General features: G+C 42.8%; 1 long non-coding RNA gene across 2 annotated transcripts; it reads left to right on the forward strand.

The window, feature by feature from the left end:
• The first annotated feature begins 36,995 nt into the window (after positions 1–36,995).
• On the forward strand, positions 36,996–44,721 carry LOC133375881 (uncharacterized). Of its 2 annotated transcripts, XR_009760330.1 has the most exons (4): positions 36,996–37,186; positions 39,875–39,961; positions 42,112–42,241; positions 44,600–44,721. It is a non-coding gene; the product is annotated as an uncharacterized LOC133375881 (long non-coding RNA). The 2 variants fall into 2 exon arrangements; XR_009760332.1 differs by lacking the exon at positions 39,875–39,961.
• The last annotated feature ends 27,368 nt before the right edge of the window (positions 44,722–72,089 follow it).

Raw genomic sequence — 72,089 nt, forward strand, 5'->3', positions numbered from 1 at the left:
CAGCGTGGGTTACAACAGATGCTACTGGAGGTCGCTGATTCATAGGGTCGCCATAAGTTGTAATTGAACTGAAGGCACATCACACACACACAGACACACACAGACACACACAGACACACACACACACACTGACATCACCTCCAACCAGGGGAGGGATGGGGAACTTTTCCCTCTTTAGCCCACCTTCTGGAAGTCTGACTAGTTTATTTTTTCTGTGGCAACCAATCACCTGTACTCACGCAAAGATACACTTAACAGACTTGGCTGCAGCCATTAACTTAGCAAAGAGACTGGTTGTACCTCTTCAGCATTTTTTGTTTTAGAGACATAAAACCATTCAGATTAATTCCCCAATTCAATTGCAGTCAATATGGTTAATGAATATATGCTGTGCTGAAGATTGTGGTTTATACTAATCTTCTTGAAAAAGAATGTGGGATAACAGTTGATTAATCCATTTATCAGGCCTTTTTACTTTAATAAACATATTTTTTTGAAAAATTAAATGAGGTGTGTGTAGCTGGTGAGTCATCAAGCCACATGCATACTGTATTGACTGTTAAACCTTGAGTATGGAATTCAGGATCAGGGCCGTCCCCAGGCATACCGGGGCCCTTGGGCACCAGCCTGCCCTGGGCCCTGGCACCTGCACGCACACCCCACCTACCTACCTACCTACCAGGTGGGCAGAGGAGCAGGCAGGCGAGCGAGCGAGTGAGTGGGCAGGGGGGAGGGTGAGCAGGCTGGGGGGAGGGTGAGTGAGCAAGTGTGCCGGCAGGCAGGCCAGTGGGAGGAGGGAGAGCGAGCGGGTACAGGTGGGCCGGTGAGCAGGCAGGCAACTCTCTTCCTGCGATCCATGGCAGTGAGCCTGCCATGGAAAGGGAGCACTACTCCCCCACCATAATGAAGGGCCCTTTCATGGGCCCCTGTGGGCCGCAGAGCCCTGAGCCAGGGCCCCACTTGGCCACCCTTTGGAGCCGGCCCTGTTCAGGATCCTTGGTGGTGTTCGCAACTTGGTTTACTAAACAAGGTTATTTTTTAAATTTACTATTGATAATATTTCTAATTCAATACCTGAATTCCTCAGGTTGGCCAGCATTAAAAAGTAAAATATATAAAGCTGCAGATACAAATATGAAACAATAAAGTAGAAGATGAAACAACCAGCAAAAGCAACTGGCATTCCAGTCAAATATATGTGGAAACAAAGTTTTAGGTAATACTGGAATGCTGTCAGAGATTGGCCCTCCTGAGGCAGGGAACACCAAAAAGTAGATGCTGCAACTGACAAATCCCTCTTGTGTGTTCCACCAGTTGCACCATGGATGAAGGTAGGTCATGTAAAAGTGCCTCTTTGATTATCTTAGTGGACTAGGAAAGGCAGCTCTGTAGTCATCCTGATGAGAGGCCGCTTAAGACTATAAAAGGATGAGACAGGTCTCCAGATGTTGTTGAACTATGACTCCCACCATCCCTTGTCATTGGACATGCTGGCGGGGGTTGGAGGGAGTTGTGGTTCAACAACATCTAGAGGGTCACAGGTTAGTCCCCCCATTCTAGGTCAAAGGATGAGAGGGAGGAAGACTGGATTCTGGGTTATAATTAGGTGAACCATGCAGATTTAATTCACTGTGTCTGCATACAACACGCCAAGCATTTTTGTGGCCTGTTTTTGCAGGCAGACAGTATTTGGTCTAGTGACTTTTGGTACTTTTTCAGTGGGCTGGAAATGTTCCTGAAGATTCAATGAGGATAAAATCCATATAACTTTCTGGGGGCAGGGGCAGCTTTATCTTTAAAGATGAGACAGCAGAGGTTTCTCTCCCCACCCCTTTTTTTTAAAGAAGGAGAAGAAGAAAGGTTTTGCCACTATTTCAGGTGGTGGCTTGGCTGCCATCAGCAGCCTAACAGCATCTGCTTTAAAATTTGGGACAGAATGTTATGATATGACATAGTGTCATTCCTAGGAGCATTTTAGAGAGAAAATAATGGGGGCAGCCATCTCCCCACCATCAATAGTGCACCTGGAGAATGATGCTATAACATGACACAGAATTGTTCCCAGGGCAAATGTTTTTCAGCCCAAGGGCTGCATTACCTCATGGACAAACTTCTGGGAGCTGCATGTCAGTGGTGGGCGGGAACAGAGCCAAAAAAGTGGGCAGAGCAATGGATGCAATTTTTACCTTTCATCAGTAAGCTACACTTCCAGCTGTTCAAACTCTCTCTCTCCCTAATACACACACATACACCCATGCACCCACCTCCTCTCCATTCAGACAAACAAGAGACATTATCACACCTAGGCAAAAACACTTGAGAAGATCGCAGAGCAGGGTGGTGAAGATTAGGGATGGTTTTGGTTTCTCTCAATTTCACATCTTTCCTGTTTTCAGTTCTTCACATTTCTGCAGCAATTTACTTTAAAAAAAAAAACCCTCATGAAAACGAACATTTCAGTGTAAATTTATTCTAATATACACATTTTTGCATACACTTTTGTCTAAATATACACATTTTTGCAAATCAGTTTTCCTTAATATGAAGTTTGTATGTTTTCACAAACACATGCATTTGATCTTGATATGTACATATTTGATCCTAATCTAATTATACAATATTTTTGTAAGCCATCATGCTGTTACTCGTGAGGGTGGGGTGCAGTGGCAGGAGAGCAGGCAACCAAGGCAAGGAAGTGGGGGAAGCAAAGATGGCCAGCAGGTGAGAAAGCGAGAGTGTGAGTGAGAGCGCATTGGGGGGGGAGGGAAGCAGGCAGCAATCGGGTGTTGGAAGCAGGCAAGCAAGCAAGCAGATGGGCAAGTGTCAGGTGGGTGAGCAAGTGAGCGGACAGGTGGGCAGGTGTCGGGACAGGCAAGTGAGCAGGCAGCGACAATGTGGGAGGCAGGTAAGCAGTTGAGGCAGGGTAGTGGTAAGCAGCCTACACAGGGCCGCACCAGGTGCTTGGGGGGCCATTTGGGGAGTTGCCTTTTGGGAGTTGTGTGTGTGTGTGTGTTTGGGGGTTCCTGGTATATCTGTGTATGTGTTTGGGGGTGCCTAGGCCAGGGGGTTGGGAGTCCCTGTGTGTGTGTGGGGGGCATTGGAAGCCCCTAGTATATGCATATTTGTACACATCACTTAGCTGAAGACCTGCACTGCAAAATTTGGAGCAGCATGGATTCTGAAGAATGGCTGTGTTTTAGTTTGCATAATGTCTTTGGAAAGTATGGATTAGCTAGGTTTGCCTTTAAATGCAAAATGAATAGAATTTCTCCTCCATCTCTAGTGAGGGTGTGGTCTGAGGAGAGTCCTATGGGCCATGCAGAGAGCCTTGGAGGGATGCATTTGGTTTGTGGATCTGAAGTTCCCCACCTCCACCATAGGACATTCTGTCCCAAATTCCAAGGAGAACGCTGCTGGCTGAAGTGACAGTAACGCTTCTTTTTTCATTAAAAAAAAAAGAAGGGGGTGAGCCACCTCATCTCTAAATATAAGCCCACCATCCATCTGAATGTTCACTGATTTTTGCCTGCCCTTAGGAGTCACTGATATTCCTCACCCTATTTGTGGGGGATGCATGGTCCTGGGAAAAGAGTACGGGAGGAATACTGAGCTCAGCTTGAGTTAAAACGGGAGGTTTATCAAGCCTTTGGCTGGCTACCAACCATATATGGCTGGTGGACATGAGCTGGTTTTGGTCTGGTAGGCCACAATTTAGGAAGACCTGGTAAATGAAAGTCAGGCTGCTGAAATCACACTTTCCATTCTTACTGACACTCTGGATAGAGGAAGGCAACTGGTTTAGCTTGTGAAAAAGTTATGGGCACTCAGTCCAAAGTGGAAAGGGAAAGCAGAACAGCTGTTCCATTGCATTCATTTCCTCTTAAACACTTCACTACGGTGATAACAGCTCTATCAATATCCTCCTTTCAGTTGCCTGCTGTGTATAGTCTTTTTGTTTGAGTGTTGCCAGGTCAGTCTTCTTTGGCGAGAAGCAGCTGTAGATTTGAATTCTGGGTGGTAGCAGAGAAGGAAGGACAATGTTTATTTCATTCTTCTTTTTAAGATTATGCATCCCATCGTTCTTGAGGAGTAAAAAGGCCACAACCTTGCTGAAGTCATGCTGGAAAATTAAAATTTATTTCTGGGCCAGGTCATTAAAGTCTTTTTTTTTTTACTTGTCACTTGCATTTGCAGAGCAAAAATTAAAAATAGTTGATGTGCATACCTCCCCCTATTGCAGAGTTTTTCTGTGTTTTGGTAATTACAGAAAACTAGAACACAAGAAGAGCCCTGTTAGATCCACCCAAAAGCCCATCTAGTCCAGCATCCTGTTCACACAGTGGCCAACAAGATGCATATGGGAAGCCCATAAGCAGAATCTGAGGGCTCATCTACATGGTGGTTTACTATGTGCTTGGTGCTACTCACATCTCCTTTAAATTTGCATGGTTCGCAAGATGTTACCGGCAAGCAGAAGTTATCACAGTTTCCCCCCTGTAAATCCATACTAATCCAATCTGCTGATAATATGAAAAATGGGGGAGGGGGAAGTCTCCACTCTGTTTCTCTAGTGCTTGCAGATGCCTTTCTCTGATGCTTTTAGGTGGGTGTGTCAGTTCTCCTTTCCACGCCCACTATCTCCTCCTCCCTTCTCTAATTTTGTTTCCTGTGGGCTGACAAGCAACTCCTGGCTGCTCTCCTCTGTACTGCTGGCCTTTTCTATGTTGCTGCAAATGGTGCCTTTGTTTCCTTTTCCTCCTAACTTGTGTGCAAAAGCATAACACTTCTCAAACAAAGATTTGTATTTCAGCTGTATCCTACCAACAATAGGCAGTGAAAACACAGATATTTGTGCTTCTGCTTTTTTTAAAGGAACCTACTTCAGCTGGTAGAACAGACTGAGCATGCTTGGTCACCTAACAACCAGAGGGAGTGGAAATATATAATGAGAGGGCAGAGCCACAAGCAAACAGTGAGACTAATCCTTCCCAGAGGAATGCTTACTTGTGTGAATGGGAAAAACTGATTAGAAGCTAACATTGAGCATGATCTGCAGATGGTGCAAATCTATAATGAAGGTAAATGCAGTGTATGTGCTACGAAGAAATGCTCCCATGCAGATGAGCCCTGGGTGCAATAGCACTCTCCCCATTTGTGATTCCCAGCAATTGGTATTCAGAGGCTTACCACTTATGATTCTGGAGGTAGTACACAGCCAGAAGAACATAAGAAAAGCCTGCTGGACCGACTTCCGGGAAGGGTGACTTAGCCTGTGCCTGCTTTTGAGACGGGCTCCTGCCTCAAAAGAAGCTTTTTCAGATATATCAGTCAGTTTTTTCTTTTTTTTTTGACTGATTAAACTTCTCCCGGGTAGGGAGAAACGAAGAGATTAACCTCAAAGCCTATTTTTGTTGGGACGACCAGATCTCATTAATTTATGGGACGAGGTCCAGCCGACGAAGGTGGGACGGATTTTCAACAGCAAGCTCTATCTGTTAAAGCGAACGTTCATCTTATCTTCTAAGAGAGAACGCACTAACAGGCAAGCACCCTTCTTTCTATATTTTTCTTTTACTTGACTTAAATTGTTGCTGTTTAAAAGAGATTTGCCAGATTGATCAGTTTTTGACATCTCACTGGGGAGCCATAACTTCTCTCTGCTACGCACTAATTAATAGCTTATCTCTGTTTTTGTTGCAAAAAGCTGTCCTGGATTTGCATTCTAAAGATATACACAGAAGAGGGATTTCTATTCCAGATTTTTATTTTGAAAAATATTATACTGTTTTGAGACTACTCTCTTTTTGGTCTATTTTATTTTGACGAATCTGTTTCTTGACGATTGCCATTAATTGTTTCGATCCTGGGAACTGCATTTTGTTTACTTAACTATTGGAGAGATAAGGCTGTCTGCACTGTTTATACTGTGATGTCACCAAGTTTGGAGTATTAACCCAATTGTTGCTGAAATAAGAAGTGGTTTTCCTATATTTTTCTTTTAAAATGGCAATTAAGAAAGTGGCTGAAAATCTGGAAATAACTATGTTTCAGAAAATAATGGATGAGATTGAGATAACGAAAATTGAATTGAGTAAAATGAAGCAGGAGATTAAAGATATAAGGGTCCCTGTGAGAGAGGTGACCCTGGAAGGGGTCCCTGTGAGAGAGGAGACCCCGGAGATTGGAACAGGGGTTCCTGTGAGAGAGGAGACCCTGGAGACTGGAATAGGGGTCCCTGTGAGAGAGGAGATCCCGGAGATTGGAACCAACGTGGAACAGGAACAAGATTTGGAGACTATGGACTTTAGAAATAAAATCTATTGTTTGGAACTCAATGTTATCTCTGAAGAAATGAATGAAGATTCTAGAGATAAAGTTATCAATGGCATGGATAATCTTCTGGACTGGAATGATGTGATGGAGCCCAATATAGAGAAAATCTATGGAATTAACTGCAGCCATGTGACAATGGAAAAACTTTTAAGAGATGACCCAGTGCATTTTGAAAAAAAGAACAGAGATATGATTTTACAGCAGTATTTCAGCAACCTATTCAGAATGGATGGCAAGAAAATATTTGGGATAGAGGTAATTCCCATCAGACTCTTACTATATGACTATGGCTTTGACAGCAAGATTATTATGGAATACTGATAATGGAAGATTGGATATTGAAATTACTGGACTTAACAAGACTACTGAAGATGGAAGATGGAAAATGGAACTAATAGAGATAATAGAACAATGGCTACTGAAATTATTGAACCTAACAGATTCTGATGTGATGGATTAATTGAAATGTTTATTTTGACTATGGTTATGACAATAAGATTATCATAATTAGTAATGAGATGGATTAATCGATATGCTTATCTGGAAAAAAAATTGATAGATATATTTCTTAAAGAATTGAAACCTCTCTTTGACTTTTTGTGGAAAGAATAAAGTAATGTTTATGAGATTTGATGATTAAGTAAGATAACTACTGGAGGAAAGTGATTTTATAATATGACTTAAGAGACAGGATTGTTATATATTATAGACTTATAACTGATTTGATCTTTGACAAATGGGAAGTCAATATTTTACTCTTTATTTTTTATTTTTGTTTTTTTTTTCTTTTTTTCTTTTTGTTTAACTATTTTTGATTTTGTTTTTTGTCTTTGAATGTTTTATGATTTTGTCTTGTATGTTTTATGAAAATCTGAATAAAAATTATTGAAAAAAAAAAAAAGAAAAGCCTGCTGGACCAGGCCAGTGTTATCCTGTTCTCACAGTGTCCAACTGGATGTCTACGGGAAGTCCACAAATAGCACCTGAGCACAAGAGCACTCTCCCCTTGATAGCCTTACTCTCCATTTGTCTAACCTTCTTTTGAACTATTCAAGTTGGTGCCCTTTACGAGATCATATGGTTGTGAATTCCATCAAATAACTATGCCCATAGTTTAACTATTTCATTGTGATCTGTCCACACTACTTCATCCTATAACATTCACTATGATGAAATCTCAGATCTGTCTTCTCTTTGCTTGAGGGTTCACTGCAAAAACTGAAATTCCCATCATGGCTGACTTTTCTTGAGATACTTCACTGTGATCCAGCAAGGGTGGTGGGGGAAGGAGGTGGTGGGGAAGGAGGTGGGAGGGAAGGTGGTGGTGGTGTGTGTGTGGGGGAAGGAGATATTGCCCTGATCCAGAGAAGCCAATCTGGATGATGAAACAGACTGGTTATGTACATGAGCTCTACATAATGCCTAATAGGCAATGGTGCAGTTAGGCAATTTTAAATTCTGGAAGTGTTGAAGCAATACACATGGTTCAGATAGAATCACAGAATACTAAAGTTGGAAGGGGCCTATAAGGCCATCGAGTCCAACCCCCTGCTCAATGCAGGAATACCACTTAAAGCATACCCAATAGGTGGCTGTTCAGTTGCCCCTTGAATGTCTCCAGGGTTGGAGAACCCACCACCTCCCCAGGACATTGTTGTACCATTCTAACAGTTAAGTAGTTTTCCTCATATTCAGCTGTAATCTGGCTTCCTGCAACTTGAACTCATTTTTCCATGTCCTACACTCTGGGATGATCAAGAAGAGATTCTGGCCCTCCTCTGTGTGACAACCTTTCAAGTACTTGAAGAGTGCTATCATATCTCTCCTCAGTCTTCTCTTCTCAAGGCGAAACATGCCCAGTTCTTTCAGTCTCTCCTCGTAGGACTTGGTTTCCAGCCCCCTGATCATCCTTGTTGCCCTCCTCTCAACCTGTTCCAGTTTGTCTGCATCCTTCTTAAAGTGTGGTGTCCAGAAGTGGACACAGTACTCAAGATGAGGCCATTATTCTGTTAATATTAGACTGGTGCAACACAAGCCCCAAGGGGACTGATCTTTACCTCACAGGATATTCTCTCATTGCCCTTCCTCCTGGAGCAATACACAACCTAGGGCAGCCTTTCCCAGCTATTGGGCCACCAGATGTTGTTGGACCACAACTCCCATCAGCCTCAGCCAGCATTGCCAATGGTCAGGAAAGATGGGAATTGTGGTCCAACAACATCTGGTGGCCCACTAGTTGGGAAGCGGTGACCTAGGGGGACTAAAATTTTCCTCAGGGATCACTCTCCTAATATCCTGTACTAGGATTCCTAACCAGTGTAGCCTTTCAAATTCTAAAGGAGCTGAAATTTCTTTCAGGATACAGCTCTCCAAAATCCAGATGATTGGTCTCTAGTTCTCTACACATTTAACAAGTTAATTCCAGTTTTATGAGAAAGAGTTGGAGTTGGCTGTGGAAAGAGAAAGATTGAACTGATTATGCACCAAAGGTTTTGGAATACAAGTTCTTTTATTGTAGTGTTATATTTCACATTTTAAAAACTGTGAATAAAAAAAGAGTTAATTCCAAATGATAGCTCCACAATGACATGGGCAATAAAAAATAATTTTCTTATCAGCCCAATCCTCTTTGTTAAATCACAAGTACTTCACAACATTTGGAAAAGATAAATCACCTCACGTATCTTGAAACTTTTACATGCTTTGTATCAGATGATATATGTCTTTAAGCTCTTTACCAAGTTAAACAGGGTAAAAGATATGGCACAGATATATAACATAGGGTAACAACTCCATTTGAATACAGTAGCTATTCACCACCGATCCATTGCTGTCCCACAATCAGCTGGAAGCAGAATTAAAATGGAGGGTCTGCACAGCACTAAATATAGCAATATGTTATTTTTTATTTAGAAAAGTTTATGGACTGCTTAATAAGAACAATATCTAAGCAGTGTACATTGAACAATACAAAATGATAATAATACAAAGATTAAATCAGCTAAATTTAAAAGCAAATGCTAAATTCTAATATCTGGATAGGCTTGTTTAAATAAAAAAAGGGTTTTAGCAGGCATAATGAGGTATAATGGTATAACGAGGGTTCCTGGCTAATTTTAATAAGCAGGAAAGTTCCAAAACATAGGTATTGCCACACACACAAACAAAAAGATTATGTAGCAAAGCTCTCCTCTGCGGCCAAGATCATTCTATAATGTTTATTCAGAAATAAGTCCTATTCAGTGAAGGGTCTTTTCCAATGTTAATTAAAAGGTTTCTGCTCTTGGCTCTGCTCTTGATTGCTTCCTATTGAGCATGGGATTACTGAGGAATAGCCTGTTAATTTCTCCTTGACTAACCTCTCATAATTACACTTTAATGTTAGTTTCTGTTCCAATGGGAGAAGAGGGAAGGCTTAAAATATTTATTTATTATCTAGATTTGTATACTGCTCTTCATCACTTATAGTGATTCCAGGACAGTTTCCAGGATGCCATAAAACAAAAGGACTGGCCTGTGGGAAGGGGCAGCAGCACTTACCTGGCCTCCCAGAACCAGCATCACTGTGGCTATCTGGGAGGAAGGGGGCAAGGCGGTGGGAAAGACAGTACAGTGGGACAAAAATGGGCACAAAGGGGGCTGGACTAGCATGCTCATCCCCACTACCCGCTCATGTAAAAACGACCCTGTCTGGATAACACCTGAGGAGGACTACACTGTTTGTGGGTTCTCGTGGAATCTCTTAGACCCTGGAACTCAGTGAGATTCCAAATCTGAATTATAATCTGAAGAAAAACAGTATTAATAAGACAGGAGGGTGACCACTGGAAAGAGGTTTCCTGTGTGCACAATATGGAAGGAATAATGACTCTCCTTGACAAAATCAGGGGGGGGCTTGACTCTTAGTGGGTATGTTTAATAGTAAGTGGAAGATCACACAAGACCTCAAAACTCTCAACATACACTTGATAAGTTATGCAGTGTTGTCTTGATTGAATTAGGAAGCGGAAGAAGCTTAGTCATTAGCAGGTCCAACAATATCCAGGCCAGTGTATAGAGGCTGTGGCATTCCCCCCCTTTTTTCAGTAGAGGGTTTCAGCAAGACCTACATTTTGACTTAACTCATTAGACCTTGCCAGCTAACATTTCCAGACAATATAGAGAATTTTGAGCCAAGGTGATAGCCCAGGGCAGGAGTAGCCAAGCCGTGGCCCTACACTCCCATCAACAAGCGCCTTCTGTTTTAACTTTTAAGCGCCTGCTGAAAACCTTTCTGTTGCACCAGGCAATTAAGAAGATGCTTTTCTCACAACAGTTGACCTTTGTTTTTATTGTATTTTTAATGTTTTTATTCTATGGTTGTTGGCTTTTTTAATGTGTTGTGAACCACTTTGACGTTTTTAACGAAACAGCAGTATACAAATATTTTTATAAATAAATCAACCCCAGCCAGCCTGGCCAATAGCAGGGATGATGAGAGTTGTTGCCTAGCAACATCTGGAGGGCCACTGGTTAGCCACCCACGTTGTAGGGATTCAGAATTGAGGTGGAACGGTGCTCTTAGCCAATACCATGTTTCTGGTTTCAAATGTCCCTGACATGTATTGAATGAGGGGGAAGGGCTGAACCCTGGGTACACCCCAAGGAAATAATTGTGAAGTGGTTAAATACAAAGGACATCAAGCACGCTGAATGGTTGCTTGGTGATCACTTTAATCTATATGCCATTTTCACATTAAACAAAAATTGGCTGACTTGCCCTTTATTAATGAAACAAAACAAAAAAAACCCTTTAGAATCAATGGGAGATGATTCTTGGCTGACAGAAGAAAGTGATTCTCAAATGTAATAGAAAATTAGGATCCCTTTAAATGTTACTGTAGATGCATGGGAGCTGTTTTTCTGTGACCCCACCACAGTGACTGATCACATGGACTCTCCCAGAAAATTGGTGCTTTCCTTCCAACAAGGTGCCAATTCTATGGTCGGAACTTACAGTTAGCCCCTGCCCATTTATTTATTTATTCATTCCATTCATTCATTATTTTATTTATTTATTTATTTATTATTTGATTTGTATTCCGCCCTTCCTCCCAGCAGGAGCCCAGGGCGGCAAACAAAAGTGCTACAAACACATCAAAACATCATAAAAACAGACCTTAAAATACACCAAAACAGAACAACTTTAAAAACATTTTTTTAAAAAGCTTTAAAAAACATATTTAAAAAAGGATTAAAAAACATATTGTTTTAAAATATATATGTATTGAAAAGTAATTCCAACACAGACGCAGACTGGGATAGGTCTCAAAAGGCTTGTTGAAAGAGGAAAGTCTTCAAAAGGTGCTGAAAATATAACAGAGATGGTGCCTGCCTAATATTTAAGGGGAGGGAATTCCACAGGGTAGGTGCCGCCATACTAAAGTTCTGTTTCCTATGTTGTGCAGAACGGACCTCCTGACAAGATGGTATCTGCATCTTTAAAAACATATTAAAACAAAATATCTTGAAAGCATCTTTAAAAATATCTTAAAAGGCAATTCCAACACAGACACAGACTGGGATAAGGTCTGTACCTAAAAGGCTGGTTGGAAGAGGATGGTCTTCAGTAGGTGGTGAAAAGATAACAGAAATGGTGCCTGTCTAATATTTAAGGGGAGGGAATTCCAAAGTGTTGGTGCCACTACACTGAAGATCTATTCCCTACGTTATGTGGAATGGATCTCCGGATAACATGGTATAGAGTATAGATGAATTATTAACCTGTATCATCTAAGCAGTAGTGACTCAAAGAAAAATAACTCCCAAGCAACTTGGGCACTGTTTAAAGGGCACCTTAAATAACACTGTAATCCAAGGGTGGCCAATGTGATGACCTCCTGATATTATTGGACTCTGACTTCCATCAACCGTAGGCAACATGACCAATTGTCAGGGATGATGGGAGCTGTAGCCCTGCAGCATCTGGAGGACATCATGTTGGCTATCTCTTGGCCTAGCTGCCATAAAAACGGACCGACCCACCTATCACACAGAGTACACTGTCAGTTATTCAATCCAGGATGTTTCTTTCATCAGCAGAAGACTCTTGGAGTGGTACTGACTTGAGCCAAACTTTTTTTCATATTGCAAAGGGCAAAAATACCCTTAGCACCAGGCTACATTGAGAGCTTCCTCGATACAACATAACTAGCACGTTATAATGTTGTTCAGAGGAATAAAAGAAGGATTTTTCAGTGTTCATCTGATGACTCCACGGAAGTGATTTGATTTCCACCTCATGCATATATTCTCAGTTACTCACATCATTGGGTATTCTGTTCTGATGGGCTTTAATCAAACTTCCCTTTTATATTTGATAGCAGGAGGGAAGGAAAGCAGGCGTTAATGCTGCATGGCCAAGGGTGGACAACTACAATGGTAGGTGGTATGGTCCTGCCGCTAAGCTAGTTGGGAAGGAGGGAAGATGAGACAGCAGCAGCTCTTCTCCTCTTGAGCACCCATCCACTCTATTGCTTTTTTATTTTTACAACATTATACTTTTAGTTATAAAGTCACTGGGCAAGGTATTGAAGGGAACTCAGCGCTCTCACCGACTGCTTCACAGACAACCTTTCCCATCGAGGCAAATAAACATTGCGTTGCCTAACCACAATGCTCTGGTTGGAGTTGCAATTGCATTGCCAGTGGGGGGAAAAAGTTGCTGGAGATGCAATTGCATTGCCAGTTGAATATATATATAGGCACCAACATGGTCTGGAAAAAACCCCCACAGGAGGATAACTTAGAAAACACTGAATGGATGTGGCTTACTATGTAAATCACATTGAGAGATTTTTGATTAAATGATATATAGTTCTTGTTAAATATAATATAATATAATATAATATAATATAATATAATATAATATAATATAATATAATATAATATAATATAATATAATATAATATGGAAGGAAAGTCGATTCTGACTTATGTCCACCCTATGAATAGGGTTTTCTCATGGTAAGCAATATTCAGAGTTGGTTTACCACTGCCTTCCTCTGAGGCTGAGAGGCAGTGACTGGCCCAAGGTCACCCAGTGGGCTTCACGGCTGTGTGGGGATTTGAACACTGGTCTCCAAGGTTGTAGTTCAACACCTTAACCACTACACCACACTGGCTCTCATATAATATAATATAATATAATATAATATAATATAATATAATATAATATAATATAATATAATATAATATAATATTAGATTCCAGTGAATGAAGGAAGGTAATTTTGGACAAAAGGACTAGTGTGGAAGCAATCCAGCAAAACAGCCTTTATTTATTTAATTTAATAAAAGCTATGAGTCAGCAGCAGTACACAACATCATTCAGTTCAATGGGCTTACTCCCAGGTAAGTGGATACAGAGTTGCAGCCCAAGTTATTGCTTGATCTGTTATGTTTGTGACATCAGCTTTGGCCGCATTTGGTATATATGGAGGAACATCTGACCTTGCCAATGGCCTTGCTTGCATCTGTTCTGGATTTGTCATTCAACACTGAGTCAGTTTGGCAACACCCACAAAAGCTGCATCCTTTATACAACAATTTCTGACATTCATAAATAAGAACCAAGTGAAGAACTGGCCTCTCCCATCCTTGCTGGCAACCTCCTGTATAAGGAATTTGTACCACAGTCTAAAACTTAAGAGAGAGAAAAGCCCACCCAGATACTGCTTTTTCCTAGTGTCCTGCCCAGATGATTGTCAAATCATCTCCTCATTACAGGCAAACTTTCTATACGGTTCATAGACATGAGAGCATTGAAAGAGACAGCCTCAAACCTCTTCCTCTTTGAGTATCAATAGATCTGCTGCTAACAAAGCTTCTTCCATGTTTGTAACAAATGGCCGCCTCGCTTTGCTCAGATGCACCAGCAGTTGTGTCAAGTGGCATCTTCATCAGGGCAGAGGCTGCTCTTTGCAGAAAAGAACCCCATCGTTGATGGTTGGCTGTGCCAAATGGATTGCATGAAGGTCTCTGCCTTTTCTCTTTCGTCTTCTCCCCACGTTTCTCTGGAAATTGGCTCTGTTGACAAACATAGCTAATAAGTTGCACATTGTAGCATGGAGCTGAAGCCTGGAGGAACAATGAGAACCTTCAGAAATTACAACTGGGAACGTTGTTTTTCTTGGCAACAAGCCTCTGTCTATTCTCAGCCTGGTATAAATCAGGAAGAGCTCTCTGAAGTCGGTAGGGCTAAACTGGTGTCAAACCACTTAAGGTATAGTTGGGATATATGAAAGAGATTATTACTTTTTTTTGTCGGAACCACACCCCTTCTACATATCTTTTAAGGTGATGCCAAGGAGCGCATAAGGCATTGATCCCCAACTCTGTGCCAGAGCACACTAATGTGCTGCAACAACAGTAGCTGAATCGCACCTTAAAAATTATGCATCCAGGCTCTGTGGAGTGGGAAAGTCCTGCATAGCATTAATCTCTCCTCTCTCTATATATAGATCAGATATATGAGTAGCAACATCATCTTGTGGGAGTAAGATGCACCAAAAAGAATTATCTGCTATAGCCTACTCTTTAGCTGACAGGGATGGATCCTAGAATCACCACTGTGAAGTTCATATTTAATATAAGGCAGGGTTACTTACTTTTGTAGCCTCAGAACAAGAGGCTGTATATTGATTAACAGGCTGACACACAACTGCATAGACAAATGAGCACCCACAAGAACAAACTAAAGGGTGGAGTCTTAGCTCCAACCCATAATAACTGGAAAGAGTGTTTAACTCTGCCATTACCCATAACTGCAACCATCATTGCCTGCAAAGCATAATCCCATCCCTGACCCTGACTGGGCAAAGGGGAGGGTGAGATACAGGGAGCCAATCAGAACCAGGCTGTCTCATAGTTACGAGGTGGGTTCCCATCCCTTGTTTTAGGAGCTGATCAAGAAACTATCATTTAGAGCCTAAGAATGAAGTGTGCTCCCAATTTTACTACAGAAAAAAGCAATTCCGTGATCCAGACATGATTTTTATTTTGAAGCACTATCCTATGCTAATGCATTTCTCCCCACTATGCTGTTTGCAAGTGTTTCCATACAATATATCTAAACATTAGGCACTGTTAAGCCTGTGTTAGACCACACCCTAGTGACTAAACACTTTAATACTCCGATCTATTATGAAAAGTATCATGAAGGAAGAGGCCACACAGAGGATCTAAACAATAACAATAACTTTACTATAACTAATTATATACAGAGAACAAGGCCCACAGCATGGTGCTGTTCGTAAGGCAGGTCTGGAACTGAAACTGCCAAAGCTTGGGGCTGACTCAGCAGTTCCTGGTATGGCAAGCCTGGAGGGCCAATACACTACACCCCTCCCCCCTAGATCTCATAGTCCTGAAGATACTTGGGACGAGCCCTGGTGCAGGTTGATCAAAGACAATTTTGCAGTGAAGTTGATAGTGCATCCCCTAGTTCCCCATTTGGCTCTGGTTGATGCTGGTCCACTTCAGGATCCAGGTGCAACTGCTCTTTTTCAGCATCAGGAGCAGCCACTGGCTCATTTTCTCTTCCCACTTGAGTATTTCCAGCATCCTCAGAGAGAACTGATGGAGCTGAGCTTCGTCTTCTCATCTGGTCCACATGTCGACGTAACAGATTACCGTGTGGTGTTTGAGCCCTGTAGGACAATGGGCCCGTGGCTTGGGTCACAGTGGCAGGAATCCACGTTTCACCAGCACCGTAGTTCCTGACTAGGGTTGCCAGGTCGGAACCATCCAAAAACCTGAGAAAATGGGGGTGGGCCCTAGTGACGTCACGGGGCAGGCCCTAGTGACATCATGGGGCGGGCCCTAGTGATGTCATTAAACATGATACATTGTATCAACCACAGTTGCTTGGAGCATACCATTCAAAAAAAATTCTCTGATTGGAGATTAAAATAGAAATCTTTCCTAAAATAGGGTGTTCCTAGGTCCATCTGAAGTGAGAAGGTCATTCTTTCTCACAAGCTGAGGGTGATGCAAAATGGAAATGGACTGCCTTCAAGTTGATCCCAGATAGGGTCTTCATGGTAAGCAGTAGTCAGACAGAGGTGGTTTACTATTGCCTTCCTCTGAGTCTGGAGCAGTATTGCTGTTGTGATCTAAAATTTCAGACACAGTTCTTAGTGCAGGCTTCCCCAGCTTGATGCCCTCCATATGTTTTAGACTGCAATTCCATCAGCTCCAGCCAGCATAGCCAATGGTCAGCAATAATGGGAGTTGTACTTGTAGTATCAGGTTGTGGAAGCTGGCTTAATGCAACACACTTAAAGCCTATTGTTTCAAAAAGCAATGTTACATTTCTAACATACACATTAGAAGGCTTACAAAACAAGCAGTAAGTTGCAAATAACAACTATGGCTTATTGCAGCTGAAATCTCCCCAAATGATGCAAGTGTTCTGAGAATCCTTAACACATATCAAACTTGCAAGAACTGCTTTGTGTATTATCAATAGTCATGACAATAAAGTAATAATACTGATGCAATTAGTACAGGTGTGACTAATGTTTGGTGGTCATCCATATAATGCTGTACTACAGCTCCCACCATGCTGGCTGAGGCTGATGGGAGTTAGAGTCCAACAACATTTGGAGGGCCACATGGGTTTCAGCTATAGCTGTTCCTGGACCTCAGTAACTTGGTCACAGACAGTAACACATGCACTGGTAGCCTCCCAATTGTAATGTAGTGGGGCTACCCTTGAAGAAGGTCTGCCAGAGTGAATGTAGCTGCCAGAATGCTGAGCAATATGACTTATTGTAGCCTTATAACACGAGCCCCATTCAAGGTATTGTTGACATGTAAAGACTTTAACAGTCTGCCCACTCCCTGTGACCTGCAGGAAAGGCTCTTCTGGAGGTCCTGCAAGTGACTGGTACATGAGATGGTGACTTAGGGTAGGGCCTTTTCTGTTGTGACACTCCAGCTATGGAACTCCCATCTACTAAAAATACAGCAGTGCCTACATTGTATGGATGTCAATGTCAGCTGAAGATACATGTCTTCACCAAGGGAATGGTTGACTAGTGCCACCTGTTTGTAATTGAGTACTGCCTTCTGCTATAAGTTTGGCCTGGATTCTAGTTTTGGTTTTACTTTGCTGTGCTGTGCTTTATTGTTTCAAGGAAAGGTTTTGTGTATAAACTTCATCATGAATGAATTCAGGACAGTTTATACACAAAACTGTAAATAAATTGAATGAATGAATGAATAAAATAAACAGTCTTGGTTTTGCTTCCATAATAAACTCCTTGAGTTATCACACTGATAGTAGATGTTAAAATAGGCTTTTTCTTTAACTTTCAAGAAAATTAAGTTCTCTCAGATTCCTTCTCTGTAAAGTCTGAAACTTCTGCACTCTGCTCTGTGTGGGACCTTGAAAATCTTAACCACCACAGATGCAGCCAGTCTTTAAAATAATTTATTTTAAAATTTTTAATTCTTCACTGTATAGCATCCCCCCCTCTCTCTCTAGCCTCTCTCTTCCTCTCCCTCCCTCCAGAGTCCAGCCTCTCTTTCTCTCTCTCTCCAGCCAGCCTCTGTCTTTCTCTCCAGCCAGCCTCTCTCTCTTTCTCTCCTGCTCAGGGCCAGGCAGCGGTTGCTAGGAGATGGCGTGCGCCTGCCAGCCTCAGGCCGGCCAGGGCCGGCTCCTTCTTAGGCCCGCCGGAGCCGGTTCCCCTGCTCTGGAAAGGGCGGCCGGCGTCTTCACCCCTCCTGCTGTGGGTGCCACTGGGCAGCAGCGGCCGTGATGGGGCTCAGGCTGGGGGCCCGATTCGCGGCCGCTGCCGGCCAGCCGCGGCGCCCACAGCAGGAGGGGTGAAGACGCCGGCCGCCCTTTCCGGAGCAGAGGAACTGGCTCCGGGGCCGGGCGCCTAAGAAGGAGCTGGCCCAGCCTCGGTGCCACTGCCTCTTCATGGCTCAGGGGCTGCCAGGCCAGCCAGCTCGCCATCTTCTAGCAATCGCTCCATCCCGACTCCCGAGACTCCCGACTCCCACGGGGGCTGCTGCTGGGGGGGTCCCAGGGGCAGCGGCTGGACGGATCCCACGTCGGGATGCTCAGCCAGGTGGCTGCGGGCGGGGGCTCCATGTCCAGCACCCCCCTCACCTGTAGTTGTGTGTGGGTGCTGGCTGGTGGTGGGCAGTGTGGCTGCTGCTGCAGCTGCAGCTGCCTGTGTACCGCTCGCTCGCGGGCAGGGGCTGCTGCTGGGGGGGTCCCTGGGGTGGCGGCTGCTCAAGTCGGAAGTCCTCCTCGTGCAGTCCCTGCGGCGGCAGCCTGCCTGTGTGTGACTGACAAAGGGCGAGAACGCTGGGAAGGTGGCCCTCCACAGCCCAACGTATGCGTGCATCAATCACGCATGCGTGGCTGAGGGGGCCAATGAAAAACCGGAGATCCACCTTTTTAAATAAAGTATTGCCGGAGGCCGGAGACGGCCCCCTTTTCCCTGAGACTCCGGCAGAAAACCGGAGACCTGGCAACCCTATTCCTGACATACACAGGGTCACCTGGGGTGAACACCTGTGCAGGTTTTTGAAGTGCAACAGACTTCCTTGGTTGATCCTTGGTCAAGTCAGGATACAACCTATCAAGTAGAGTCATTAGTTATCTGTTCATTAATAGCTCGGCTGAGCTCTTTCCAGTTGAGGCACAAAGTGTGATGTGTTGTGTCAGGAGAAAACTTGCAAGGCGTCTGTCCCAGTCGCCTTCTACAATCCGTTTCAATGCATCCTTTGTTGTCCTGACCATCCTCTCAGCCTGGCCATTGGTTGCTGGATGAAAAGGGGCTGAAGTGACATGCCGAATCAGTCCATTATCCAGGAATGTGCGGAATTCCACAGATGTGAACTGGGCCCCGTTGTCTCAGACAATGGTGTTTGGCAACCCATGTGTTTTGAAAAGCCTGCGTAAAGTCTTGATAACAATACAAGATGTCATTGATGATAATGGAACCACTTCTAACCATTTGGAGTATGAATCAACAACAATCAAGAAAGTTTGTCCCTGGAAGGGGCCTGCAAAGTCGATATGAAGCCATGACCATGGCGTTTTTGTAGATTCCCATGGGTGCACTGGGGCATGTGGTGGAGCTGGTCTTGAAACCTGACACTTCTCACATCTCTTGACGCATTCTTCAATCTCACTGTCCATCTTGGGCCACCATACATAGCTGCACCCCAGAGCCTTCATTCGCACTATACCAGGGTGTCTGACATGTAGGGCCTCCAACACCCGATGTCTCAACACAGTAGGAATGACAACTCTATTTCCCCACAGGAGGCATCCCTTGTGCACTGATAGTTCATGTTGTTTGGATACAAATGGTTTGAATTTCTCCTCAAGCTTCCCTAATGGCCATCCCCTCCACACCCAGTTGAGAACACAGGCAAGAACTGAGTCCTTGGATGATGCAGTGGCAATATTCCCAGCATGGAGGGGTGGTTCTGGTAATTACTCTAACAACAGCACAGGGGTTTCATCAGCAGGGGTTTCATCAACCCCAGCAGAAGGGAGAGGAAGGCAGCTCAAAGCATCAGCATGGGCAATGCTCCTGCCAGGCCTATGTTGCAATTTATAATTGTACGCATTCAGGAAAATTGCCCACCGCAACATGCGTGGAGATAATATTTGTGGTGTCTGCTGGTTAGGGGCAAGCAATCCCAATAATCGCTTGTGGTCAGTAGCAACAGTGAATGGTCTACCATAGACATAGTCATGAAATTTTTTACAATAGCCAGGGCCTCCTTATCAATTTGGGCATAATTCCGTTCTGTTGAAGACATTGTTCTGGAGTAGAAAGTGATAGGCACCTCACGAGAGTCCTCAAGTTGGTGGCTCAGGACAGCTCCAATACCATATGGAGATGCATCGCACGTGAGAATCAAGGGCTTCCATTCATCATAGTGCACCAAGACACTGTCAGACGATAACAGATGTTTTATATCACGGAAAGCCTTATCATGCCGGGCTGTCCACTGCCATGCAGCATGCTTGTCAAGAAGGTGATGCAATGGTGCTGCCACTGTAGACCTATGTTTCAAGAAGGCATGATAGAAATTCAAGAATCCCAAGAAGGATTGGAGTTCCTGTTTATTATGGGGCACTGGAGCTTCATGAATTGCTTTAAATTTTTTCAGGGTAGGCTGAATGCCAGTGGCATCAATACTGTAGCCAAGAAATTCAATTTGAGAAACACCAGATACACATTTCTCATGCTTGACCTGGAGACCAGCAACAGCAAAACGGTGCAGTACATCTAGCACCCCAGAGGCAAGTTCAGCAATGGAGCTGCCAGCAACCAAGACAGCATCAAAATACGGTATGGCACCTGTTACTCCTTTGAGAATGTCCTCCATTAAGCTATGAAAAATTCCAGGGGCCACATAAATACCAAACTGGAGGCGTTTTACTCTGAATGCTACACAATGAGTGGTGATAGTCTGAGCACTGGAAGTAGCATCATCCACAGACAGTTGCTGATAGGCCTGGGCCAGGTCAAACTTTGCAAAAACTTTTCCTTGTGAAAGTGATGCCAAAAGATTACTCACCACTGGGATTGGATATGGATGCTGATGCAGGGCTTTATTGATAGTGCACTTGTAGTCACCACAAATGCGGATGAGAGCAGTGCCCAATGGCTCAAACCAGTCTAAGCCAAGGAGACTTGTGTGATGCCCTTGAGCAACCAATAACTGTAAAGTTCCATGGAAAGTTTGGTAATGCACCTCAACTTCACAGACGCCCTTTACTGGAACCTGATTTTCCTGGTAATCAGTAAGCTTGGAGTGGAAAGGGACAATTTGTGGGCCCCCACAAGGAAATATTTGCTGGTAGGTTTCCAATGAGATGATAGTATAACCTGAGCCTGAATCAACTTCCATGGTGCATGGAGTGTCCTGGATGGTGACTGTCACCTTCACCTTCCTCACATTGGCAGGGTACTGCAACCCTTGCCTGATGTGGTTAATCACATCCTCTGTGTTGTCATATGTGGAAAACCTCTGTACAATGCGTGTGGTACTGCTTTGTGTGATGGTGTTTTCCCTTCCACCACACTTCTGGGGGCAGCTGCTTCCACTTTGGCTTGACATATTCGCTCAATATGCCCAACTTTTTGACAATACCGACACTGTGCACCTCTGAAACAGCACACGCTGTTCATGGGATCCGCCACAGCTCTTACATTTCACTGGAGAAACTTGTCTTGATCTCAGAGGTCCTGCAGCACCTACTCTGGTTGATGAGCATTTGCACTGCAGCCTGTGGATCTCTAGAAGTTGTTGATTTGAATCTTTAGCCAACTGGGTTTCTGAACAGGGTGAGTTTCTTGCCATACACACTTCTCGGGCGCTTGCTGCTGCTGCTTCTGTAGCTAGAGCTTCCTTTAATGCAGTCTTGAATGTGAGCTGTCCTTTTGCAGACGCTTTTGCAGGCCCTCATCATGCAACCCACAGACCAGGCGATCACGCAGCATCCCCTCAAGGTTTGGGAAATTGCAGTGTTTTGCCATGCATCTAAGTTCAGCAACATACAGTGACACACTCTCCCTTGGGCCCTGATTTTGTTTGTAGAAAGAATTACGTTGTACTATTTCAGACAGTTTTGGAGAGAAATGTCCTTGTAAAGCATTCAGAAATCCTCATAAGATGTATTAGCAAGTTTTGCTGGTGCTAGGAGGGCCTGGGCTAGGTCAAAAGTGTCCAGCCCACAGACACTGAGTAACACAGCACGCTTCTTCTCTGACTCTGTAATGCCATTTGCTGCCAAGTGCAACTCCAGCCTGGCTGCATAACTTTCCTACTTGCTGGGATGTGCAGGGTTAAATTCTTCAAGATGCCCTTGGGTGGCCATATTCCACAAGATACACACTGACCTGGAGTGCTTTGCAGTGGTTTCCACAAGGCCCAGCTGATGTCCTAGTCCAGTCTAAGGAGAAATGTTCTCTCCCTTTCATCATCTAATGCATGAAGAAAACACTCTGTGTGCCTCACAGAATCCCATCCTCATTACTAGTGAAAAGTATCATGAAGGAAGAGGCCACACAGAGGATCTAAACAATAACAAGAACTTTACTATAACTAATTATATACAGAGAACAAGGCCCACAGCATGGTGCTGCTTGTAAGGCAGGCCTGGAATGAAACTGCCACAGCCTGGCTCAGCAGTTTCTGGTATGGTAAGCATGGAGGGCCAATACACTACATATTAAATGGAAAATACATGCAAACTACTGTATAATATTGTGTTTGTGTTTTTTGGGGGGGGACACACATTAGTGTAGGGCAGTATTTCCAACACTTTTCAGACTTGATGCACAAGTGTTGTTTTTTTCAGATCTTGATACACTGCTTAATTAATAAATTTAAATGTATGACTTCTCTGAATCCTGTCTGCAGCTATATGTATATGGGAAATTTGAAATAACATTTGATAAATTTGGGCATGTTTTCAAAAGCACACATACACACAATCATTTTGAGCAGTGGTTCTCAGCCTTCCCCCCCCCCTCCCATGGACCATTTGAAAATTGCTGATTTTTTCTGCCTGTTCAGCAGTTGTGATGCAACATGGTAGATGCTGTACCATTTTGAATGGTATTTTATTGCTTCTTTTATTCTGTGATTGCATTTTATTGCATTGCAGCTTGAATTCCATCGAATTCAGATTGTAAGTGTTCTTCACACACATGCTGCGGACGTCCAAGTTTGGGAACCCCTAGATTATAGTTTTTCCCATTATGAACGATTAATTAAAGGGATCACCCAAACATTCAAATTCATGGAATAACCAAGTTTCCCCCCGGCTTAATTCATGATATATATGTCTGCTAAAATGCAGTTGCAATGCCAATCTGTCCACCATTAACAGGCAAACTCCTATTGAGGCTTTTAAGGGTTGCTGTGCCTTTCATTAACAGTGTCCTCCTTGCAACTTCTACTCCTATAATTGTATCCTACTAAATGTGGCAGGGGGTCATTGATGAATTGCCCCCTAATTAGTTTACTTCGGTTCTGGGGCAAGGTTAATGACTGGTTTCTCTCTCTCCCCCACTCCATTTTCTTTCTTTTTATAGTGCTGTTTCTCAAGAAAGAAGAGAAAAGAAAAACATTGAAAGGAAAGTGGCATTTTGAACCTTCCCTCCAGGACAGAAGCTGACTAACTCAGAGGCAATTGAGGGGGCAATTCATCATGAATTCCTCAGCTGCACTTGATTATAAGGGGAAGAAGCTGCAAGGTCGAAGTGATTAATTAATGTTGCAGTGGGCCTTTATAAAATGTGACTTACTTGCGAGTAATGTGTTTTTACACATGCTTATCCTCTTAAATGTGTTGTAAGTCTCTTGGAGAACTTTTTATGTGACAAGCAACTAATTAATAATAATGATGTGGCCACGAGGAAGAATATTGCTAGAGTGTCATGTGAAGCATAATTTTAATTCTGTTTCAGCGAAGAGTGGAAAAGCAGTGTTATGGGGCTATGGGATGGAAGCAACCATGGTCACAGTAACTAAGATCTGTTGGCCTGATGATGTGACATACTCCTGACAATCACCTAAGACCACACCCTATTCAGATTACTTTCATCCTGGCTGGGGAATTTTCAGCTGACCTCCTGGCTCTGATTCTGTATTATAAACCTCCAGCCAGGGCCGGATTATCCATTAGGCTTAGTACGCTGAAGCCTAGGGGCCCAGAGCACTTGGGGGCCCATGGGGCTCTGGCCCGAGGGCCCCTGGAGCTACAGGAGGCTCTCCGCTCTCCTTCCGCAATTCGTGGAAGCATCCGTGGACTGCCATCCCCCCGCTATCCGCCTCCTTTACTTATCTTTCAGTTGTTTTTTGTGGCGCGCAGATTTGCCATCAATAAAGATGGTGGCCAAGGTTTCCTTAAGGGGCTGAAGCCTCTGCTGCCATCTTGGCTGATCGTGCTACACGTGCGCATTGCTGCCATCAACCAAGATGGCGGCAGAGGCTTCAGCTCCTTAGGGAAACCTCGGCTGCCATGTTGATTGATGGCAAACCTGCATGCGCCACAAAAAACAACGGAAAGGTAGGTGAAGCATGGGGATAGGGCCCCCCAAACACCAATCAGTCTAGGGACCCTCCTCAGCTTAATCCGGCCCTGCCTCCAGCCTGATCCTATGCTAAGTTAGGTGTGCCAAAGCAAAGCCTATTCATTTCTATAGGCTTAGGTATGCCAATCCCGCTTTGTGGGATTGATAAATCTGCTTCATTCTTTTTCTTTGCTGCTGACTTTCCTTCTCTGTTCTTGTTGCAACCTGACTCAGCAAGGCCCAATCCCACAAAGAGCTATGTTCAAGGGTCCTGAAAAAGGACAAAAGTTCTGTGTATTTTTAAAGTGGGGGATTGGAACATTCCCTGAACACGTCTAGGGTTGCCAGGTTCAGTCCTGAGACTGATCCTGTATCTTTAGGAGAAGAGAAAGTCAGCCAAGTGCAGGTGTCCTTGCAACCCTGTAACGGGAAAAACCACAAGGTGGAATTCTCCCTTCCCCCTGCACAACTTTTAAAGCTACAGAAGACCAGAGGTCTTCACATGCTAAGATACCACAGAGTGGCTGTGTTCCTCTAGTACCATGGCAAGGTTGCTTCTAGTGATGAGGGAGAAATTCAATTCAGTTCACATTTAAAGCTGAAATCTATCAAATTTGGACTTTCTGAAACAATATAAGAATCAAAGCATAGCCACCCTCCGAAATTCACACTTATTTCAATTTTGCGATGTACTTCTCCAACCAAACAATGTTTACAAATATATAGACATGAAAAAGAGTGCATAAAAATGAACATACAGTATCAGCAAAGAACATACAAAAATGCATTATATTAGGGGAAACTGTATGCAAAAAGGTGCACCTTAGTCAAAACTGCACACACAAATGTGTTTATCAGGAGAAATTCACTCTAAAATGCTGAAGAACTTTCATGAGGATTTTTTTTAACTGCAAACGGCTGCAGAAATGTGGAGAACTGAATTTAAGATGGGAACAATGAGACAGGGAGAGAACTGAAACTGACAGATCCTTCCATTTTCACCACCAGTGAAAATCTGTGGTAAGGGACTGATAAGAGTATTTAGCCTTTTCAAATGGAAAATGGGCAGCTGAATGGTTCTTCATCACCTGCTTGGTGTACGATCAGGTTCCTGGCATGGGATGCTGTCAAGCAACATGGAGGATAAGGCTATCTATGAGCCCACCCTGAATCTACTTGAGTGGTTTTAGGTTGTGTATCAAATCATTGCAATGTCTTTGCTTGAGCATCCTTGCCTAGAAATGTCTTGTATAGTCTCAGAGACCTGTGTAAAATCTGTAGTCTGATCTATGTATTGCTCTAGAGTTAAAAGCACATCAATGATCCTGATTCTGATGGGGTGGCCAGAACAGTTACCTTTAGCAGTACAAGAGTCTTATTTGTGCCAAAGTAACAAAAACAAGGGAGTGGGATGCCACACAGAAGCTTGGTATAAAAAGAGGACTTTTTGTTTTGATACACAGATGTTTCAATGGACATCAAAGGGAGCTAGGAAGAGAAAATTAGCAGAATTTTTCCTTTGTTCCTTCACTTTTGGAAAATGCTTGGCAGAACACTCTGAACCTGATGGCTAGGGGTCTTTGAGATGAGCAGCTGTTCAAAAAGCAGGATAGAGTCAGACATATGCTTACTCTGTTCCATTCTGCTTCGGACCACAATAAGAACATAACATAAGAAGAGCCCTGTTGGATCTGGACAGTGGTCCATCTAGTCCACCATCGTGTTCTCCCAGTGGCCAACCAGATGTCTACAGGAAGCCCACAAGCAGGATCTCAGCACAACAACACTCTCCCCTTCTGTAGATTCCAGCAACTGGCTTTCAGAAGTATACTGCCTCCAACAGTGGAGGTAGAACATATTGATTTGGGTTAGCAGCTATTGAGAGCCTCGGTAAGTAGAGGGAGTCTTGAGATATTCCTTCTTAAAAATTTCTGTTGGTCATCACCTCTTCCATTAATCTCATCCTCTTTACTGTAGTGCTCATCAGTTTCAGTGGAAGTGTAAAAACACACACAGACACTTACAGTTGGGGCCAGGGAAACTTAATTCACCATACCCCAGTATTTCAGAGAGAGAGAATATAAACATTTCAGTTTGTTTTCTAATAGCATATCATCAATACCTCATGTAATATGACTGCGCCTCATTCCATCATCCAAATACTTATACAAACTGGAAACAGTAAAATTGAAACATTACAAAAATGGGTATAAAAAGGAAGAGGCCTTACTACATGTCCCAAGCAACCTTATTAGGGACTAGGGATGGGTGAGAATTTCGATTCAGTTCACATTTCAAGCAGAATTTATCAAATTCACAATTTCCGAAACAATATGAGAACTGAAACACAGACATCCTTCGAATTTTGCATTTATTAGAATTTTGGGGTGCAGTTCTCCAGCTAAACAACATTTATAAACATGCATATATGAGGGGAAAGTGTGCATAAAAATGAATGAGTGAAAATAACATGCCAAAAGGCATGAAATGATGAGAAATGGCTTGCAAAAATGTGTACATTTGTCAAAACTGCCTACAAAAATGTGTTTATTTGGAGAAAAGGCACTGGGGAACATTTTGGGACAAGCTGGGCCTGTACAAAAGGGACGGACTCCACTTGAACCAGAATGGAACCAGACTGCTGGCACTTAAAATTAAAAAGGTGGCAGAGCAGCTTTTAAACTGACTGAGGGGGGAAACCTGACAGGAGCTGAGGAAGGTCCGGTTCAGAATAAACCTCCCCCCTGGGATAAAGACCAAAGAAATGATTAAATTTTAAAAGGGTAGGCCTAGAAGTAGGCATTGTGAGAGCAGGGGCACAGGATATAAATTCAGAAGAGCAAAATTACCACAGGCCTAACCACAAGTGCCAAAGACACTTGAAGAGAGACACTGCTTACAAGTGCCTGTACGCTAATGCTAGGAGCCTCCGAACCAAGATGGGAGAACTGGAGTGCTTGGTCTTAGAGAAGAGCATTGATATAGTGAGCATAACCGAGACCTGGTGGAATGGAGAAAAAAAGTGGGATACGGTTATCCCTGGATATAAACTATATCGGAAGGACAGGGAAGGACGTATTGGTGGAGGAGTCGCTCTATACGTGAAAGAAGGCATTGAATCCAGCAAGCTCAAAACCCCAAAACAGGTGGACTCCTCCACAGAATCGTTGTGGGTGGTGATACCGTGCCCCAGGAGGGACTTAATACTGGGAACAATCTATCGTCCCCCTGATCAAAATGCTCAGGGAGACCTTGAGATGAGATATGAAATTGAGGAAGCATCCAAACTAGGAAATGTGGTAGTAATGGGTGACTTCAACTACCCGGACATAGACTGGCTGCATATGTGTTCCAGTCATGACAAAGAAGCAAAGTTTCTAGATATTCTAAATGACTATTCCCTAGATCAGTTGGTCATGGAACCGACCAGAGGGACAGCAACCCTGGACTTAATCCTCAGTGGGGACCGGGACCTGGTGCGAGATGTAAGTGTTGTTGAACCGATTGGGAGCAGTGACCACAGTGCTATTAAATTAAACATACATGTAACTGGCCAATTGCCAAGAAAATCCAACACAGTCACATTTGACTTCAAAAGAGGAAACTTCACAAAAATGAGGGGTTGGTAAAAAGAAAGCTGAAAAACAAAGTCCAGAGGGTCACATCACTCGAAAATGCTTGGAAGTTGTTTAAAAACACTCTATTAGAAGCTCAACTGGAGTGCATACCGCAGATCAGAAAAGGTACCGCCAGGGCCAAGAAGATGCCAGCATGGTTAACGAGCAAAGTCAAGGAAGCTCTTAGAGGCAAAAAGTCTTCCTTCAGAAAATGGAAGTCTTGTCCGAATGAAGAAAATAAAAAGGAACACAAACTCTGGCAAAAGAAATGCAAGAAGACAATAAGGGATGTTAAAAAAGAATTTGAGGAGCACATTGCTAAGAACATAAAAACCAACAACAAAAAATTCTATAAATACATTCAAAGCAGGAGACCATCTAGGGAGGCGATTGGACCCTTGGATGATAAGGGAGTCAAAGGTGTACTAAAGAACGATAAGGAGATTGCAGAGAAGCTAAATTAATTCTTTGCATCTGTCTTCACAGTGGAAGATATAGGGCAGATCCCTGAACCTGAACTAACATTTGCAGGAAGGGATTCTGAGGAACTGAGACAAATAGTGGTAATGAGAGAGGACGTTCTAGGCTTAATGGACAATATAAAAACTGACAAATCACTGGGCCCGGATGGCATCCACCTGAGAGTTCTCAAAGAACTCAAATGTGAAATTGCTGATCTGCTAACTAAAATATGTAACTTGTCCCTCGGGTCCTCCTCCGTGCCTGAGGACTGGAAAGTGGCAAATGTAACGCCAATCTTCAAAAAGGGATCCAGGGGGGATCCCGGAAATTACAGGCCAGTTAGCTTAACTTCTGTCCCTGGAAAACTGGTAGAAAGTATGATTAAAGCTAGATTAACTAAGCACATAGAAGAACAAGCCTTGCTGAAGCAGAGCCAGCATGGCTTCTGCAAGGGAAAGTCCTGTCTCAGTAACCTATTAGAATTCTTTGAGAGTGTCAACAAGCATATAGATAGAGGTGATCCAGTGGACATAGTGTACTGAGACTTTCAAAAAGCTTTTGACAAGGTACCTCACCAAAGACTTCTGAGGAAGCTTAGCAGTCATGGAATAAGAGGAGAGGTTCTCTTGTGGATAAGGAATTGGTTAAGAAGGAGAAAGCAGAGAGTGGGAGTAAATGGACAGTTCTCCCATTGGAGGGCTGTAGAAAGTGGAGTCCCTCAAGGATCGGTATTGGGACCTGTACTTTTCAACTTGTTCATTAATGACCTAGAATTAGGAGTGAGCAGTGAAGTGGCCAAGTTTGCTGATGATACTAAATTGTTCAGGGTTGTTAAAACAAAAAGGGATTGCAAAGAGCTCCAGAAAGACCTCTCCAAACTGAGTGAATGGGCGGAAAAATGGCAAGTGCAATTCAATATAAACAAGTGTAAAATTATGCATATTGGAGCAAAAAATCTTCGTTTCACATATATGCTCATGGGGTCTGAACTGGCGGTGACTGACCAGGAGAGAGACCTCGGGGTTGTAGTGGACAGCACGATGAAAATGTCGACCCAGTGTGCAGCAGCTGTAAAAAAAGGCAAATTCCATGCTAGCGATAATTAGGAAAGGTATTGAAAATAAAACAGCTGATATCGTAATGCTGTTGTATAAATCTATGGTGCGGCTGCATTTGGAATACTGTGTACAGTTCTGGTCGCCTCATCTCAAAAAGGATATTATAGAGTTGGAAAAGGTTCAGAAGAGGGCAACCAGAATGATCAAGGGGATGGAGCGACTCCCTTATGAGGAAAGGTTGCAGCATTTGGGGCTTTTTAGTTTAGAGAAAAGGCAGGTCAGAGGAGACATGATAGAAGTGTATAAAATTATGCATGGCACTGAGAAAGTGGATAGAGAAAAGTTTTTCTCCCTCTCTCATAATACTAGAACTCGTGGACATTCAAAGAAGCTGAATGTTGGAAGATTCAGGACAGACAAAAGGAAGTACTTCTTTACTCAGCGCATAGTTAAACTATGGAATTTGCTCCCACAAGATGCAGTAACGGCCACCAGCTTGGATGGCTTTAAAAGAAGATTAGACAAATTCATGGAGGACAGGGCTATCAGTGGCTACTAGCCGTGATGGCTGTGCTCTGCCACCCTAGTCAGAGGCAGCATGCTTCTGAAAACCAGTTGCCGGAAGCCTCAGGAGGGTAGAGTGTTCTTGCACTCGGGTCCTGCTTGTGGGCTTCCCTCAGGCACCTGGTTGGCCACTGTGAGAACAGGATGCTGGACTAGATGGGCCACTGGCCTGATCCTGCAGGCTCTTCGGTCCACCTAGGTCAGTACTGACTGCAGATGCTGGGGAACTGAACCTGGGGCCTTCATCATACAAAGCTACTTCCCCAAGGAGAAAAATATAGAGCAAGATCTGAAAGGGTTGGGAAGATTGTACAGAAGAAGTCATTTCCCCATAGTAGCCTTCTCCTACCAGGCAACCTCCCAAACATCTGGAGGTCCCCAGGTTGTGGAAGGCTGTTCTATGCAATAAGCAACAATCAACATTGTTAACATGGTAAGATAGGAAGCTACCATATACCAGGTCAGCTATTTGCCCATCTCCCCTAGTGTTGTCTGATCGGAGTGGCAGGGTCCAGGCAGAGGTCTTTCACATCACCTGATATCTGATCCTTCTAACTGGAGATACCTGGAATTATCTGCATGCAATGCACATGCTCTACCCCTGAGCTATGACTCTTCAGAGAAGGCAGAGCTTGGAAAAGTTACTTTTTTGAACTACAACTCCCATCAGCCCCAGCCAGCATGGCGACTGGATTGGGCTGATGGGACTTGTAGTTCAAAAAAGTAACTTTTCCAAGCTCTGAGAGAAGGAATTATTAACTGGGCCTCAGTGGACAACTGCAACATGCAGTGGTACTTGTCCATATTTGAAGTAGATTGGGGTCGCATATGTGGGCTTGACCAAAAGTGTGAGAGTCCCATCTCTCAACAAGAATTGCCTGCCATTCTCCACAGTGAATCCCATTGTTGTACATCTGTTATTCCTGGAAAGAGGGAATAGCATCATCTGGAATCCTCTGTGTATTTGAAGGTAGATTTGTCCAATAAGTTTTCCTCAGGAAGTGTAAAGCTGAAGTTGGAACACAGACGCTTTCTGGATTTGGTCCCGCAAACCCCACAAGCACAGGATTCAGTGGGAAGTCACGAGAAGTTCAGCTCACAAAGGACTAGCAGGATTAAACTTTATCCCCTGGTCTTGGTGAATGTTGTACATGTTAACTGCATCCCATGGACCACGGTAAGAAATGTGTGAACGTGGAGATTAGCCAGAGGTCTTTGCCAGAGCATCACTTAACTTCTCTGAGCATCTGGCTGGCTTGAGAAGTAGCTGCTGTTTGAAAATGTTTGATCGGGATGGCCTTGTTGTAGCTTGTTGTAGTGTTGTAGCTTAGTGATAGAACATCTGCTTTGCATGCAGAAAGTGCCAAGTTCAATCCCTGGCATCTCCCTGGCTGGGACTGTCTCCCTTCTGACTGCCAGTCACTGAGCTAGATGGACCAAAGGTCTGATTCAGTATAAGGTAGCTTCCTTTGTTCCTATGTTTAAAAAGGCACCTCCCAGTGCCAGCAGGCGGCCGGGTTGGGCACTGACCGAGGGCCCCTGTGGCTGGGGGAGACATGATCACAAATTGCAACAGAACAGTGGCGCGGATTGTGGAGCAGGAGCTCCACTCTCCCAGACAGCGCCACCCCTGCCGGTGTGCGCAGCGGGCGTGCTTAAATACACCTGGTTGTGCCACCTCTTGCATCACCACATCATCTTGGGTGATGGCAGGCATGCACACTGATGTGGCAACGTAAGAGGTGGGTGCATCCAGGGGGGAGCAGGGGCTCACTGCAGTCTGATGCTGGCCTTGTACCCATGTTTCAAGTGATGCTGTAGTGTGGTGTTCTTCAACCTTAGGTCCCCAGATGTTTTTGGACTACTCCCAACATCCCCAGCCTGCTTGGATAATGTCCAAGGATGAAGAGATTTGTAGTTCAACAACATCTGGGGACCCAAGGTTGAAGGATACTGCTGTGGTGGACTATAGTAGCATCCTGTCCATAGGTGACTGGTACAGAATTGTTCACAGCTGCCCTTTTCCTGTTTTGTTACAGTATATCTCCAGGGGCACACATGATGGTGTCTGGTGACCATTGGGACTGGTGGGGTGTAAGGCAGGAGGCCAACAGTATGTGGAGCCAGAGCAAATGACAGGTGCAACCACAGCCAATGACAGGTAGTGGAAACTAATTGTAGTTTTATCCTCCTCTTCCTCCACAGCAGCAAGATTGAGACTGAGGAGGCAGAAGATGACAACCAGTGCTACCCTCTGGGCTGGTTGTAAGAAGGCAGACAGGTGGGGTGGCTGTGGGCAGACTGAGGTTGGTGGGGCACTGCCCTATTCACCCTCATGGACAAACCTCCATTGGGCACACACTGATGTATTTCTCCCATCCAATAGCGAGAGCTGTAGCAAATATCTAATCTGGTATGTAATAAAGAACCTGGATATGAAGCTTCAACTCAATGGTCATGAGGGAGGAGTCAGAGTAGCAGTCCCATAAACATCATCTGTAGCACGTTAATACAAACCCTTGTAACAAGGCCTCCATGTTTTCCTAAATAATCAAGGTACCGCCAAAACAGGTGGTTCTTGGCGTTTAATGCTACTGGCCACTGGCAGCCTTGCAGGCTCCTAGCCAGAAGCTTTGGGTGGGGGGAGGTTTGAGGGTGCATTGGAAGAAGGCCATAATCATGCTTAAATTAGCTTTGTTATTTGTTATGTAATGTGAGCAAAATTAAATTAAATCGTAATAATATTACTAAATAGAATGTGCCAATCACTCGTCAGTCATCCCAAAGCCATGGGAACTCTGGAGCACGCTCAGTTTGTATTTCACAATTGGGTAGAATGCTGCCCACATGTTTTTCTTTATATCTCTGTTGGGAAAATAGCTAGAGGAGAACAGAGGAGGGGGACCCCAAATATTGGTAACAAAGAGAACAAGTCACAGGAACCCAATTAAAAAAAATAGAGGTGACTATGGATGTAAACATATACAAAAATGCAGGAACATGCAGTTTACAAATACAAATTAGGTAAGCTGAGGCCACTAATTAAACAAAAGATGAGGCCACTGTAGAAACAAGAAAGTTCTCCAAATGATACAGGTTACCAGATCTCCAAGACTGCACTCATTTAGTACTTTTTCAGATAAGGATTGGAGAATATGCATGGATAGCAGCCTTGAACCCTTTATCACCTCATTTTTTCTTTCTTGATTTTTCTTCCTTTCAGGAATGTATCATTCCTGTAAATCCTGGTGAAATTCTGCTACCAGCACCTGGGCAAGAAGGTTGTAACTCCAAATACTCTGGTCCAAAACTGAAGAATTTACAGAAGAGGGATGACAGAAGAGGGAGACAGGGCTTTTTTGTGTGTGATGGTACTCACCAGTATGGAGTTCCCAGCACCTCTTTTTTTGCTGCCAGTAGCAGCCATTTTCTCCTGGAACCCATAGCACTTTGATCAAGATTGGAATATTGGCACCTTATATTTTTTTTAACCAAAAAAAGCACTGTGTTAAGAAGTGTGTGATTTTATCTTTCCAGCTTTGTGTCACCTTCTACAGATAGCAGTCAGTTCAAAACCTGATGCAGGAGGAAAGCTCAGGGCTGTATCTTTGAGGCGAGGGACCACAGCTTGGGGGTGTCCATGCTTTGCAATCCCAGATGCAATCCTCTGGCATCACTATTTAAAAGGATCAGTGAAAAGATGGGAAAGACCTCTGTTGGGGAGCTGCTTCCAGTCAGAATAGACATTACTGGGACAGTTGGCAATCATTAGTATTAGTAATATGCCTAAAACAAGTCCTACACTGTATGTCCAAAGAGAAAAATGCAAGACAAATAATCTGAAGAGCTATAAGGCAGCCTCCTGAGTTCCTAAATAAACATAAATACAACTTTTAAAAAATAAATAAACAAGACATTACTTAGAAACATGTTTTTCATTTTCTCCTCATGTGTCTCTCTGATTTCCTCCCCCCCCCTCTTGAGGCACAGATGTTTCCTACATCCCAGCTTGGCCCCTACCTCCTTCCACCTGCTTCCTTCTGCAGTTCCTGCCAATAAAATGTTTCACCAGCACTGCAAGTAACTTGGCATAAAGTGAATCTGTTCTGAAAGCAAGTTGTGGTACTTCATCTCGGTGGAGCCGGTCACAGCCTCCCTCAAAGGGTTCAGTGCTGCGTTCTCTAAGTAAAATGCTACAAGAAGCCCCCTTCTGCTCTCTTTTTCCTTGTCAAATGGCTAACACCACAATAATAGTGCATTTCTCAGTTGAAATGTTTGCCCCTATTCACTGTCTCCAAGGCACACATGAGGCCTACTTTGGCTCAGTCTTCTCCCAAAAGGAGATCTAAGACCCTCCTGGCAAACATGAAGTTGAAGGGGCAGGATTGCAGCTTGTGTTTGATAGACAAACGCCTAATTACTTTGAATAAGCTCAAATCTGCAGGGCCTGATGAATTGCATCCTAGAGTGTTGAAGAAACTGGCTGAAGAACTCTTGCAACCACTGTCTATTATATGCGAAATTGTGGTGGATGGGTGAAGTGCCAGATGACTGGAGGAGGGCTAAAGTTAACCCTAGCTTCAAAAAGGGCAAAAAGGAGTCAGCCTGACATTGATTCCTGGGAAAATTCTGGAGCAGATTATAATGCAATCTCTCTGTAAGCACCTTGAAAACAATGCAGTGATTATTAGAAGCCAACATGGATTTATCAAGAACAAATCCTGCCAGACATATTTTCTAATTTTTTGGATCAGGTAACCTCCCTGGTAGACTGTGGGAATGCTGTGGATATAATATATCTCGAATTCAGTAAAGCTTTTGACAAAGTGACCCATGATCAGAGCTTGGAAAAGTTACTTTTTTGAACTACAACTCCCATCAGCCCCAGCCAGCATGGCCAGTGGATTGGGCTGATGGGACTTGTAGTTCAAAAAAGTAACTTTTCTAAGCTCTGCCATGATGTACTGATTAGCAAGCTAGCTACATGTGGGCTGGATGGAATAACTATCAGGTGGATCCACAGTTGGCTACAGAATCATACCCAAAGAGTGCTTATTAGTGGTTCCTTCTCCAACTGGGGGTAGATATCAAGCGGGGAACCAAAGGACTTGGTCCTGGGTCCAGGGGATTTATGATTGCATTCTTCAAGTACTTGAAAGGTTGTCACATAGAGGAGGGCCATGATCTCTTCTCGATCATCCCAGAGTGCAGGTCACAGAATAATGGGCTCCACTTACAGAAGGCCAGATTTTGGCTGAACATCAGGAAAAACGTCCAAACTGTTACAACAATGGAACCAATGACCTAGGGAGGTGGTGGGCTTTCCAACCCTGGAGGCATTTGAAAGGGAGCTGGACACCTACCTGTCGGGTATGCTTTAAGTTTGATTCCTGCATTAAGCAGGGTGCTGAACTCGATGGCCCCTTCCAACTTTTTATGATTCTATGAGGCTTCCAATGTGATTTAAGGGAAGGGCTGTAGCTCAGTGATAGAACATCTGCCTTTTGTGCAGAAGGATCCAGGTTCAATCCCTGGCATCTCCAGGTAGTTCTGGGAGAGAAATGGAAATGGACTGCCTTCAAGTTGATCCTGACTTATGGCTACCCTATGAATAGGGTGTTCATGGTAAGCGGTATTCAGAGGGGGTTTACCATTGCCTCCCTCTGAGGCTAGTCCTCCCCAGCTGGCTAGAGCCTGCTCAGCTTCCCATAGCTGCACAAGCCAGCCCCTTCCTTGTCCGCAACTGCCAGCTGGGGGGCAACTGGGCTCCTTGGGACTATGCAGCTTGCCCACGGCTGCACAGGTGGCAGGGCATGTAACCCCTGAGCCACTCACTGTGGGGGTGATCGTTAGCTGGCCCTTGACACCCAGGAGACACGAGTGGGGATTTGAACTCACAGACTCTGGACTCCCAGCCAGGCTCTCCTCCTCACTGTGCTATCTGAAATGCTGGAGAGCTACTGCCCGTCAGTGTAGACAATACTGAGCTAGATGGACCAATGGTCTGACTCAATATAAGGCAGCTTCCTGTGTTCATATGTGATATGCAGAGTTCTGCTGAACCAGCATTTACTTTTCACTTCAAGGTGAGGAGATGTTTTGTGAGGACATTGCCTGGACTATTTTCTTCCCCTGAATGTGGGAAGAGAATACCCTGCTGATAAGCTTGAAAATGAAGACACACTAGATGCAACGGAGTCTTGCGGAGCCTACATTTAAGCTGGAATGTTTTGGTTCCAGGAGTCTGGGGAAGACACAGGTTGCAATCCTACTTACCCAGGAGAAATTCCCATTGAAGTCAATGGGGCATTTTTTAGAGTGGATATGTGCAGGATTGGGCTGGATGTCTAGAAAAATTCCTCATGTTGCAAGAAGCTGGTTGCAAGATGTTGCAAGATAGATGTTGCAAGATGTTGGTTCCTCCCAATTGTACTTGTTTTTAAATGAAACTTGGAGCCCCGGTGAAATTAATGGCATCAATGCCATAGGCTATAGTAGCATCTTGTCTGAAAGGTAATTCGTTCCATTTACATTTTCTGAATTTTCTGCTCGCCCCTTTAAGACTTGTGTCAAGTCAGTCATGTGAGAGCTGATATAAAGACAATTCAGCCCTTTTTGCCTATGGTAGGAACAAGGGAGGGGAGTGGGACCATCCCTGATGGCCCTGCCCCTTACTTTGTGCCTCTGCTGCCCCCACCCCTTTGCCCATGCATTCAGGGGACCATAACAAAAAATCTAATTCTGCAAAAATCCAATGCAGCACTAATTTGCAATGGAGAAGGGATGGTGGGGTGCAGATGCTTGACCCTTTATGCTCCCACCATTTTCTCCATAAAACTCCAGCCTCCTTACCTGCCTCTAGACCTGTGGGGATGTTAGACCCATATTTCCTGGGGCTTTTTAGGGAGGGGAAGAGTTTTGTGGGGAAAATGGTGGGAGGGAAGCTAAGGGTTAGGTTTCCTTTCCCTCCCTGCCACATCCATGTTCCAAAAAACTCTTCTAATGATGCCTTGGTGTAGAGAAGCGCAAATGGTCTTGCAAATTTTCCATGTAAGTACAGATGGATGAATATGTCAGTTTTGGTTTCTCTTTGTTTCTTGTTTTTCCAGTCTTACACTCAGTTTGCCACAATTCCACATCAGTTTGTGATTTTTTATTTTTTTTAAAAAAACTCTTGTACATTAGCATTATAGCGGGCATTTCTCCTTGCTGAATATATACTTTTTTTGCAATCAATTTCCCCTAATGCATTCTTGTATGCATCTTTATTCCCACTGTTCCTTAATATATCCATTTCAATACATATTTTTTGGTGGGAGAACGGCATCCCCAAATCTGGAACAGTGATACGTTTTCGTATTGTTTTGGGAAGTGTGAATCAGATAGAGTTGCATTGAAGTGCGAACTGACCCAGATTCCTCCCCCATCCCTACATGTAACTGAAGTGTTAGCTATAGGGCTGTGCAGAGGCCCCACAATCAGGCGGACCGGCTCTGTGCAGCCTCAGGGGCTGCCCTCCCCATATCTGACCTGATCAGAGCTTGAAAAAGTTACTTTTTTGAACTACAACTCCCATCAGCCCAATCCAGTGGCCATGCTGGCTGGGGCTGATGGGAGTTGTAGTTCAAAAAAAGTAACTTTTCCAAGCTCTGCCTGAGATCAACTTGGGGGCAGTGCTAATGTTTAATTAGGGTTTTTAATTAAATATATGGTCAGGAGAGGGGAGGCAAAGGAGAAGACTTTGTGTCTCCTCCCCCACTCCCTACCAAGAGCAGGAGGGTTCAATCCTTCCTTCAGGGAAGCCCCTCCCGAATGAACAGCACCACACAAGACTGAATCCTCCAAGTCTGCTGCACATCCCTAGTTGGTTGGTCCTTACAAGCACACTGATATGCATGCCGTCTTTGCAGTTTTTTAAAAAGATCTTTTGGCTATTTCTCATCTTTTTAAGATGTTGGAGAGATTCCTAAACTGCCTCCTGCGAGGGCAGAGCTGGGCCAGCTCTCCTGTCCTCTCTCCCCTCAACTGCATCCCCTCCTGCACTCCAAATTAAAGCTGCAGAGGCTGGAGCAAGAGTTCTGGCTACCATAATGTTTCCCACTACCAGCATGCCTCTGGGAAAACATGGTGGCACTCTTGTTGTGGCTGCCATGGCTTTAATTTTAAATGCAGGAGGGGTCACAGGGGAGAGAAGAAGAAGCGCATCACTGCCTTCCCAAGCAGCAACTTTGAAGAAGTTTTTAAAAGAAAAGAAAACCCCACAACTACAGGACCCCTCCCCCCAAAACCAATTCATCCCCCACTTCATCCAAAAAGTCCATTCCTGTTTTTTTTCCTGGGGGGGGGGGGTTGCACTCAGCTTTTTTAGGCAAAGCCAAACAGCTTTCCCTAATTATGATAGCAGTATATGACAACTTCTCTTCAGCCACGCCTTAAACTGAATCACCCTCCAACATGTGGGAGGTGACAGAAGGTGAGTGTGTTTGCCACCAATTCTGCCTTATGGATGACCGGTATCGGGAGAAGGACAGGGGAAGTGTGACTCTGCCACTCTTACTTGATATCTCAGCAGCTTTTGATACCTTTAACCGTGCAATCCTCCTGGGTTGACTGAATGGGATGTTGCAGGCATGCACCCCATCAGCCACCCCCATCATTGGAAAAAAGGGCACCTAAGTCAACCACCATCCTGCTTGCTCACAGAGAGATGTTCTTTACACCTCTCTGCTGCTCAGAATGGAAGAGAGGATGGGTGTGTCCATGCTTGGCATCCAATCAAATGTGGGCATGTTTACGGGTGAATGTTCAATGTAGGAAAGGCCGAGTCAGTGCAGACTGGACATGAGCAGGAAGCGCAAACAATCTCCTGTGCATTGTGGATTTTGGGGGCGATATTTATGGAGACACAGGAGGAACTGGCAAGCATACTGGTGCCTATGGGAACCATGCTGACAACCCCCTCCCCTAGAACATGTTCCAGAATCCTCTGCAGCATTCTGGGCTCCATCATCAGATGAATTGATGTGGAAGGTTCCTTGAAGGAAGAAAGTTTGGAAGTCGTGGCAGAACAAGTAGGTGCATTGGGAAGATCCCACTTCTGTGAGACAAACTGCAGCTTTTGCTGGACTCTGGAGGAAGGATCAGTTGACTGCTGAGGCAGTTCCTCTTCCTGCGGCTTCCTTATTGCCTCTAAAGGCATGGAAAGCAGCCTGCAGCTGTCCTGCTTGCTGTCTGTTGTTATAACCAAATGTTAAACTACAGCAGTAATCAAAAATGTTATTTTCAAGATGCTGTTGTTGCAGACACTGGGTAGAAGACGGCTTCTCGTTTTCTGCAGTTTATACAAATGATGGGGCCTTCCCTGCTGTGTGTTCTTCTGCCAAAGACAGCAAATGTGTCTCCTTATTGTTAATGAGTTTGCAGGGAAAAAAAAGAGAGAGGCCTGGATTGCACATTGCAGGAAAGTCGGAAATGTCCATTTGCACCCCCTGGGGACCACAGCTGTTGAGTAAAATTTGCTGTTAGGGTGGCTTGCATCAACAATGGATGTTTGCTGGGGGGGGGGAAGTAGAAATGCAATGTTTTCACAGTGGTGGGTTTCTCATTTTCCACTTCAGCATGTTTGTAGCAGTGCTCGTACACATTTGTGCAATCACGCCAAATGTAAAATGGGGCTGGCTGGATTCACTGTTATGTTAAGTATTCAATGGTTTGTTTTTTCCCCATGCCTCTTTACAGTGTAGAGTTCAGACCCTGATCTACATACATTATGTAGCAGAACGAGGTGAGAGAATCCGGAGACAGTTGTGCCATTTCAGATGGCAGGTGGGTGGTCCCTTTTTAAAAAATATTCCTTTCATTAATCAAACATCAACACTCCATGCAAGTAGAAAACCAGCCCAGCAAGGAGAAGGCTGGCTTATAACCATTATCCCTGATATGCTAGTTTCTGCTTGTACTGAGTTATTTTTGTTATTTGTTTTACATGGGTGAACTTTCAAAAATGGTATCTCCCACTTGCAGTCTAAACTGGTGCAGTGGTTCAAGATTCTATTAAGTTATTCTGCTGCATGTGTAAACTAAGGATGGGATCCACTGGCCAGTACCAATTTGAGAGCTTTCCATTGATCTCACAGGCTGGGCTCCTACTGGGAAGGACGGATATAAATCTAATAAATAAATAAATAAATAAATAAAAATTATTTTGTCTGCGAGCTGCTGCTTTTACCAATTCATTCCCCCCAAATATTGATATTAATATCAAAATTTTGAAAGGAAATATCAATAAAACATTGATACTGATATTAATATCAATATTTTAGATGTGGATTTTTTTTTTAACCATGGAAAATCACTACATAAAAATCTCATCCACAACAATAGCGAATAAGAGAATTAATGGAAAATTCAGTACCAAATCCGAATTGGATAGAATTCTAGCACATCCTTAGCAGTAAACCAGGGCTTTGCTACCATTACTTTTGCTACCATTCTCTAGAACTGACTTTTGAGATAGGAGTGGAATCACTGTAAAATAGTGCTCCCAATACCCATTCCACAGAACTGGTCCAGGGATTGAGAGCTGTAGTCCTACAGCATCTGAGGGTAACCACCTTGGCTACTCCTACAGCCCTGTTCTAGGTGATTTGTGTTGATGCAAATTAAAGACTGGGGAACAGCAGGATTAGCACAGACCAAAATATGACTTTTGAACAATTTCTCTGCCAGTGATGTGGGACGGAAAACTTCCCACTGCTATATAATTCTGTTGGAAAAAAATCCATTTCTAAAAATGTCACTTCATCAAATTAATTAGTAACATGATGATTGTATACAATACCAATCAAATGGGAAAGTTTCAAATTTATAGTAACTTTTGGGTGGGTGGGTAACTATCCCAGGAAACATGTATACTAAATATTGCACATACTAATTCTAGCCTTAGTTATTTGTAAAGAGAAGGATAAATTAAAAACAAAAGTACACATAATCCAAACATCCTCATCAGAAAATGTTCTGCTTCAAAGACAGCAGCAACTCTACATCACTGAATGCTGTGCTTGTTGTGAGAAGATGGCATCAGCTCCCTTGGCTAGTCCTCCTGCTCCCCGTATAATAGATTTATTGTGTTATGTTGCCTGCCTATGTTCCCTAAGTTAGCCTGCTGTCCTCATGTTTGGTGGGAGACTCAGTCCTGATGCCATTGTTGAAGTAAGATTCAACTGCCAGTCTGGTTGGCTTCTGAATGTGAAATGGGGATGGGAATCTTGTCCTTTCCTCAGGCTGGCTGTAGGCCTTAGGGCCACTTAGCTTTATACATTTCATTTCAGAAGTGTACACCATACAAATCACCTGATGGCTGACCTACAGGAGACTCAAACATGCCAGTCAACTGATTTACAGAAGTCTCAAATGGGTAGACTTTAGTTTAGGCAGGGGTTCCCAAAATGTGGTCCATAGACCACTGGTGGTCCACGAGCTTCTTTCACTGGTGGTCCACTGTGGGTCTGTGGATTTGTGGTTTCAGATGGGAGATGGCACGTCCAACGCATTCAGTATTCAGATTGATTTCTAATTGTATTTGTATTGCTTTTATTTATTATATTATGTTTTATTGTATAACTGTTGGTTTATATCCTGCCCTTCCTCCCAGTAGGAGCCCAGGGTGGCAAACAAAAACACTAAAAACACTCTACAACATCATAAAAACAGACTTTAAAATATATTAAAACAAAACATCTTTAAAAACATGTTAAAAGGAAACATCTTTTTTTTAAAAGCTTTGAATTCAATTTGAATTCAGTTCAATAAAATACAATATATAAGAAATAAAAATACAATTAAAAATCACCCAGCACTTAGCACAGCACATTGCAAGTGCTACAACAGGCAGAAAAATCACGAGTGGTTAACCAAACAATTTTCAAATGGTCTGTGGGGATGAAAGTTTGTCCCATCTAAGTCTTGTTTTAAAGATGAAGGAGGGATAAAGAAGATAAAGAAGGGAGAGCAGGAAGGATCTTGAAGTTGACCATCAACACTTAGCACCTGGACAGCAGACGGAGCAGGCACGCATATCACCTTGTCATTGCCTTCCCCATTATGGTAAGATGTACTGTAGTTCTATTTTGACTGTAGTAATTATTTCTACATTTGCATGTACACATATAAATTAGCACATGCAAATTTTATGCAAATCTATGTCCTCTTTTCTCTTTGTTGGTGATGCATTTCCTCTTTTGGGGGGAGTGGGGAGATGTGTCCATAGACATCCTAGTCTAGATTAAGGGCTCAATTAGAGATATTTAAAAAACAGGGAATGTATGTGTGAAAACTGTCGAGGGCCCAGGAAGCATTGCAACTGTTGCTCCTGGGCTTAAGCTTCTGCTCAACCTAGGAGGAGGATGCTAGTAGTGCCGTGATTGGACTTCCATTCTGAGGGCTGTTGCCACTTAATATGTTTTATCCTGCTTCTAGTTTATTGTATTTTAAACAACACCATACTGTATTTAAACTGTTTATGGTATGTGATTTGCTGGTGTGGGGGGGTTAGGGATGAAAAGTGACATACAAATGCCTTCATTTTTTAAATTTTATTCTTATTGCACTTTTGCAAATAGAAAACCGCAAACAATCAGATAGATCTAGGCTAGGAAGTTCTAGGCTTAATGGACAATATAAAAACTGACAAATCACCGGGCCCGGATGGCATCCACCCGAGAGTTCTCAAAGAACTCAAATGTGAAATTGCTGATCTGCTAACTAAAATATGTAACTTGTCCCTTGGGTCCTCCTCCGTGCCTGAGGACTGGAAAATGGCAAATGTAACGCCAATCTTCAAAAAGGGATCCAGAGGGGATCCTGGAAATTACAGGCCAGTTAGCTTAACTTCTGTCCCTGGAAAACTGGTAGAAAGTATTATTAAAGCTAGATTAACTAAGCACATAGAAAAACAAGCCTTGCTGAAGCAGAGCCAGCATGGCTTCTGCAAGGGAAAGTCCTGTCTCAGTAACCTATTAGAATTCTTTGAGAGTGTCAACAAGCATATAGATAGAGGTGATCCAGTGGACATAGTATACTTAGACTTTCAAAAAGCGTTTGACAAGGTACCTCACCAAAGGCTTCTGAGGAAGCTTAGCAGTCATGGAATAAGAGGAGAGGTCCTCTTGTGGATAAGGAATTGGTTAAGAAGGAGAAAGCAGAGAGTAGGAATAAATGGACAGTTCTCCCAATGGAGGGCTGTAGAAAGTGGAGTCCCTCAAGGATCGGTATTGGGACGTGTACTTTTCAACTTGTTCATTAATGACCTAGAATTAGGAGTGAGCAGTGAAGTGGCCAAGTTTGCTGACGACACTAAATTGTTCAGGGTTGTTAAAACAAAAAGGGATTGCGAAGAGCTCCAAAAAGACCTCTCCAAACTGAGTGAATGGGCGGAAAAATGGCAAATGCAATTCAATATAAACAAGTGTAAAATTATGCATATTGGAGCAAAAAATCTTCATTTCACATATATGCTCATGGGGTCTGAACTGGCGGTGACCGACCAGGAGAGAGACCTCGGGGTTGTAGTGGACAGCACGATGAAAATGTTGACCCAGTGTGCGGCAGCTGTGAAAAAGGCAAATTCTATGCTAGGGATAATTAGGAAAGGTATTGAAAATAAAACAGCCGATATCATAATGCCATTATATAAACTATGGTGCGGCCGCATTTGGAATACTGTGTACAGTTCTGGTCGCCTCATCTCAAAAAGGATATTCTAGAGTTGGAAAAGGTTCAGAAGAGGGCAACCAGAATGATCAAGGGGATGGAGCGACTCCCTTACGAGGAAAGGTTGCAGCATTTGGGGCTTTTTAGTTTAGAGAAAAGGCAGGTCAGAGGAGACATGATAGAAGTGTATAAAATTATGCATGGCATTGAGAAAGTGGATAGAGAAAAGTTCTTCTCCCTCTCTCATAATACTAGAACTCATGGACATTCAGAGAAGCTGAATGTTGGAAGATTCAGGACAGACAAAAGGAAGTACTTCTTTACTCAGCGCATAGTTAAACTATGGAATTTGCTCCCACAAGATGCAGTAATGGCCACCAGCTTGGATGGCTTTAAAAGAAGATTAGACAAATTCATGGAGAACGGGGCTATCAGTGGCTACTAGCCGTGATGGCTGTGCTGTGCCACCCTAGTCAGAGGCAGCATGCTTCTGAAAACCAGTTGCCGGAAGCCTCAGGAGGGGAGAGTGTTCTTGCACTCGGGTCCTGCTTGCGGGCTTCCCCCAGGCACCTGGTTGGCCACTGTGAGAACAGGATGCTGGACTAGATGGGCCACTGGCCTGATCCAGCAGGCTCTTCTTATGTTCTTATGTTCTTATCTAGTTTCCCCAATCCCAATCTTCCCACCTCCCCTCCATATTCCCCTACTTGCTCTAACCAATAAGACTATTAATATTTGTGCTTTCTTTTATAGATACTACAAATTAGATCTTCAGATGTTAAGTTATCCACAGTGTTTTAAAAGGAGAAGGCACCTGGCCAATTCCAGAGTCTGATGTTGATGCTAAAATAAAATGCCACCATTCTGCTTCAAAAGAGTCTTTGTTCTTCTTTCCCCCTTCAGCCAATTTTATTTTATGTGGCAGTTTCTCTCTAAGAAGGCTATTTCTGATGCCATTTATAAGATGTCAAACCATCCAGTGTTTTCCAAAATCTAGCAATCACTAATCTGGCTGCTGCCAGCATGAAACCAACCAGCTTTTTATACGGCAAGTCCAAGTTTTGTCCTGTAAAAATGTTCAGTAAAGCTAATTCTGGAGTAAACTGTGTTGACTGATTTGTCAGTTTCTGTATTTCTTCCTGTATCTCATTCCAAAAGCCCTTAATCTTACAGCAGTAAGATTGCGTTGAGGGATGGGGTTATCAAAAAAGGAACTGGTCCCCTCTTCCCTGTTTTCCATTCTCCCTCTGTTTTGCCTCCTCTTCCTCAGTAGTTCTAGATACTCACCATCCTCCTCCAGTTCCATCTCTCTGTCCTTTTCTCCTCTCTCTGTTTCCATATCCCTTTCTGGTTGTTCTAGTCGTAGTGTTTTCAGAATCTGTGCCACCTCTTTCTCTGTTGATGCCACATGTGCAGCCCCTTTGTAAGGAACTGTAAGTTTAAATGGGAACCCCCAGTAATATTTTAAGCCCACCTTCTGCAAGTTAAGAGCAAAGGATCACAGGTTTTGCTGCTTCTGAAGCATCTCTGGGGCTACATCCTGCAGCACCATTATGTTTGAGTCGTGTTTCAAATCTCCTTTTTCCTGACCCTCTTAAATAGTGCTTCCTTTTTGGAATATTTTGCAAAGAAGACTATTATGTCCCATGGACCATCTTTGTATTTTGGCCCTAATGCTCTGTGAGCCCTTTCAAAGTCCACCTCTTCTATCGGGAATTCAGGCAACTGCGATGCCAGCCATTTTGTGAGAAGCCTTTTACATTGTCCTGCTCTGCATATTCATCCCCCCTGGAAAACAAAGGTTGGATCTTCTATTCCTATTTTCCAGGTCTTCCAGTTGAAGTTTAATGATAGTGTGGAAGTTTTAAAAAATATTTTGAATTTAACATCTTGAGCCATTAATTTCTCCTCTGTTTGCGTTATTTTCCCTTTCACAGCTTCTATCCATTTGGCTGAGTTCCCCAGCTTTTCATGTCAACATCCAACTAGACATCAGATCCTGTTTAAGGGACTGAAAATGCTTCCAAATTTTATCCTTAACTACTCCCACGATCGTTTTGGGTATGCCCACCGCTTCTTCCATTTGTGCCTCTATAGAAGCCTTAAATGTGAATGTACTGCCTTCAAGTCAATTCCAACTTATGCCGACCCTATGACTAGGGCTTTCATGAGGCTGAGAGGCATTGACTGGCCCAAGGTCAACCAGTGAGCTTCATGGCTATGCGGGGATTTGAACCCTGGTCTCCTAGGTTGTAGTCCAACACCTTAACCACTACACCACGCTGACTCTGTATAGAAGCCTTACTTATACTCAAAGTCATGTTGGATTTTGCAGGCTCCCTCTATTGAGCCAGCCTCAAGATCAAGGTTCTTCCTGTTGGTTTAAAGTATTAAGTGAGGTCCAAATCTTTATCCCGTTGCATGCTTGAAAGCATAACCCGTCAGGGGAGACTTACCCAGAGCTTGGAAAAGTGACTTTTTTGAACTACAACTCCCATCAGCCCCAGCCAGCATGGCCACTGGATTGGGCTGATGGGAGTTGTAGTTCAAAAAAGTCACTTTTCCAAGCTCTGGACTTACCAGAGGTCCAGTTAATAAGTTTATTTCTCATTTTAGGGCATTAATAAGACTATGGGCCCGAGAGCGCTCACTCTATGCTGCCATTTTTGTAGTGTCCATGCCACACCTCACAAATGCCTTCATAAATATAATATAAAAATATAAAATAATCAATATAAAATATAGTTACCTAGGAAGGAAGTGAAGCTTACAAAGAAGGTGATCTCTGGGGAAAACTTCACTAATGTAAAGTGTGAATGGGATGGTGCTTAAGAATGTGTATTGTGCAGATCTGCTTGCTGATGAGTTTATTATTATTTTATGATTTACAAAATACATAAACCGCCTGACCAAAAAGTTCTCCAAGCAGTGTACAAGTAAAACTGGAGATAAATCGCAGCTAAAATCCATGCCATTCACTCTTGAGTATGTGCTTGGTGGCAAACATGGGTTTGCTGCTGTGTAATAGTGTAAGATCTCCCGATGTACATTAAGGCAAGGGCAATTTAAAGCAAGTAAATTCACAATTGAGTCATGATGGTTCATATCAGCCAGCATGTGCTGTGTTAACAAGTGATATGTGATTAAAAAAAGGGACAGAGGTCTCCATAGGCCCATAAAAACAGTCACTAACTGATCACAAATGATTTATAGATGATTAGATATGATCATGACCTGTAATTGCAGAGCTTCTGTTGATTTTATCGCTAACCACCTTTTGAACCAGCACACTCTCTCCACCATTGCACCGAGGAAAACTGGATACATTTCTAATTCTCTTGCTTGTCATCCCAAGGATCACAGGCCAAGGTTTCCACCAACCACCTTTGCACAGTTCTGAAAGTTGAACTCTGGCCCATAGTATATTTATTTACGATTAGGGAGGGGGGGAGAAAAATTCAATTTTGTTTGCATTTTAATGAGAAACTACCTGATTCACACTCCTTGAATCAATATATGATCCTTCAATTATCCTTCAAAATTAGCACCTCTGAATGTTGTGATGCAGTTTCCCAACCAACCAGTGTGTACAAAAATGTGTGCATAAAAATGTATAGGTTAGTGAAAATAACATTAAAATGCATTATATTAGGGGACATTGCTTGCAAAAAAAAGTTATATTAGTCAAAATTGCATACAAAATTGTGTATTTCAAGAGAAATGTGCACTAAAATGCAGATGAATTTTCAGGAAGACTTTTTTAAAAAAAATCACAAATTGATGCAGAAATGTGGAGAACTGAATTTAAGACCGGAAAAATGAGAAACTGAAATTGACAGATTTGTCTATCTGTAAATAGTACAATGACAGATTTACTATGCAAGAATCTGCCCTTCAGTAATTTAGACACCCAGAGAGATTTTCCCTCTCCCCTTCAGGTGAAGTAGGAGTGGCCCTCCAAATGTTGTTGAACTACAGTTCCCATCAGCCCTAGCAAGCATGGCCAATGGCTAGGGATGATGGGAGCTGTAATTCCTGCATGGGGCAGGGGGTTGGACTCAGTGGCCATGTGGCCACGGTGACACATGCCTTAGTTACATCCCGTTTAGATTACTGTATTGTGCTCTACGTGGGGCTGCCTCTGAAGACTGTTCGGAAACTTCAATTGGTACAACGTGCTGCAGCCAGAATGCTAACTGGGGCTGGTTACAGGGACCGTACTACCCCCCCTGTTAAAAAAGCTCCACCAGTTGCCAGTCTGTTTCCGGACACAATTCAAAGTGCTGGTGTTGACCTATAAAGCCCTATACGGCTTAGGTCCAGGCTATTTATCAGACCGTATCTCCCTGTATGAGCCTGCCCGGGCCCTGAGATCCTCAGGAGAGGCCCTTCTCTCAATAACCACATCTTCTCAAGTACGACTAGTGGGGACGTGTGAGAAGGCCTTCTCGGTGGCTGCCCCTAGGCTTTGGAATTCCCTTCCTAGGGAGGTAAGAATGACCCCCTCTTTGCAGTGCTTCCGCTGACAAGCAAAGACCTTCCTATTCCAACAAGCCTTTGGAATTGAAGGCTAAGGATAGGGAGTGAAGGGTGCTGCATTGCTAATGTCTATTAAATTATTTTTAAACTAGTTTGAACTCTTTTAGCTATATGTGTGTATGGTTTTAATACTGGAAATAGTTTAATCTTATTTTAATGTAGACTGTATGTTTTTAATTATATGTATTTTTTATCTGGAAGCCGCCATGAGTTCCAGTTTTGGAAAAATGGTGGGGTATAAATAAAGACAATAATAATAATAATAATAATTATAGGCTCCTTCCAACTCTATCATTCTATGATTCTATGAACACCTAGAAGGCCAAAGGTTCCCCACACCTGAGGTAAAGGATGTACTAGAAAAAGGTCTTTGTTCTCCAATAAAGTATCAATGTTTTACAGTATATGTCAGGACCTACAGAATATGAATTAGCAGGCTGTGCATACTGTATATGATGCTCTATGGTTGGTGTATGTGAATTTACATTCATGTGCATTAGAGACAAAATGTATCCTCCCCCCAACGCACACTCTTGGAAATTTATACTGCAAGAGATTGGGTGGGACTGAACCATTAAAAAGCTCATTATAAATTGGAGAGCCAGTGTGTAGTGGTTGGAGTGTTGGACTAGGACCTGGGAGACCTAGGACCTCAAATCCCCACTCAGCCATGAAGCTCACTGAGTGACCTTGCGCTAGTCACTGCCTCTCAGCCTAACCTACCTCACAGGGTTGTGAGGCTTAAATCTGGAGGGAGAGAACAGTGTATGCCACCTTGATCTCCTTGGAAGGTGGGATATAAATGCAATAAATAAATAAAAATTGGTTAATCAGGCACCCCCCCGAAAGGCAACAATTGGAGTAGGGACAGGTTGCAGAAAACTGGAACTGCTCCTGGTAATTAGGGATGGTTGCAGCATATGGAACAGTCTCCTGTTGAGAAAGGCAGTCTTTAAATGCTTTAAATAAACAAAGCAGTGGAATTGCATGAACTGAATCAATGGTATCATTGAACAAGTCTGTACAGCATATTTTCATAATTTCTGATTAGGCAGCAGCTCTTTTGTAGAGATTGCAATGCTTTTTGCTATGTCATGCCCCAGCACAACATGGTGCCCTTCAGATGTTGCTGGACTTAACTCCCATCATCCATTACCATTGGCCATAGTGACCTGGGCTATTTGCAGGTGGAGTCCAACAACATCTGGAGGGCACCACTTTGGCTGTCGCTTTTGCAACAGTTACTGAGGGCAGGAATGATTCTGTTTTGCATGTAACTATTTCTAGGTGCATTATAATAAAGGAAGCTATTATTATTATTATTATTATTATTATTATTATTATTATTGTCTAAAATGTATTAGACGCCTATCTGGCAGGTAAGACCTGTCACTCAAGGCAACGTACAATAAAATACATATCAAAATACAAATTACAGCATACTAAAACAAATTACAGCATATAAGTAAAACAAAAACATAAAAATCAGAATGAAATTATGACAGCCAGTCCACAGCCTACACTGAATGGCTATAACAGAATATCCCCACCAACTTAATCAAAACGCCAGGTTTTCAGCTGCTTCCGAAAACACAAAAGTGATGGAGCTAGGCGAATGGCCACTGGCAGGGTATTCCAAAGTAGGGGAGCCGCAATAGAAAAAGCTTTAGACCTAGTGCCGGCTAGTTTAGCCACTCTAATTGAGGGAACCAGGAGATATCTAGCTGCTGAAGTTCTGGTACGACCACCTTCTCCGAGAAGAGAAAGTTTATTCTTCAAGTAAATCGGACCAGCATCAGAAAAAGACTTAAAGGTTATAACCAGTATTTTGAACTTCACCCTTGACACTATCGGGAGCCAATGTAGTTCCCGAAGGATTGGAGTGATATGTTCTCTCCAATGGCAACCCTTAATGAGTCGTGCTGCCGCATTCTGGACAAGTTGAAGTTTACACACTGATCTCAAAGGTAAACCTACGTACAAAGCATTGCAATAGTCCAGGCGTGAAAGAACCAAGGCACTAACAACCGTTGGTAGAAGATGCCTAGGGAGGAATGGACAGATTTTACGAATAAGGGACAGATGATAAAGAGCGTTCCGACTTACGGCTGCTATCTGAGCCTCCATCGTCAACTGAGAGTCCAAAATAACACCTAGACTACGGACTTGGTTACTCAAGGGTATAGAGACTTGATTAAAAGTCACATGAGTTATCCCTAAATTCGTCTGATTGCCTACCAGGAGGATTTCAGTTTTTTCAGGATTTAATCTCAATTTATTCCTAGACATCCATTCCCCTACTAACTCTAGCCCTTTGGACAATTGAGTTACAGCAGCATGTGGAGAGGATTTAAAAGACAAGTAGATCTGGGTGTCATCTGCATATTGATGGAATTTTAGGCCAGTACTCCGAATGAAATCACCCAGCGGTCTCAAATAGACATTAAAAAGCATTGGGGCAAGAATCGAGCCCTGTGGCACGCCACAGTCCAGCGGCCAAAGCTCTGAAACCTCATCCCCTAGTGCTACTCTCTGAGTTCTCCCGCTGAGGTAGGAGCGAAACCAGCTTAGGACATTTCCTTGAATGCCTAAGGTCATTAAACGATCCAAAAGGATGTCATGATCGACCGTATCAAAGGCTGCAGACAAATCGAGAAGAGTGAGGAAGGTATATTCTCCTCTATCTAAAGCTCTTCTCAAGTCATCGACCAATGCGGCCAGGGCAACTTCAACCCCATGATTTGGCCTGAAGCCTGACTGAAAAATATGTCTACCTTCATCCAAATAGGTTTGCAGTTGAATTGCCACTGCGCACTCAATCACCTTCCTCAGAAAGGGTAGGTTAGAGATCGGTCGATAATTATTCAGAACCAGAGGGTCCAGGGCCGGTTTTTTTAGAATTGGAGACACCACAGCTTCTTTAAGTGCCATGGGCAGCAAGCCCTCTTCCAAAGAGGCATTAACTATATCCTTAATGATCATTTTGAGCATCCCTCACCAACCAAGATGGACAAGGGTCTAATAAACAAGAGGAAGGGTTGAGAGAACCAAGAATATTATGAATTTCAACAAGGGTTAGAGGTTGAAAGTGATCCCAAGTAACGGCCGCATACTGATGGAACTCTGAGTCGGCAGCGGATGATGAAAAGGTGGGGATAGAGTCCTTTATCTTGCTGATCTTATCCGCAAAGAAGTTCGCCAGTTCATTACAGTTTGCCTTTATTGATGTCACTGGGCGGGTGACTTCAGCACCCGCAAGATTTCGAACCGCTTGAAACAATCTGCGAGAGCAGTCTTTGGCCGCCAAAATTGAGGTCGTAAAAAAGGTCCTTTTTGCTTTAATTAACTCCTTGCGATAAGTCTCCAATGCCGCCTTCAATTTTAAGCGCAATAGGGGAGCGTGCAATTTTCGCCAGGATCACTCCAGTTGTCTTACCAATTGGCGAAGTCCCCTCAGATGTGCGTTGAACCAAGGAGAAGATCTGGTTCGAGGTAAAGGAAGTGGGCGTCTTGGAGCTAAACGATCCAAAGCTTTCACAATCTCGGTATTCCAACCCTCCACTAATGACCCCACAGAGGATTCAGTCCTATCAGATAATGAGTTTCCAAGTACACGAACAAGCCCCTCCGAAGTCATCAGTCGTCTGGGGCGGGAAAGCCGTAACAGACCATTGGTTTCAAAAGGAGGCAAGAGAACCCCAATATCCACTTTTATGAGGTAATTATCCGTCCAAGAGATCGGTGTCAATTGTACATTTTGCAAAGATATATTGGAGCCGTCTGCTGCAGAAACAAAAATCAGATCCAAGACATGACCCGCCACATGCGTAGACCCCTTCTGTAATGGGAAAAGCTCCCAGTCCACCATTGTAGTCAAAAAATCCTTTTCCACTCCAGAGGAGGGGGCTTCGGCGTGCACATTGAAATCCCCAAGAACTATTAAGTTCGGGGAATGAGAGCGGGCTTCCAAGACTACATCCAACACCTCCAATAAAGACTCCAAGGCACATCTAGGAGTACGATAAACCAGAAGAAAACCCAATTTATTGTCCCGACTACTTTTACAAAACAAGCAGTCAATTATTTTAGTCTTTTGTAGAGGGTATCTGGTTAGACATAGAGACCGCCGGAAGATAAGTGCCACTCCTCCACCTCTCCCTCCAGTTCTTGATTGAAAAATAAAAGAAAAATCAGAAGGGCACATAGCTGTTAAAGTGGGTGCAGCATCATCATCTAACCAGGCTAATCAAGCTACCCTATATTAAACCAGACCATTGACCCATCCAGCCCAGAATGATCTATTCTGACCAGCAGTAGCACCCCAGGGCCTCAGGCAGAGGTCTTTCCCATCACCTGCCACCCGAGAACTCTTTAACTGGGCATGCCAAGAACTGAACCTGGGACCATGTGCATGCAAAGCATCTGCTTTGCCACTGAGCTACGGTAAGCAGTTTGGCTTCTTATGCAATTGTCTGCACTTCAGGTAATTGCTAAAGAGCTATAGTATAGGATATATGGGGGAGAAATTTGGTTTGGTTCACATTTTAATACGATCCTATCTAATTTGCATTCCCAAAGGAATACAGAAGCCAAAAGGCAGCTATTCTTCAAAATTTGCACTTCTCTGAATTTTGCAATGCAAATCTTCCATCCAAAAAAGTGTACAAAAACTAGTGTGTTGGGGGAAATTTGTATAAAGATGCATATATTAATGAAAATAACATACAAATATGCATTATATTGCAGAAAATTGCTTGCAAAAGGGTACATATGAGAAGAAATGTGCACTAAAAACTGATATGTTTTTGTGAGGATGCTCAAACTGTAAAAATTAAATAAATTGCAAACTGATGGGAAATGTGGTGAAATGAACTTAATACTAGGAAAAAAATGAGAAACAGAGAAACTGAAATTGACAGATTCATCCATCGCTATTTTACCAGGGCATGCTATCTTTGACATGAAGCATGCCATGCATGTGTTTGTAGGAAACCTGCTGATAGCTCTGGAACTAAGTTCAATGTCGGGTTCTCTGTCTGTATCACACACTGAAACATATGTACAAAAAAGCTTCAGTTTTCGCTTAGTTTAGATGTCTCTAAATAAAGGATTAGAGAAACATGACACAAGAGGATGGATCACATTAAAAGCTGTTAGATGTGCTAGCTAAATGGAACTTCCACACTTAGAGGCAATATATCTTGGAAGGCATCCCCAGAAGTAGAGGATAAACAGTGGAAATCTTTGTGCCTTGCTACCGGCTGGCTGCTGTTGAAAAAAAGCAGTTCTGGAGTTAGATGGAATCTTTGGTCTATTCCAGCAGATCAAGCCTTATACTCTTACATTATGTTCTTAATTTTACAGGACCATGAAAAATGCAGGCTAAGAGCACCATACAAAGGGAGGGGGGAATCCTAGCCATGTGTCATTGTTTACCAGGTGCTTCATAGCCCCAATCCTTCTCGCCTCCTGTTTTTTGCTTTTGTAAACCACATTTTTCATGGAGCCCCTAGTGGGCCACCGATCATACTTGGCTGGTGGTCTGTGTTTGGCTTGGTGTGTCAGAAGCTGTGCAGCCTTAGCCTAGAGGGATATACAGAGCTCTCCTCTTAGTGAATTCCAAATGGCTCGAGTTGAAGGTGAACCAAAGTGAGTGATTCAAAATCAGATTCAGTTCATTGAAAGGCTGATATCTTGTAATGCCTCGCTCACACAATTAAACGTCAGCCACAGGATATGAATTTTCAAGGGTGTTTTTCAGCCACTTGAAAAGCCCCCTTTGGCTTGTGTCCCTCTTCTACCATCTTTCTTTTATTTGAACATAAAAAGCTGTGGTGTCTTTGTCACAGTTATTTATTTTTCTTATCAGAGAGGGAAAAAAGCACACGGAGCATCTGGATTTCAGTGGGGTCTTGCCTCTTTCCTATTTTTTCCAGCTGTTCTTGCCTCATTGTTTAGCAGGAGCCTCATTTAACAACCCTAGAAGATGAGGGGTGTTTTTCAGTGTTCCCCTGGTCACACGCACAAAGGATTGGAAGGCACAACTTCCTTTGTTTTATTGATGAAACTGTTATCCTTCCATAGTGTTAGACGGTGGTCTTCAACTGGGTCTGACCTGAGATCCACCTCTGCCTCCCAATCTGCAACAAGGGACCCACTTCACATTTTCACATTTGATTTATACATAGGCCACATTCACACTGTAGATTCATTCTGCTATTATTCCACTTTAAACAGTCATGGCTTCCCCCAAAGAATCCTGGGAAGTGTAGTTGGTTAAGGTGGCTGAGAGTTGTTAAGAGATCTCAATTCCCCTCACAGAGTTACAGTTCCAGAGTTCTCTGGGTAGAGGGACTGACTGTTAAACTACTCTGGGAATTGTAGTTCTGTGAGGACTAATGCCCCTGATGTAAAGTATGTATATCAGTGAGCTATATCTCTGGAGATCCTTTAAGACCAGGGTTTCCCTATAGCCATTTACCGTACTACTGGAATCCCACACCTAGTGAATTTTAATCCATAAATGCCCCTCTCCTCTCACTCCCTTCAGCGCAAACTAGGTTTTGTTTTTAGAAACATTGTGTGCATTAAACATTTAGTCATCCTAAATAAAGCCAAAAGGGGAAAAAAATGCTGCCCCTTTATATAAACAATATGCTAACAACAAATTAGAAATAAGTAATAGGATGATTGAAAACATGTGTAAGCCAGTGCAAATTTATGCTCTACAGTCACAGGATGGAGATGAGGATCAGAGGAGGGCCAAATCCAGGCTTTTGGTTCTTGGACGGATGTGATTTTTAGCCTTTCTTTGTGTTCATCTTTGAGTAGTGTGAGGAAGGACACATTCCTTGTTATGCTGTTGGTGCATGACCACTTGTAGTATTGTATATGTTTTCATTGTTCTGTGGTTATATTTTTGACATTTTTGTATTTAAATCTGTGTGATTCGCTTTGAGACCCTCCCCTTTTTTTGTTTTCAAAAAGCCATGAATGAATGTAATTAATTAAATAATAAACCTCTGGGGTCCTCAGGTCTTGTAAATCCATTGTCCCCCAAGCAGTGGCAAACCTAATTACTGAAATGCAGGTTGGCAGGTATATCAAGGCAAAAATTGTAAGATAGGAATTGAATGGCAATCTGACAATGGGGGCTTGAGTCCACAGAAGCCTATGCCATAATAACTGTGCTAAAGTAGCAGATGGCATGGTGGGGTGGTGGTGTTTGCCTGACCCCTGGTCGACTGTGTTGCTGCTGCTGACTGGGAGGTAGAGGAGGAGGAGGCATCAAGAACAGTGTGGTACAAATGCACTAGTGGAGCTGAAAGGAAGGTACTTGTCAACATTGCTAGGAGTATTTGGGTAGTTTCCAGCAGTATTGCTGGATCCAGTAATCCTCCCATCCATCTTCCAATCTTACAACAGCAGTATTCAGAATATTCAAGTGGGACTGTGTATAAGTGGGAGCCAGCGTGGTGTAGTGGTTAAGGTGTTGGACTATGACCTGGGAGACCAGGGTTCGAATCCCCACACAGCTATGAAGCTCACTGGGTGACCTTGGGCCAGTCACTGCCTCTCAGCCTCAGAGGAAGGCAATGGTAACCCCCCTCTGAATAGTGCTTACCATGAAAACCCTATTCATACAGTGGCCATAAGTCGGAATCAAAGGCGGTCCACACTCCAAAAGTGCATAAGTAGCCTTGGATCAGCAACTTGTGTATGTGATTCCCTCATCCATCTGTGGATATGTTCATGGAAGCCTCCTTCCATACAAGTAGTATGTGTAGCTGGAGTAGCATTCTTTAATATGACCCTCCCCCAACCCCCCCCAATTCCCGATAACGTTAATGTTATTGCCTTAAAATTCATCCAGAGGACTCAAGATTAATCCTTCATTTTTTCCTTTTTTAGCAAATCCTTCAAAGTTGAATTTCAAAATTAAAAACAACTGAAAATGTTTGAAACTCAAAAATCAGAAATAGGATTCATTCCAGTGCTGCTTGTACAGAAGGATTTCTCGCCCCAGTAGCGGCAATGAGTGCTATAGAATCACCAATCCTTCATCCGTGGGAGCTGTGGCTCCCATGAAGACCTTCTGTGGTGCTCCTAGCAGGTAGCTTAGAATCTGAGCTTTCTTTTCTTTAAAGTAAGTCTCAGTCCTTCTAGAAAGAACTTTATGGAGCAAAATGCGCAGGCACCCTTCTAAGTGTTTTAGTTGAAATGAGTCAGCCTGGCAGCTCCTGCTTGTCAGTGCTATTAGCCAAAGAGTGAAGTCAGAGCTGTGATTGATATGTGTGTTGTTTGGACACCAGGCAATAGGGATCACTGGGATCCTATAGAGCTGCTGTTTTGCCCTCCTTTTTAGTGCACTTTTGCTACTTGGATCTTTTTTTCTAGTCCTTGGAATCTCCATAGTTTGCCCTTCCTTTTCCCCTAGCAACCAAGATGCATCTTTCCTGTGCTGGGTTCTCCTGAGATCAGGTAGTGCCTAGAAATTGTTTCCTGCAAATACTACTTCACAATACGTGTGGGTGAATGTTAAAGAATCCCCTTCCCCCGCAAGGCAAATGTGAAAGCTTTGTAAAGAGGCTTAGGCATGTCTCCTGCTCTGCAGGAGTAAAAGATCAGGGACTCATTAAGAAGTCACTGTATAGTTAACTTACAGTACAGTGGAATACGTCAACTCAGAAATATTCTCTTTGTCTTTAATGGAGCTTACTTTCAGCTATATGGGTACAGGATGGAGCCTAGGCTTTGGCTTAGGGTTGACATTGAGGAAAATCAGAGTTCTTGTGCCTTTAACAGTTGTATGACAGGCAGAGATTCAACAGGACAAGCCTTTTCTAGTATAGAAATACAATTATAGGAAAGCTTCAGCATGACTATTCTCTAATTTTGTATTATGTCCACGCCATGCTCCCATGACAGCCATTTTGTGCCTGTCAGCCCCAGCACTCTCTCAAAATTTGAAATGTGCCCTCTGGTCCAAAACAATTGGTGATCTCTGCTGTATAACATGTTTGGCATGTTATATCTTTTCTGTGTAGATTTTATAGGATAAAGGATGCAATCTCTCTTCTGAATTAAAACTCCATATTTTTAGCGTGTGTTCTGCTCAAACCGGTCGAAGTCAGACACAGACATGAAGGTGTGCTTTTCTTTAATAGATTTAATGGAAAATTTCAGTTCAGAGTGCTTCATAAATCAGCTTACAGGTTACACAGAATTCAGCATCTTTACCCGGTATAACTAGGCACGACCATATGCCACTAAGATGTTGCAGCAATTAGACATGCCCCCTTATGAGCCTTAAATAAGGTTGGGTGGGCTCCCTACTTGTGTGAAAAAAAGTCACGGTCGGAGGAGCATGCACTCATGCATTTGCTTCTTCTCAGTGGGACAGTGGGAACCCTTTGAGCCTGCCAGCACCATAGCCTATGGGTCCGAGGTGAGGTTGGCTGGACCACTTCAGAAAGGTCTTCCTCCTCAGGAGGAAGGTGGCAAGGTGAGCAATGAAGAGGGGTAAAGGGAAGGTGAAGAGGCAACTTCCTGATTGGGCAGTGTTTCATCAGCAGTAATTGGATCTATGGGGACAGAGCTGTCACACTCAGCAGCGTGGGAGCCTTCAAGCTCAACTGCATCTGAATGCATGTCACTAGGACCTTCCCCCAAGTCCAAGTCTGTTTCCCCCTTGTCCTCATTGCTCCAAGACTTACCACGGAGCTCAAGACAGTGTGTGGTCTGAGTTTAAAGCATCTGGAACTTCTCCAAAAACATCAAAAGATACCATTGTTTTGTCTATGTCAATGCTCTTTTATTTATTAACATAGACTCCAGGAGTGATGTGCCTTAAGGAAGTACCATGTTCTAAAGAAATCAGCAGAATGTAATCTCTCTGACTGTTTTAACAGTCCATCATCCCACCTGACGCCACTAAAGAGACATCAGGTGTTAATTAACTCCCACCATATTCTAGAGTGGAGGGTGGGCAGAAGTCAGAGTTTATTTATTTATTTATTTATTGCATTTATATACCGCCCCATAGCCAAAGCTGTCTGGGCTGTTTACAAAAATCAGAGTTGTGGGATCTGCTTTGTTTTTGACTGGAAGCTTGAGGTCCACCAACCTGAGCCAGGTGCAATTTATTTATTTATTTATTTGTATAGATAGATAGATAGATAGATAGATAGATAGATAGATAGATAGATAGATAGATAGATAGATAGATAGATAGATAGATCTATACCACTATTTCATTTAAAAACATCAAAGCAGTTTACAACAAATAAAAAATAAGTACATTAAATAACAAAAAATACAGTGAAACATCTATTGCATCTATTACAAAAAGGCATAGCTTATGAGGCTGAAGCAGGTGGACATGCATAACAAGGTGTCTCTGGGCAAGGGTATCTTCCTTCAATAATTTGGATTTTTGCACTAGACTGCTGGCATAACTGTGGCAATTGGGGCACATACTACCACCTTTGGTGGCAGTGTCTACTAGTTAGAGGGCTTGGGGGCATTGTTTCAGGAAATTTCTGGTATCTTTTGATGTTTCTGGAACAAGGGCATTTGATTCAGTTCTCATTTCAAGCCAAATCCATCAGATTGGCACTTTCCAAAACAATAGGAGGACTGAAACACAGCCATCCTTCAAAATTTGCACTAATCTGAATTTTGCAATGCAGTTCTGCAACCAATGTTTACAAATATATATATATTAGGGGAAATGCACATAAAAATGAATATATTAGTGAAAATATCATACAAAAATGCATTATATTATGAGAAATTGCTTGCAGAAATGTGTACTGTAGTCAAAACTACATACAAAAATGTGTTTATTAGAAGAAATTCACACTAAAATGCTGAAGAATTTTCATTAGGGTTTTTTTTTAAAAAAAATTGCAAATTGCTGCAGAACTGTATTTAAGATTGAAAAAACCCAGAAACTGGGAGAACCAAAATTTACAGATCCTTCCATCCCTACTCCAACCATACGCTCAGTGTAGAAATTTGGGATCAGTACCAGAGCCAAACTAAAATACCTGTCACCAAAGATCCTACTACTGTTTTTTCTGTTACACATTCCTTTCCAACAACCCTTTTTTGGTGTGCGTGGGGGCGAGGTTTTTAGTTTCTGCTATTGTTAGACAATTGGGAGTCAGAAACCATTGTAATCTACTGTATCTGTTTTGTGTCTGGTACATTGGCTGCCAGTTCATTTCCAGGGCCAATTTTAGGTGCTAGTATTAACCTTTAATGCCCTAAATAGTTTGGGACAAGGTTATCTGAAGGACCACTGCACCTGTACAAACCTGGCCAAAATTGGCATCTTAAGCCCTCTCTCTAGTCCACCGTGCAATTTATTAGGTTAAGGAGGGCCTCCTCTGTGGTGGCTCTGTCTCTCTGGAATACCCTGCCTGTCCTGCTCTGGTCCTGAGTCCACAAGACAAAGCAGGTTGGTTGGTTGTTGCAGGACCAAGGAGAGCTCCTACTGAGCAACTTGCTCCAAAGAGGGCTAGAGGTGAACAGAGGCCTATTGAGTCTCTGCCTCCATTCCACCTCTCTTATTCTCTGTCCCTCTTTAATGGAGAACTAGAGTCTCTTAAACGTCAGCCCCTAGACTCCTTGGGTATCAAACAGGGTTCTAGCTCTGATTCTATGGGTTCTGATGCTGTGGGAACTAACTCTGTGGGGTTCTGCTTGCCAGCCTCAGGTTCAGAGCCAAAGCCCTGGTCCAGCTCCTCAGCTAGTGTGTCACTTTAGCATTCGACTCAGGGTCATGACACTCCACTGGGAAATGTGTAAGGCCCCTTCTTTTTTGTTCTTTAGGAGAGCTTTGGTAGGCTTGTTCACAATTACACTGGACACAGGTATAAGCTGTCTCTACATATGTACAAGTCTGTGTAAGAAAGACTGTGCAATTGTTGATTTGTAGGGCTTAACTATTGAGTACACAGACTGTACATTCATTGAATGTCACATGTGAATAACTGTGAGTGTACAGCCTGTTTGTGCACACAGATTATACACTTGTTGACTATAATGTGTGAACGCCCATACTTATTTATTCCAGTCCACTTTTAGATAATGTTATAGTGCTGTATAGTAAATGTTTTATCTGCTACTTCTTCCTTCAATAATTTGGATTTTTGTACTGGACTGCTGGCATAACTGTGGCAATTGGGGCACATACTACCACTTTTAGTGGGAGTGTCTACTAGTTAGAGGGTTTTGGGAGACATTGTTTCAGGAAATTTCTGGTACGATGACTGAACTGATTGTATACACACTGGTGAGAACCTTAACATCAAAGAACGACGGACTTTTCCTTTGGCAGCAGCACGGCTCTCAATTGCGCAAACAATGGAAGGCCCTGCAGGGTCTGGATATTGACTTGTGGTACAACAACATGGCATTTGGCCATTTCTGAGAAGATTATGCACAAACTATGGGCAGAAAGCAAGTCTTTGCCACAGTCTCTTTACAGATTTGGAATTCATGATATGTAGAAGCTGGGATATGTTCGATTACCTGGAACATATATCCACAAATTGTACCTGTTGTGATGGATGGCATGGAAATTGGTAGTTTGCCAGGATGGTTACTTATTATACAGGAACCAGAGTGGCTGTATACTATAACCAGCATGGATTTTTCACATTCCGCAATGTTAAATGTTTTCCTTTTGGAAATGAAAGGGGCTTTCCCTCTGCCCAGTGCCCACCCCCCCAATTTCCTCCTCCTTCCCTCCCTCTCCTCTCCTCCTTCCTCCCCTCCCCCTCCCTGTCCATCCCCCAGGTCAGTTTCACCTATCCTAAGCATGATTGTACAGGAGTAAATCCCATTGAACTCAAAAAGCATGCAAAGGATCAAACCTGCCCTCCCCTGTCTTCCCTCTTCTCCCCTCCCCTCTCCTGTCCCTTCCTCCTCCCTTCTTCCTCCCCTCCCCTCTTCCTTCTTTCTCCTCCCCTGCCCACTTCAGCTCTCCTCCTCCCTCTTCTCCCCCATGGTCAGTTTCACCTATCCTAGCATGATTGCAGGGGGTAAATCCCACTGAACTCAATAAGCATGCAAATGATCAATCCATTCTCAGCAAACTTGCATAGGATCCCATTTCCTACCTCCCAGATTAAAAAGCAGAGAAATTCACTAATAGGCAAAGAAAACCCCTTGCGGTTTAAGAACATACCTATAGCCAACAGATATTTCTATCAAATTTTAAAAAGCAGTGAAATTGGGCAGCTATAGTGAATACACCAGGGGAGCAGGAGACCTGACCTCCTCTCTGAGATATTGTACTGCCCTACAAATTTGTCAAAATGCAAACACAATTTGGGTTGGTCTTTCACAGTCCAATCCACTTCCTGTGTAGCTTGGAAGAATTTGGTAACATATGGCTGAAGGGAAGATTTCTTCTCTGCCTTAGAAATTTTGCCAAATCCATGAGGCCAGAATTAAAGTTACAAAGTCCAACACAGACATCCCCTTTAATATTTACTTTTCCTATGTATAGCAAAGGAAATGTTGGAAGTATTAAATCAATAATTATTCTTCAAGCATAATACCATTTTTTTCTGATTAGAATAAACCTCAAGGAAGGGCATCAGCAGCCTCCTTTTCATAATTATTTTTTATTGGTGTATTTAACACCAACAACAGCAACAATAATCCCATCAAAACATTAAAATGAACACCCTCAATTTAAATGTGCAGTAAAATAAACCCATTCAAACAGCACAACAGATAAACAATTAGAACAGGAGGTTCAGGTCAGGAGATGAGCGGAATGTTTATTTAAAGAAGTGTGTCTGATTCGAGCCAGCGGAACGTCAGTAGCAATAGTTTGCATTATTGTATTATCTGAATTCTAAAAAATGCAAATTGTAATACAAAAAAATACAATGTAAGAAATAAAAGGAGCAATAAAAATCAGCTGAAAACCACGCAGCATCTAGCACAGCGTCTTACAATGGCTACAAGAGGCAGAAAAATCATTACATGGTCTGCAAAGACTATCAACAATTTTCAGGTTCTCCGTGGGGGAAAAAGTTTGGGAACCTCTGATCTACACTGCTTGGCAGCAGCTTTCCAGAGTTTCAGTCAGGGGCCTCTTCCAGCCCAACGTAGAGGTGCCGGGGATTGAACTTGGGACCTTCTGCATGCAAAGCAGATGCTCTGCCACTGGAGATGTGGCCTCTTCGCCTTATGTGCAGCTGCCTATGCATTAGAAATACAGATCCAGTGGCATCAATACAAATGGAAAAGGAAAAGGAAATGGACTGCCTTCAAGTCGATTCCGACTTATGGCGACCCTATGAATAGGGTTTTCATGGTAAGCGGTATTCAGAGGGTGGTTACCATTGCGTTCCTTTGTGGCTGAGAGGCAGTGGCTGGCCCAACGTCACCCAGTCAGCTTCATGGCTGTGTGGGGATTCGAACCCTGGTCTCCCAGGTTGTAGTCCAACACCATAACCACTACACCACAATACAAATAAAGGGATCTATCTGATGAATGAGAACCAGTCTAGACATCCAGCCTGTCTGGGTTTGTACTATTACAGAACACAGTCAGGCTATTACGTATTTAAACATTTCCATATCTAAATGAAAACCTCACTTCAGACAGAAAGCTAGCATATCAGACAGAAGACTAGGTTAGGGCTAGAAGATGTTTTAAATATATATATTATTTACACACATGAACACACACACACACACATATTTGGGGGAGCATTCAAACAAGCAAATCCTCTATCTGCTTTCTGACATGGTACAGTCCTAGGAAGGGCGTACCATGAGATTTTTCTGAGTGTGCAGACCAGCCCTTAAACAGGCAGGCAAAGAATTTTTTAAACAGTATATACTGAAGGAATAGAAATAGGATATAGAAAATGGAAATGGACTGCCGTCAAGTTGATCCCGACTTATGGCAACCCTATGAATAGGGTTTTCATGGTAAGCAGTATTCATAGGGGGTTTATCATTGCCTTCCTCTGAGGCTGAGAGGCAGTGACTAGCCCAAGGTCACCCAGTGAGCTTCATTGCTGTGTGGGGATTCAAACCCTGGTCTCCCAGGTTGTAGTCTAGCACCTTAACTGCTACACCACACTGGCTCTCTAATAGAATATAGAATTGCTTTTAAAAAAACTGGCCTACTCTCAGTGTGTAATATTACAAGAAAAATATTCACACAGAATAGAATCACTGTGTATTTTGGATAAGTATCATTTTCTGCTTAGGTTTCTGAATTAACAATTATAAAGGCACAAGAAATATTTTGCCAGACGTGGATATTTCATATGTCAAAGTTGGTGGCTTTCGGTCATAGGAGCTTTTTCTTAGCTTTTGGAGAAGCTTCCTGGAGGTGATTATGCTAAAGGTTTGCAAAGCCATAGCTGAAACTTGAAGACCCATACAAAAATATAACATAGGAAAGAGGAAATTTGCTTTTTAAAAGCCCTTAAATAGATACTTTTTTGGACTTAATCAGAACAACATTTATCCTTGTCATTGTCAGAGATCAGTCACTAGAAAAGTAGGCTACATATGTATTCACTTAGAACTTGTTCACATTATCTTGGTATAGAAACCCCACAACTTGCCCTAGTCTCTTATGGCTTTCCTGTGTGGTACCCTCCAGATGTTTTGGACTACAGTTCCCATCTCGCCCATATCATGGCCAATGGTCAAGGATGGAAAATTGGGTCTAGATGGCACTGAATTGGGGAACAGTGGAAAAATACTCACAGGGTTAGCTGAGGCTGAAGCATATTGCAAAAAAGGCCCAGAATAATCAGGGGGTTCTGTGCTTCTTCTGCTTCTTCTTCTGGTGAATCACAATGTAAATAATAAACATGGTCAGTTTCTTGGGTATGCTGTTGTGCATTGATTTAACATCCTTTGTAAGAACACAGTGAGTTGAGAATAATCATAGCCAGGGAATTAGTATAGGAAACTCATCATGCAATTCCTTACATATGTGAAAAGTGGTTGTCGAGTCACAGCAACCACGTCCAAAACAACTTTAGCACTTTTCAGATGACCATGTGTATGCACATCTGCAACATGCCTGCATGTGTACACACTGAATGTATGGAGCCTTGTAGGCACAGCTCGATGAAGATGTTTACCCAGTATGCGACAGCTGTGAAAAAGGCAAATTCCATGCTAGGAATCATTAGGAAAGGTATTGAAAACAAAACTGGTGATATCATAATGCTGTTGTATAAATCTATGGTGCGGCTGCATTTGGAATACTCTGTACAGTTCTGGTTGCCTCACCTCAAAAAGGATATTGTAGTGTTGGAAAAGGTTCAGAAGAGGGCAACCAGAATGATCAAGGGGATGGAGCGACTCCCTTACGAGGAAAGGTTGCAGCATTTGGGGCTTTGATTTATGATTTTACAGCAGTATTTCAGCAACCTATTCAGAATGGATGGCAAGAAAATATTTGGGATAGAGGTAATCCCCATCAGACTCTTACTATATGACTATGGCTTTGACAGCAAGATTATTATGGAATACTGATAATGGAAGATTGGATATTGAAATTACTGGACTTAACAAGACTACTGAAGATGGAAGATGGAAAATGGAACTAATAGAGATAATAGAACAATGGCTACTGAAATTATTGAACCTAACAGATTCTGATGTGATGGATTAATTGAAATGTTTATTTTGACTATGGTTATGACAATAAGATTATCATAATTAGTAATGAGATGGATTAATCGATATGCTTATCTGGAAAAAAAAATTGATAGATATATTTCTTAAAGAATTGAAACCTCTCTTTGACTTTTTGTGGAAAGAATAAAGTAATGTTTATGAGATTTGATGATTAAGTAAGATAACTACTGGAGGAAAGTGATTTTATAATATGACTTAAGAGACAGGATTGTTATATATTATAGACTTATAACTGATTTGATCTTTGACAAATGGGAAGTCAATATTTTACTCTTTATTTTTTATTTTTGTTTTTTGTTTTCTTTTTTTCTTTTTGTTTAACTATTTTTGATTTTGTTTTTTGTCTTTGAATGTTTTATGATTTTGTCTTGTATGTTTTATGAAAATCTGAATAAAAATTATTGAAAAAAAAAAAAGAAAAGGTTCAGAAAAGGGCAACCAGACTGATCAAGGGGATGGAGCAAAGGTTGCAGCTTTGGGGGCTTTTTAGTTTAGAGAAAAGGTGAGTCAGAGATGACATGCTAGATAAATTATGCATAATATGATAAATTATGCATGGCATGGAAAAAGTAGATAAAGAAAAGTTTTTCTCCCTCTCTCATAACACTAGAACTTGTGGACATTCAATTAAGCTGAGTTTTAGAAGATTCAGGACAGACAAAAGCAAGTACTTCACACAGCACACAGTTAGACTATGGAATTTACTCCCGCAAGAGGCAGTGATGGCCACCAACTTGGCTGGCTTTAAAAGAGGATTAGACAAATTCATGGAGGAAAAGGCTATCAGTGGCTACTGGCCATGATAACTGTGCCTCTGCCACCATAGTCAGAGGCAGTATGCTTCTGAAAACCAGTTGCTGGAAGCTGCAGGAAGGGAGAGTGCTCTTGCCCTCAGGTCCTGCTTGTGGACTTCCCATGGACATCTGGTTGGCCACTGTGAGAACAGGATGCTGGACAAGATGGGCCACTGGCTTGATCCAGCAGGATCTTCTCATGTTCTTATTTTCTTACAGTTTGAGACTGTGTTTTTTACAGGGTCTTCAGCCACATGTATTGTACATGTGTACAATTTGTATACATGTAGGCACATTGCAGATGTGGAAATGTATGTGGGTGCAGTGGGGTTGGCATGTTCACCATGATCCCACCCCCATCTATGTGCATGCGTTGTATACACATTTCTTGTATGTGCATAGGGTTTTCTGAACATTACTAAAGGTGATTTGGAGGGGGGTATCTTGGCTTAACGACTCAAAAACAAACAAGCATATGTAGAGAATCCCAGAACATCCTCACTGACTATGATTACTTTTAAGTCACTCTGTGTTCACTGTTCACATTTAGGATCATCTAAACAGTGCTAACTTTGTATTCCTAATTATGTATACATGCCAGCATTCTTTCTTTAGCGCAAAGAAAACAAAGCTGATTTGGAGACCTCTGTGCTGCTCTTGAGATGGTGAGTTATTGATAAATGGAGAGTTACCAATATATTAATTCTAGGTTTAGTATCGTAGTGCAAAACAGATGATCAAAGCCATTTACATTCAGTGACATGTTTATGCCTCCCACTGTATTCAAAACCAAGAAAGTTTCCCTGCTTGGCCTTTGCTCTAATAGGGGAAATAAGACAGCAGCTGAGGAAATGAAACCAGAGTTGCAAAAAGTCAGAATACAACAGAACCTTCACAGTTATTTTGCATGCAAAACAGTAAAATTCATATTGTTAATTCACCTATTGTTCTCACAACTAGGGATGAGGGAGAAGTCCATTCAGTTCAGATTTTAATTGCAAACCTACCATATTTACACCAATACATGAACTGAAAAGCAGCTGTCCTTTGAAGTTCACACACTTCCAAATTTTGTGATATAGTTCTCCAAACAAAGAATGCATTTAAAAAAGCCACATGGACTAGTGAAAATAATGTATTCTGACAGTGGGAAGTTGCTTGCAAAAATCTGTACTAGAAAAATTGCATAGGAAAGTGTGTATATTAAGATAAATGCAACCCCCCCCCCAATTGCAAAGAAATGCAGAAATGGGGAAAGCTGAATTTAAGATTGGAAAAATGAGAAAGTGAGAGAAACTATAACGGATGGATTCGTCCATCCTTACTCAGAACATTCCTAATTATAGTTGGGCATAATTTAAAACAAACAGAACCACCACTCTGTTATCCAAGAAAATGATTGTGCATAAAACAACAACCCAGTTCAGATATTCTGCCTTGCTCAATCATGGTTTAGCAAGCCGGAAATTAGGTATGGAAGCATGTGTTCCTTCTAGGGATGGTGGAGAAATTTGATTCAGTTCACATTTAAGGGTAAACCTACCAAATTTGCATTTTCCAAAACAACATGCAAATCAAATCACAGCCATCCTTTGAAATTTGCACTTCTCTGAATTTTGCAGTGCAGTTCTCCAGCCAAGTAATGTGTGCAAAAATGCATGTTGTGCATATACTAGGATAAAGTGTGGATATAAATGCATATGTTAGGGAAAATAACATTAAAATGCCTTATCTTTGGGAAAATTGTATTGCAGAAATTTATATATTAGGAAACTAGGGACTGTGCCCTTGCTTGCTTCACTCACCACCCCCACCTATCCCCCACTCCCTTGCCATCTCCACCCTCTTGCCAAACCTCTCCCCAGACCTTGCCACCTCCTGCTCCCCACTCTCCTTAGAACTTGCCAAACTTCCACTCCACTCACCCAGTCCTCTAGACCTCACCAGCACCCTCTAACTTTCCCCATAACCCTTAGACCTTCCCCTTTCCAGCTCATGATGCTGATGGAGCCACATGGGATGAAGAGTTGGCTCTGTAGGAGGAATAACACAGAAAGGAGGCTAGAAGCAGTGGCTGGCTGGCCTGGGGATCTTCTTCTTCTCCTGCTGCTGCTGCTGCTGCTGCCGCCACCACCTTATCGGGCCAACACTTCACCCTAACCAGCACCAGCACCAGCACCAGCAGATTACCAGGCTGGCTGGCCATTGCTTCTGGCCACCTTCCTCCTTCCCATTCTGTTCCTCCTGCCAGGCCAATTCTTTACCATAATCAGAAGTGGCAGATTACCAGACCACCTGGCCATCACTTCTAGGTACCTTCCTTCTCCCCTCTCTACTCATCCTGGTGCCTCGGCTGAGTCTTCATGCTAATCACTAGTGCCAGTAGCAGCAGTGGATCCCCAAGCTGGCTGAGGAGTAGGAAGGTGGCCAGGCAACCAGCCTGGGGATCTGGGTCCTTGGAGCTGGGACCCCAAGACTGGAAGGTGGAGAAGCTAGTGGAGTGGGGGGGCTGCTGTAGCTTGTTCTGGCTGTCCCTCCACAGCTCACCTGGGGCGCCCATCCACACTATTGTTTGTAGCACCACCTGTCTGTGCCCAAGTGAATGGAAGTGTGACAATATTTAGTGCAAATATATATTAGAAGAAATTTGCACTAAAATGCTAATGAATTTTCATTAGGACTTTTTCTAAAAAAATGCAAACTGGTGGGAAAATGTGGAGAACTGAACTTAAGAGTGGAAAAATTAGAAACTAAGAGAAACCAAAACTGATATATTCATCTATTCCTAAGACGTTATCCCAAGTAACTGAAAATTGTCTGATGCTAAAGAAACACCTTAACTTTTTTTCTAGAGAGCTCAAGGTGACTTGAAAGAAACATTGTTGGCTGTGGTTCCATTCATTCCATCATCACTTCCAGTCCAACAAATTTTAGTAATGGTTCAGAAACATGCAAAACCTGTGTGACTAGAGGTGACATATATGACTGCATGCATGGGGGGGGCAATGATGCCTCTAGTCATTTTACCTTCAAGGACTCTCATTCTCAGAAATCATGGCCTGAATTCAGTCTGAAAGACTATGATCAGATGCGCTTTTTTTGGTTGTATGGGGAAACATAGGGGATAATGATGCTTCCAGAGAGGCTGTCCTTCTGGGCTCTTGAACAAGATGCAATGTAAAGACTCTGCATGTTGTTTGCTAATCTCTAAGTTAAAGCAGCTGTGTCTGTATACTTTAGAGTTAATTGGAACATCTGTCTCTTATATCTCCTGAGAAAGCTAGGATCATAAATGTTTAAAGAAGAGCTTTCCCATATTACCACAATTGGTGCTTCTATATCAACTCTACAGCCAGAAGGTACTGCTGTTTGCTGACACATCAATGTGCATTGTCAATGGCTGTTGTCGCCAAGCCTGCTTATCAGGGTGTCCCACTAGATTTCAGTGCAACTTCACTAAAGCTTTCTTACATATCCAAAACACCGTACTTAGATCTGCTTCTTTAGTCTTTTGAATGACTCCTTAAATCAACAGTTACTTCTGTCCATAGATTACATGCTTGATGTTAACATTAACAACAATAAATAAATAAATAATTAACATACAGAGTGCACAACTTCCAATAAAATATGCTTTTGTAATTTCTAAAAGATCAGTTGGCCTCATCTCCAATAAACTGCTTGGCATGTGGCGGTCTATCATGGTAATTTTTAATTGCAGTGGAGAAAAGAGTTAACTATTTAATGTTTGGAATTTTTGCATCTCACTGAACACAAATCTGCAGTAAGATTTAAAAAAAAAATTGAAAAGAAAATTATGATGGGAGTGCTACCCTCTCTGTATTTTGGGAAGACTGTAATACTTGAGATTTGCATTCAATGAAATTGACCCTATCATGTGGATGTCAGTGAACATCCATAAAAAATGAATGAAATAAAGAAGTTTGGATTTCACCCACTTAGCAGGCTTAATACTTGCATATGAACCATCCAATTCTGATTTCTCAGCTACCTGTGTAACATAAACATTGAAAATGTAGGCAAGTGAATATTCAACAATTGCAGATAAATCTTCTTGTTTAATAATATGGCATATTCGTTGAAGACCAAATTACCTATTAACTTAAATGCAGCTGCCACCCAAAATTACAGATGTGCCTCTAGTTCCTTCTATGATATCTAGTAGAAGTTACCTTTGTCCTGACATCATCATGTTTGCATTTTTTTGCTCCCACCATCAGCAGCCAATGAGTAGAACATGGGTGGGGAATCTATGGCCCTCAAGATGTGGCTGAAATACAATAGAGATAGCCTAACCTCTAAGTTAGACTACTGCAATGTGTTATACATGGGGCTATCTTGGAAGACAGTTCAGACACTGCAGCTGTTGCAACTTTGGTGGCCAGGTTGTTGACCGGGTTAAGTCAGTCTCAACATATAACACCAATTCTGGCATGACTGCACTGGCTACTGTGGTCAATTCAAAGTGGCCTTTTTTAAAATCTGGAAGTAACAGAGCAATCCCAAAGCATGCTTTGGAGCCCCTGTTGCCGAATGGCTGGTTGGAAAGCTAAAGCTAAACTGCATATAAGAAAAATCCTGCTAGGTCAGACCAAAGGCCTATCTAGTCTACCATCCTGTTTCCTAGTGTGGCCAACCAGATTCATCTATTCTGGGGTGATCATAAGCAGGGTGTGAGTGCAATTACTCTCTCCCCCAGCAACTGGTAATTTGGAGGTGTAAGTGATTTAAATTTCTTATTGTCCTATACCCAAGAGGCTGGAAAGAAATGAGACCCTGGAATTTTTTCCTGGCTGAACCACTTTGATTCGATTCCACAAGGTACCATTTTATTTCAGATTGGGTAAGGTTTTTGAGTGAGCTCATGATCACACTTTTGATCACTCCTTTGATATCTAGCAGCTGTAACAAAAAATGAAGGATTAACTTAGTTTGGAGACAAGGCAAATTTACAACCTGTATCTCATGGTTCCCAATCCAGTGTCTAATTGCTCTGAAGATGAATATGACATTTTCATAAGGGTCAGAAAACCAAAACAAGGTAACCATCATCTAACACCAGACCATTATTGCCCTTGAATAACATTTTCTACCATATTATAGCCCAGGCATGCAGTGGGGGAATGTATTGCAATGGTACAAACAATTAGCTATACTTGGCACAACGGACCAAAAGAACAGCTCTAGTAGTAGATGAAGTCACTGAACCTCAACAAATACTGTATAACTTAAAAGGAGTAGATGTATGTTTATGTGAACACTTCTCATAACATTTCTCTTCTCTTGGCACATGCATAGTTAATGTTTGCATCCTTCTGGATTTACACATTTCCAGTAAACGTCTTGCTGGTGCTGACATGAAATGTTCCATCACTTCAACAGCCAAGTCTGAAGGATGAGACTACAAGCTGGTTTAATCAGAGGTTGATAAGCCCTTTTCATACCTCCTCCATGCATTCAGTGAATGTGACATCATGGCTACAGATATTTCTCTGCACTCTCACAGAATTCCCAAGGAGGACCTCCAGATGTCCTATATCAGGGATGGGGAGACCTCCAGATGTTGTTGGACTCCAACTTCCATCATCCCTGCCCATTGACCATGGTGGTTGAGGCTGAAGGGACTTGCAGTCCAACAACATCTGGAGGGTCACCATTTCCTTACCCCACTTCCACTTTCACTTTGGATGAATGTGCATTGATCAGGGATGGTGCATGCCACCCCTTCCCAAATCTGATCAGGAATTTCTAAAAGGGCTACTGGTGTCTTGTGATTTAGTCATGGCAATGTGTGTGGAGATGTCACTCAGATTCACAGTTTGTGATTTTGCTTCCCCAGAGCAGCTGCAAAAAAAAAGTTTCTAGCACTGGGCACCACACTTTGAGAAGGATATAGACAAACTAGGATCAGTTCAGACTCTGGGGAGACCTCTCTGGAAGAAGAGACTTGGGGCTTCACAAAGAACCCCACTCTAACTGTAGACTTGGAAGAACCTGCAGTCATCCAAAGGCAGCTTGAAGAGCCCCATCCCACAGATGCCATACCCACCTGAACCTCTCAAGGACCCCATTCCAAGTCCTGCCTTGGTCCCCAATTCTCCCCTACTGCCAAACTCCCAGGCTTCAGGGGCAAAGATGGCAGCAAACCTGATGGGAAGTCCAAAGTCTCAGAAGGAGGACCTGTTTGG

Source organism: Rhineura floridana, chromosome 1 (assembly GCF_030035675.1).
Source record: "Rhineura floridana isolate rRhiFlo1 chromosome 1, rRhiFlo1.hap2, whole genome shotgun sequence".
In the NCBI taxonomy this organism is placed as follows: domain Eukaryota; kingdom Metazoa; phylum Chordata; class Lepidosauria; order Squamata; family Rhineuridae; genus Rhineura; species Rhineura floridana.